At 48.6% G+C, this 60,948-nt stretch overlaps 1 protein-coding gene, 1 non-coding gene and 1 pseudogene across 2 annotated transcripts; 2 read left to right on the top strand and 1 right to left on the bottom strand.

Annotated features, from left to right (window-relative positions):
* Positions 1-447: 447 nt before the first annotated feature.
* Positions 448-40,399, bottom strand: ANP32A (acidic nuclear phosphoprotein 32 family member A). Its single transcript, XM_049778399.1, has 7 exons — positions 40,316-40,399; positions 9,560-9,709; positions 9,258-9,380; positions 5,457-5,661; positions 4,370-4,467; positions 1,895-1,958; positions 448-1,708 (listed from the first exon to the last, which is right to left on the bottom strand). Exons 1-7 carry the CDS (start codon positions 40,367-40,369, stop codon positions 1,647-1,649), a joined length of 756 nt encoding a protein of 251 aa, XP_049634356.1. The 5' UTR covers positions 40,370-40,399; the 3' UTR covers positions 448-1,646.
* Positions 40,400-55,752: 15,353 nt separating this feature from the next.
* LOC125996436 (U6 spliceosomal RNA) lies at positions 55,753-55,859 on the top strand. The gene has a single exon (XR_007491268.1). It is a non-coding gene; the product is annotated as a U6 spliceosomal RNA (small nuclear RNA).
* Positions 55,860-56,438: 579 nt separating this feature from the next.
* LOC126029822 (uncharacterized) lies at positions 56,439-56,534 on the top strand (annotated as a pseudogene).
* The last annotated feature ends 4,414 nt before the right edge of the window (positions 56,535-60,948 follow it).

The raw sequence follows: 60,948 nt of genomic DNA, 5'->3' as shown, positions 1-60,948 counted from the left end.
TGTTTAAGTTTCTGATGGCAGGTTTTCTTTTTTTTTTTTTTTAAATTAGGTTTTCACTTTTTTTCTAAGCTGGATTTGTGTGGGATGTCAGGGATAAAAGTCTCAAACATAAGGCCTATGCTACCTCTTGTCGTCATCTCATAACCTCCAGCATTAATGAAGCTTCATGAGCAGTGGAGTCTTGCTTTGAGATCCAAAGGATCCAAACATGGCGTCTAGAATGTGCTCACCTGTGAGAACATTTGGAGTATTGACTGAACATTCCAGTCAGTGCTCAGGGATTATTCCTGGCGGTGCTGGAAGTAATCAAGCCTGGGTCAGCTGTGCTCAAGGCCAATTCACTATACTATGACTCCCGTCCAGAAATGTCTCCTTCTTTTAGGTTCCAGAAGTAAAGCCTCCCCCAGCCCAGAAACACATCTTCACTCAAAAAAGCCATCCCTCAAAAACTTGTATAAAAAGATTTATTGAAATTTATCAATGACAAACAGACATAAAACTCAAAGTTTGGCTCTTCTGAGGGGGGGTGCGGAGAAAACCCGGTATAGATGTTGTTTTGTACAGATGAGACGCAGGCTGGGAAATGACACGCCACTTCCAAAGCGATCCAGAAGAGGGACAGGGAAACAGACCTGTACATTCACTAGGGATTTGCAGTCATTTCAGAATTTCCACTAGGTAAGAAAATACAATTTTGCGTTCTTTTTTTTTATCCCATGCTTGGGTGTATGAAAAAGAACCCCCTGCCAACATGAGGCAATGCCATGGCCTGCACTCAGGTTTGTTAAAAGGAGTAAAACACAGGCGTACAGGTGAAAGGACTTTCTGTGCAGTGCAGAATACAAAGCGCTCTAATATTTCATAGAACAAAGAGGACAGTTGTTTTGAGACCTGTTAAAGAGGCTGTGTCTGAGGGTCTGCAATGTTCTCTGGGAATACCAATTGCCAGATCCACGTGACCCCTAAGTTAGGGGCCCACCCTTTCCAGCTCTCTGACGCACAACTATGATGAGGACTCTCATGTTCTTGGAAGAGTGGAGCCCACCACTATCTCTGAGAGGAAAGGGGGATGAGAGTCGGGGATTCTCCCCCCCCAACACACCAGTGCCAAAACATGCCTTGAGGTTCCTATTTACAAACCAGGGCACCGTAGGCCTTTAGCAAACCCATGAACTGCTGAGATCATGGGGACCCAGGACAAGAGGTAGGTCGTGGCTGGAGCTCAGCCCCTCCTGGGCTTTGAGAAACCAAACCGGGGCCAGCCAGGGCCTCCCCACTCCCTTCAGAAACTCGGGCAACACCAGGAAATGTAGGGGACCTCATGAGCATCCTGAGAGAAAGGAGCAAGCAGATGCTCACTGGATGCGTTCTTCAGCTTTCTCAATTATAGGGACCAAACCAGACACAAAGAAAAAGGAGGGGAGGGGGGAAAAAAATAAAGAGTGGCAGTAAAAATAGTCTTTTATTCCACCCCCTCCCCTTCCCTCCCCCCACAACCCCCAGTACACTTTTCCCCTCTCGTTCCCACAGCAACTGTTACAATCAGAAAAAAATAAGTTTCGGGGGGCGGGATTTGGGGGGAGGGGTTACGGGTAAAAACAGTCAAATCACAATAGGAATTTTTTTTCCAAAATAGGTTATTTCATTTAGTCATCTTCTTCACCCTCATCTTCAGGCTCTCGTTTTCGTTTTGGCGCCCTCTCTCCTTCTGCAAGAGGAAGAAAAAGATATTCAAGATCAACAGCTCTGGGAGATTCCCCAGAGCCCAAACGGGAGCAGAGCTTTTGCCCTCTCAGCAGCCAGAGGCACCTTGACTGTGTGACCCTGTGGCTCTGACCACGGTCTCAGGCTAACAGCTACTGCCAGGAAGGAGAGTAAAAGAAAGGTTTCGTACCACCTGGTTCTTCTTCCTCTTCCTCGTCGTCTACTTCCCCATCATTATAGCCTTCCTCCTCTTCCTAGGAGAGAAGAGACAGGTGGACATCAGTCTCAATTCATCAGATTCTGTGGCAAGTCCACCCTCACCCAACACAGTCCCTCCCACACACTTGGACCAACTGCAGGAGAGAATGTAGAGAGGGAAGAGGCATTAATTCCACCAGCTTATGGACCAGCCAGGCCTGAGACTGCCCACTCAGCCTAGGCTTGATGCTGCCTCTGAAGTTCCATGCCCAGCCAACATCTGTTGTCTTATGTCATTTGTTTAGAAAGAGCTTCATGGGGGAAAGAGCAACAGCAGGAAGTGTGTGTGTGTGTGTGTGTGTGTGTGTGTGTGTGTGTGTGTGTGTGTGTGTGTGTGTGTGTGTGTGTGTGTGTGTGTGTTTCTTTTTTTATTCTCCCTTCGGTTTTTTGGGCCACACCCAGCAGCACTCAGAGGTTATTTCTGACCCTGTGCTCAGAAATCACTCCTAGCAAGCTCAGGGGACCATATAGGATGCTGGGGGTTGAACCTAGGTTAGCCACGTGCAAAGCAAATGCCCTACCCACCAGGCTATTGCTCTGGCCCAATTCTACTTTTTAAAATCTATAATATTTGTTTTGGGGGGGCCAGAATGATAACACAGTGGCAGGGTGTTTGCCTGCATGCGGCCAATACAGGAAGGACACAGGTTCAAATCCCAGCATCCCATATGGTTCCCCCGAAACTGTCAGGGGCATTCTGAGTGCAGAGCCAGGAGAGTGCTGTCGAGTGTGGCCCAAACCCCCTCTCCCCCCAAAATAAGTTTTGGTGGTTTATTTTTTTGTTTATTCTGGGACCACATCTGGTGGTGCTAAGGGATTGGGTGGGATTTGAGGAACCATGTGGGATGCTGAAGAACAAACCTAGGTCAGCCGTATGCAAGGCAAATCCCCTACCTGCAATACTATTTCTCAACCCCCCAATGCCTACAATATTTTGAAGAAGTACCCTAACAGCCTTGACCTAGGAAAATGAAAGCTAGTACGGCTTGATACTAGAGCCTGTCTAGAGAACCTTCCTGAAGGTCAGCATGACAGAGAGGGGTCAACAAATAGCAGTCGGGAGGTAGTAGATATCTGTCATACCCCTCGTGTCTGGGTTTGTCTCCTGTTTATTTGGTTTTGATTTTTGCAGTGCTGGGTATTTAGCACAGGTCCCCACACACATGTACAAAGTAGGTGCCCTACTGGTCAGCCACACTGTCAGCCTTATGCCCTGCGCCATCGCTCCAGAAGTAATTTCTGAGTGCAGAGCACTGAGTAACCTGAGCATTGCTGGGTGTGTCCCCCAAGAAAAAAAAGGCAACTCCAACAAACATAACAAGTAGTTAGATACTCTCTCCACGCATATCAATTACAAATGATTATTTAATCCTCTTCATAATTCAACGACACCTATGACCCAGTTGTAAAATGACCCCTTCTGACAGGTGAAAAAATAAGTTAACACACTTGCCCAGAAACACAGTGGGTCAGTGCTTGGTCCTGCTCTGCTCTCCTGTCCATACTGTCGCAGCCCAGAGCTGGGGGAGTGGGGGGTTGGGGAAGGGGCTCTAACTCCCCCCACATAAAGGTGATGGTATGCTATATGCAGAGAGCCAGCCACATGAATATGTATCGCAGGTGTCTTACCCTACTACCCACTAGCCAAAGCAGATCTTTCATAGCTTCATCATTTGAGGGGTTGGGGGAGAGGGAGTTGAGGACACAGGAGAGTTGGGGGCACAGGTGCTATGGAAACCCATGGAATGTTGAAAAGAACCCAGAGTCTCACACGCAGAACATGCATTTCACTCTCTAGTCTAGCCCATCTCCCTTAGCCCTGAATAAATACTATAACAATAATGGTGACGAGAAATCTAAGAGAACTCATTTTTGAAAATACAAGAAATGAAGTTCAGGGTCCCTGGATCTAACTCTGGAGGAGAAGAGAGCATATAATGCACAGGGTTATCAATTTGTGTACCTCCAATACTAAACAAACAAACAAACAAGTGAGGGAGGCCAGATCAATAGTACAGCAAGTGGGTAGGGCACTTGCTTATCCCTGAGTTTGGTCCCCAGTACCCCATAAGGTCCTTGAGTTCTGTCAGGAGTGATCCCTAAGGTTCAGGTTTGCAGGAAGGATAGGGGAGTCCCCTTCTTTGCTGGCTTCAGAACCCACTTCTCCCCCTCCCAGGGGCTGACGTCAAGTCCGCCAAAGCAGCTCAATGAAAAAGGCCTAAAAACTTCTAATTTCCATGACCTGGACCCTGGGACATTTAGTGGCTCAATATAAACAGCAGGTGCGCTCAGGAAGTATAGGGAACATTGGGGGAGCACTCTGAAAACAGTGGAACAGGGGAGTAAAGCGAGCACTTGAGGAGGACTCAGAGCAGAGAAAGCAAGTTCTTCCCATGAAGCCTCTCACCTCCTCTTCACCACTCACATCCTCCTCTTCACCTTCCTCTTCCTCATCCTCGTCCTCCTCATCTTCTACTGGATGAGCATCTTCATCATATTCTTCTTCTAAAGGGAGAAGAGGGACAAGAACAAGACCAGTGTTGAGCAGGATCTTCCCAGCATTAGACAGAAAGACAGGGTTTGGCACCACCCTCCGTGTAAGGCCCACATTTACCCAGACCCAGAGTCCAAAAGTTCCACCAGCACTGAATATGCCCTAAAGTCATCTGGAAAACAAGCCCTCTTCTAGCTTTATAGAAACTGGAAGTTCTTGGGGGGGGGGGGGAAGGAAGCTGCCAGCTCAGAGGACAAAACTCAGGGCCAGGAAAACAACAAGCCCATTCATTTGGGAAAGCACATCCAGCCAACCCCTTCTCGTGGAAGGTTTGGATCGAGACAGGGTGGACTGAAGTGAAGTGGTTTGCTCGCTGTCACAGGTAGCATCAGTTAGAGCTAGGCCAGACTTCAGGCCTGGTTGTTCTCTGCCATGGGGCAAAAACTGTGGGGTGAAGAGAGGGGGTGTCTCACCCTCAGAAAGTGAAACAAACTCTGAATCTGGATTAACAGCCAAGTCTCCAGTCTGGGTGCGGGCCCGCCAGCACCATGGGGTGAAGAGAGGGTTCCCAAGAGACTCCCTTTCCCTGTTCTTATATTCCCCCAACATGAAGTGCTGTGGCCTCTTTCTTGAGGGGCCCTGGGGCTCCTGGGCCCACACCCACCAGTCCTGGCCAGTTCTGGAGTGACAGCCACTAGGGGCCCCTACAATTTTGCTGACTTCATTGCCAACCACCTAGATAGAAAAAGGGCTGACAGGTCACACCCATGTTCCTCTTCCGGAGGGTCCCTGAGTCTAGAGACCGGTGGGGCGCAGCAGCTTTGAGGACTTTGAACAAGGGGCAAAACTGGTAGGGCAGCCTGAGGGGTGGCTGGAAGGTGTGAGGCAGATACAGGGTATTCTCTGGAGACCAAACCCTCCACAGGGAACACGAGAGACAGGCATGCAGAGAGGACAGTGTCGTAGCTCTGGGGAGCCTTCCCTTTCCCGGGTCACCCACCGTCCTCATCCTCCTCGTCGTCGTCATCCAGACCCTCCTCCACGTAGCCCTCAGCATCCGAGTCTGGCGCTTCCTTGTCATCCCGGTCATAGCCATCGAGGTACGTGAGCTGCGGGAGGAGCTTGAACACGTTTTCTCGGTAGTCGTTCAGGTTGGTCACTTCACAATTGAATAGATCTAAGCTCTTGAGGTTTTCTAACTTTTTCTGCCAACACAAGATGAGAGTTCACTAGTGAGTGATGAGGGCAAGGGGTATGCCAGAAAGTCGAGGGGTGGATGGGGAAGAACCCTAGTCAGTCGAGGGATCATGGTGGACAAAAAGGCAAGCAAGGCTGCTGGACCTGTTTCTCTCCCTTGCAAAATAGGGATCCTTAAACATCTGAAGTCCAGTGCTAATACTGATTCCGAAGTTGTTATCTCTTACCTTGCATGTGGCCAACGAGGTTTCAATCCCTGACATTCCATATGGTCCCCTGAGCCCACCAGGAATAATCCCTGAGAGCCATTAACCCTGAACATCACTTGGTATAGCCCAAACCTTCCAACCACCCTGAAAAAATAAAATAGAATAGAATAAAAAAACTTTGAGACTCAGAGGACCAGAGCAATAGCACTTAGGGCACTTGCCTTGCACACGATTGGCCCAGTTCGTCGATCCCCTATACTCCACAAGGTCCCTCAAGCACCACTAGGAGTGACTCCAGAAGGTAGAACTAGGAAAACTCTAAGCGTCACCAGGTGTGACCCCAAACACTCACCACTCCAAAAAGAAAGAACTGGACCCAGTTGTCAGACACACATGCCGAGCTACATCCCCAGCCCAACCTGGGGCATCTTGATGCACAGCCAACTTCTGCGGCTGCTACAGCAACCAAGATGGCAGCAGAGAACAAACTAGGCCATATACACTGACTGCTGCCTCTGATAATGATGCCAACAGTACTGAGGTGGCAGCAATGCTCAGCATCTTACTTATGTACCCACAAAGTATCCTCACAAGCTCATGAAGGAATAAAGAATGCATAATTTGTTCTGCAGGTGAGGAAAGGGGAGGCAGAGAATTGACTTGGTCATATAGCTCAACTGCATAGTTTAAGAAATAAAAAAAAGAAACACCTGAGGGCCCTGATTTTGTCCTTGAGGTCACTCTAGTCACACTTTGCATGTGAGAGTCCCAGTTCTAGCCTCAGCACCTCAAACCTAACCCAAACAAGAGTCAACTTAACTCCATATGTCTTCAAGTCAGAGTCTCCTACTACCAGGTTTCTCTCTCAAGAGCTTATTATTGAGGCCAGACATAGCCCAGTGCTTAAGACATTTGCCTTATAGTGTAACCAACCTTGATCCAGTCCCTGTCATATGTCGATTTGAGGCCCTGGGCACCATCAGGTATGGCTCCAAAACACAAAATGAATTAAGTAAATGAAAATCTTTAAAAAAAAAAAGATCGGGGGTTGGGTGGGTAGGAGGGAGACTTGGACATTGGTGATGGGAATGTTGCACTGGTGATGGGTGGTGTTCTTTACATGACTGAAACCCAAAAACAATCATGTATGTAATCAAGGTGTTTAAATAAAAAAATAAAAATTAAAAAAAAAAAACTGTAAAAAATTATATTAAAAAGTGCCTTTTATAGAAGAAGACTGGTGGGAGGCAAATAGAGGTGTGGAGAAAAAGTGGAGAGAGGTGAACATTGGTAATGTGATTGGTGTTGGAACATTGTATACCTCAAAAGCAATCATGAAAAACTTTGTAATTTCCGGTAACTATATAAAAATAAAAACATTTCATTTATGTCTGTTAAAAAAAAAAAAAAAAAAAAAAAAGATCTCATTACAGACACTGCTCATTCTGGATATCCAGACTGTAGCCAAGCAGGTGGCTCCTTATATTCAATGAATTTATGCATCACAATGCTTGATAACCAGGGCAAGGTGGTCTGGCTGGATCAGCAGAGGGCGTGTGGAAGTGACTTAACCTCCCCAAACATGTAAACTTCAGAGAGCTTTCTTTTTGTGACAGATGAGGAAAAAGATCTTGTGGCTAATCCAGTAACTGCCTTCCCCAGTCAGTGGAAGAAGGCAACCAAAGAGCAAGTCTAGAGATGCTTATTCTAGCAACAGCACCATGCCAGAGGCACAGGAAAAGAAGCATGAGGGGGAAATACAATTTCATTTCCACAACCCTGGCCATCACTAACACTCTCTGAAGGGACAAGGAAACTTTGGGGAGGGAGGGAAGGAGAGGACTGAGCCACATAGGGTGATGTTCAGGGATTATTTCTGACTCTGCACTCAGAAATCATTGCTGGCAGTGCTCAGGAGACCATACATGGTGCCAGGGATAGAACCCTGGTATTGGTTGCGTGTAAGACGAATACTCTACTCACTGCATTCACTCCAGCCCAAGAAGAGTGTTTTGGACAAGAATTCTAAGATCCAGGGCCAGGGATGTGATTTCTCAGTGAAGTACTTGCTTTCATGTGTGAAGTCGGGCTTAATCCCCAGTCCAGTAAAAGGGAAAAAATAATAATAAAAGGACCCAATAAACTCAAACTTCAGCCTGTATTCCCTGAAAAGGTTAACTTGATCAAAATATGCACATGGCTTTCTAGATATTCTACAGTGCATAGCTTATGAAGTGATATTTTTGTTTGTTTGTTTGTTTGTTTGTTTGAAGGCTTCACCCAGCAGTGTTCAGAGCTTACCCCTCATTGTACTCAGGGATCACTCCAGGCGGGAAACAATATGGGATGCTGGGGACTGAACCCAGGTTGGCTATGTGCAAGGCAAACCTACCAGTTACACTCTCTTCAGTCCTCTTTTGTGGGTTTTTTTTTAAATTATTTTGGTCCCATTTGGTGGTGCTCAAGAGACTACATGGGTGCCAAAATTCAAACTAGCTTCACAGCCATTACAATTCCAGGTAAGCGTGTTAACCTTGTACAATCTATCCCTCCAGCCATAAAAAGACATGTGTGGATTTACAACAGCATACTCTTTCCCACAGTAGTATGTACTCAAGCATGGCCTTATTCTGACCACTTAATAGACCAGAGTTCTAAGTATATGGTGAGACCAAGCAAAAGAGTCAGAAACATTCCCAGTGTCAAAAGCCCTGGTCACCATCAGAGCAAGAGCTGGAGACCCCCAAGCCATCCAGTTCTCTGCTACCCACCCCAGGGAAAACTGTCCCTAGGCACCAGCTTAGGTCAACCACCAAGGACACAAGAAACGACCCTGTCCAGAGTGAGCTTAAGTCCTGGCTGGCTCTCCCCTCCCCAAGACAGCCGACAAGCCACACTCTAAGCCTGGAGACACCACAGCTCATGTTTCCTGCTAAGCAAAAAGTATAAGAAGAAAGTGCTGGACTAGAACTTGAAAGCCTGGTGTCCCCCATCTGTGTCACCTTGGACAAGCTACTAAACTCTACACCCCCATTTCTTTACGAATGGAACAGAAGTGGTTCTGTTCTATCTCCTAGCACAGAAAGAATCAAACAAAGTCAGATAAATGAAAACCAAGCCAAATCAAACCAAACCAAACCACCAAAGAGAATTTTTTTTTTTGGGGGGGGGTCACACCCGGCAGTGCTCAGGGGTTATTCCTGGCTCCAGGCTCAGAAATTGCTCCTGGCAGGCACGGGGGACCATATGGGACGCCGGGATTCGAACCGATGACCTCCTGCATGAAAGGCAAACGCTTTACCTCCATGCTATCTCTCCGGCCCCCAAAGAGAATTTTTGGTATCGGTACCCCCTAGCCCATCCAAGAAGGGGGGGAGGGGGACCCTATGACTCACCAGTGGTTCAATTGTGCTGAGGTCTTTAATTTTGTTGCCACTTAAATTTAGATGCGTGAGGTTCGGACATTTTTCTGCCAATACTTCCAGGCCCCCTGAGACTCTGTTATCACTTAGTTCAAGCTAAACGAGGCAAGGGGAAAAAAATAAGGTAAATATAGATCTTAAAACAAAGACTGTGAAGTGCCCAGAAAGGCCAGGATGGAAGAAGATATCGGGACCCATCCACAGGTGTGCAGGCACCCTCAGCCAAGCCCCCTTCACTGCCTCCCCTCTCCCCTGCTCCACACAGCCCCTCTCACCTTCTTAAGTTTGTTTAACTTTGGTAAGTTTGCAACTGAGCTGAGGCCGACGTTGATTGTACTTAAGAACTCCAGTTCCTCAAATTCGTCTGTCAGGCCCTCAATTTTGCCGTCATTCGACCGACAGTTGTCCAGGACGAGCTCTTTCACCTGCAGAGGGAAGGGCGAAGAGGAGCTGTGAAGAAGAGAATTCCATGACGGGGGAGGGCTATTTGGGAGGCAGGAAGGGGTCCCCAGCCAGAAACATCCTGCTTCTGGTTCTTCCAGATTCCTCCACGCCAAATTCCCACCTGGATCTTTCTGCCCTTTATCAAAATGGGGGTGGTAGGAAGGTAGAAGCAGGAAGTTTGAGGTAAGCAAGCTGTACAATGAGAGGTGGGAAAGGGGAACTCAGACAAGAGCCATGGTAGCCAAAGTTACCATGACTCAGTAACTTTTATTGTCAGGGGCAAGGTCGATGGTCTCATTCCAACCCCAGGGCCAAAAGATAGTACATACAGCAGGCATAACACTTGCTTTGCATGCAGTAGTCCAGGTTCAATTCCCAGTACCTCATATGGTTCCCTGAGCACTGTTGAATGTGGCCCCCCCCAAAAACCCAAACCAAACAAAACCAAAACCCCCAACAGCTCAGCTCCACACAGAGGACCCCTGGCTAGGCTACTGGCCCCCTCCAAAGACCTCAACTGTCTCCCATTCTCAGCCCCCAATCCCTTGCCCTCTCTGGCGTGGTGACTGTAGGTTCCTGCCCTGCCCACCGGCCACCACCTGGCCTGCCCCACAGTCAAGGCACAGAGCTCCTTAGACTTCCCACTCATATAGAGATTCATGTGATGGTTATGGCATCATCAGGACCTTACTCTGTGCTGAAACATGGGGACTGCGGGTCCTTATACTCCATTCACTGACACTGTGGACAGAGACCAGCAGAACTCCACAGTGGAGATAGCCCAGTTCCATGCTTTGCTGTCAGGTTTGAGAAGCTGATATGGAGGGACCAGAATCCTTGATGTGCCTAAATTGGCCAAGTCCCTAAATCTGGGGTTTGTTTATTAGGGGTTGGGGATAGGTTTTACTCAGCATGTACAAGGGTCACTTCAAGCAGTACTTGGGGGACTGGGAACCGAACCCAGGTCAGTCAGGTGAAAGACCTTATTCCCCATATCCCCTGCATAATCTCTTTGCCCAAGAAGTTTAAATCTGTTTTAGGTTTGGGATCACTCCTGATTAGGCTAAGGGAGCCAAATAGGGTATTGGGGATCCACTTGTGATCAGCAGCATTTTAGACCCGTGCCCTCCCCCACTGTACTGTCTGTCTCTCCAACCCTGCCTGGAAATCTTGAACTCCAAAGACAGGCTTCCCAGTCACCTTCTAAGATTGCAGATCTATTTCTCTAGACAGGCCATCAGCCAAGAAAGAAGGCTTGGGATCGGGAGTCAGAGTCAATGGAGAGCTCCCGGAAGTGGGTCTCCACAAGCACCCCCAAACTGACCATGAGAGATTGATTCAGCCCTAGCTCCACAATGAACTATGGCCACTGTTTGCTGGGACTACAATCAACTACAACTAAGACTTTATAGTCATATGCGTTCCATATGTCTTTACTGAGCCCTCAGCAGAGCACTGTCTGAATCCTCACTGAGTTCTCATCTGAATTCTCACCATCAGCGTGTCTGTTGGGAGGCAGGGGTTTCTAGAGTCCCGTTTTATAGCCTTAAAAGTCCTGCCAAAAGTCCCAAGTCAATCAGTTCCAGACAATCCCAACCAGTCTCAAGCATTCCAGAACAGCCTCGAGGGTCCCCAAACATTCCAGAACAATCCTTGATGGCCCCATTCAATCCTGAACAGTCCCAAATATTCTTGAAGAATCCTGAAGCCCAGATTGCCAGAAGGTGACCTCACTGAGACTTCTCTGACTTTCCCAAAGATGCTCCTCTACCCAGCCCTGTCCTTAGCTCCTCTTCCAGCAGAAGGGGAAGGGACGGGTTCTCCTGGTGGTCCTCCTCCTGGTGACTCTTCGTAATCAAAGCATGAACCCAACCCAGCTGGTAGCCAGTGAGAGTGATCAGAAAGCCAGAGAGGGGGAGATTTTGGACTCTGTGGCCCCAGCCCCCAAGCAACAAGCCTCCTTCCCCTGGGGCCAGCAGGGGTGGGGTTGTTTCCCACAATCTTGCCTAGCTAGCCCAGTTGGAAGTGAGATTAGAGAGAACATGGCTTAGAACAGAAACTGATAGCAAATACCCAAGTGCCCCAAATATGAGCCTGAAGGGCCCAAGCTCGTTGGGTGTCTGTCATCAAGGACATCAGGGGAAGTTGCTCTGGGTGTCTGAAGTGATCAAACTACCGGTGGGGGAGGAGCCAGGACCAAGGGATGACTCGAGGTCAGAGTATGTTTGCATAGCAACACCCCAAATTTAGTCCGTGGCATGACACCACTCCCAGAGCGGAGCCTGGAGCGCCCTCTAGTGCATCCCCAAGACTCATGGGCTTGTACCTCCCTCAAAAAAGTGAGCCCTACTGGGAATGAGGAAGGCATGGGGTGGGGGTAGGAGGACTCAGTGAACCCTGGCACACCCAGGAGAGCATCGGTGAGTCCCTACTCCCTCCCACATGTGCCAGAAGGCACCAGTTCCCTGCTCCCCAAACCCTCCCAGGGAAGAGAAGATCCTTTGACATCAGGGTGTGCTCTGCTTAAAAAAGGAAGGAAAAAAGCAGCAGCAAAAAAACGAAGGCCCATTTCCCCTGCCAAATCCTGGGTGTGAGCTAAGCGCAAAGTTAAAATTATACTGAAAATTTGTACTTTGGGTTTAGACTCTCCCAATTCCACTGGCTGTTTAAAAATAGCCGAATGTGGTTTCTCTCTCTCTCTCTCTCTCTCTCTCTCCTCTCTCTCTCGTCCTCTCTCTCTCTCTCTCTCTCTTCTCTCTCTCTCTCCTCTCTCTCTTCTCTCTCTCTCACACACACACACACACACACAACACACACACACACACCCCTACCTACTGGACTGAGTCTTCAGCTCTGTTCCTGAGGGACCTAAGCATCCCCTACTAGGGTCCTGATATCCCTACTCCTCTCCCCCAAGAACTGACAATGAAAGCTCCTGAGAAAGGGGATTGTCCAGGCATGGTGTTTCCTGAAAACTTGTTCCCAAGCAAGAATGAAGCAATGTCCACTGAATGCAAGCACAAGTAATTACTCAAAAGAATGGTTCAGGGGCCAGAGCTGTAGCACAGCGGTAGGGGGTTTTCCTTGCAAGCAGCCGGACCCAGGACAGACCTGGGCTCAATCCCCGGTGTCCCCATATAGCCCCAAGCCAGGAGCAATTTCTGAGCACATAGCCAGAAGTAACCCCTGAGCATCACCAGTGTGGCCCAAAAATTTCCCCACCCGCCCAAAAAAGGATGGTTCAATGCTCAGTCACAAACTGTGAGATGGGACCTTTCCAGAACTCTCAAATGGGATCATTCCAAACTTCAATTATCAACACTGCAGATCCAGCCTGCAGAGCATCCCTCCTTTCAGAGGCCTTCGGGCAGCTGGTGCAAAACACCTTGAGGGTGTGGGCTGAGAGGCTGGATAAACTGGCTCTCTCTCCAAGGCCCTGGCTTACCTCTGCAGAAAGAGCAGGAGGGACACTGTAGAAGCCGCAGAGGGCAAGCTCCAGCCCCCACTTTTAATCTGCCCCCCCTTCCTCCAGTCTCCTCCCTACCTTCACGCCTGCAGGCAAATCCAGTTCAAGTCCTGTTCCCCCACCCCCATTGCATCAACAGGTACGGAGGGCGGCTGACCCAGGAACCATTAATCGTGTACTAAAGCATCCGATCCTCCTGGAGGTCAGGGGCTACCCTTCATATCTGTCTAGCAGGGAGTGGACTACTGAGTAACTGCTTAACAAATACTTATACTGTCCACCGAGCTGGCAGAGGCTCAAAGGCAGCAAACCATTATGAAATTAAAGTAAAGTAGGTCCAGTGCAGTTAGCAGAAGTTGGACTTTTATAAACAATACAATCTTTCCTTGTTTTTCCTATTGGGGGCCATACCCGGTGGTACTCAAAGGCTGACTCCCTGCTCTGTGCTCAGGAATAACTCCTAGGAGGTGCTTGGGGATACTTTACAGGATGTCAGGCATCACACTGGGATTAACTGTGGTGCAAGGCAAGTGCCTTTCCCTTTGTACTATTTCTTTTTTTTTTTTTTGGGGCCACACCCGGGTAACGCTCAGGGGTTCCTCCTGGCTATGCACTTAGAAGTTGCTCTGGCTTGGGGGACCATATGGGACACCGGGGGATCGAACCGCAGTCCGTCCAAGGCTAGCGCAAGCAAGGCAGGCACCTAACCTCTAGCGCCACCACCACCCCCCCGTACTATTTCTAAGGTTCATTAACTTAATGTGTACACCCTGCATCCAGCCTCTTGACCTGCCTACGTGCTGTACAGGTTGGCTGCCAGCAAAGAAGTGCTCCTGAGATGAGCTGACAGCAGCAGGAGCTGACCCTTCCTGGAGGGGACAGGGCACATCCTTCCAGTGTTCCCTCCAAAAAACCAATGCCAGAGGGACCTGAGAAGATTAAAAACAACAACAACAACAACAAAGGAGAAATGCTCTGGCCCAGCTAGGACTGGCCAGGTTTCTACCGAGTCCTTTGCAGAGCATACTAAGGTTAAGTGGGGATGGGGGACCTGTGCCCTTTGCTGGGCCAGGCAAGACACTAAGACCATGTGAGTCCTTGAAGGACAGGGCAGAAGCAAGTTTCTTCTGTCTTCCACTGAGGCAAGGGGTAGAAAGTTGCTCTCAGAGACAAGCCCAGATGTCCATGGGCTCCCCTCACCTCTGGAGCCTGCCTCTTCCTTGACAGTAAGGCCCACAAGAGCACATAGCTAGAAGGCATGAAACCTGATGCACCCCCAGCCTGGAAAAAGTCACTGGCTCCTCTTTGATCCAGAATCACGTTTTTTTTCAGTATGATTCAGTTTGAGAAGCCAACAGAACCCAATTTGGGCCTCCTGCAAAGCACATGCTGCCGCCTTTGCCATCTCTCCAGACCAATTCAGTCACTTCACTGCCTCATGCACACAAAGATAGGGACAAAGATAGGCCAGAAAATCCCACACTCTGCAACTTCCTAGAAAATATGAGGTGGTGTGTGTCGGGGGGTGATGATGGGAAATGATAGCACAGCAGGTAAGGCATTTGCCTGGCATATGGCTGACCCAGGTTTGATCCCAGCATCCTATATGGTCCTCCAGAACTGCCATGAGTCATTTCTGAGTGCATTTCTGACCCCTGAGCACTGCCTCGTGTGTCAAGAAAGAAAAGAAGAGAGAGAGGAGAGGAGGGGAGGGGAGGGAGGAGAGGGAGGAGAGGAGAGGAGAGGAGAGGAGAGGAGAGGAGAGGAGGAGGAGAGGAGAGGAGAGGAGGAGGGAGAGGAGAGGAGAGGAGAGGAGAAGAGGGAGGAGGGGAGGGGAGGGGGGAGAGGGGAGGAGAGGGAGGAGAGGAGAGGAGAGGAGAGGAGAGGAGAGGAGAGGAGGAGAGGAGAGGAAGGAAAAGAAGAAAAGAAAGAAAAGAAAAGAAAAAAAGAAAAAAAGAAAAGAAAAGAAAAGAAAAATTAAAGATGAGTGGGCCTCAGGTAGAATGTTCCTAGCCATCTTTTTGTTTGCTTGGGGCCACATCCAGTGGTGCTCTGGGCTCACATCTAGTGGAACTCAAAGGGCCGTAAGGGATGCAATGGATCAAATCCAGGCAGGCCAGTTGCAAGACAAGCATTCTACCTCCTGTACTGCTCTAGCCCAGTATTTTCCTAAGCATTCTAAGGCACGACTTTTCTACCTCTGCCCTCCACCCTTGATTATTTTTTAGCTTTTTCTCCCCTTCCCCTGTGTAACAATAAATATCTGTAACTTCTGTTTTAGAACCTTGTCAGTTCTAAACAGTTTCATTTTCAGGCTCCAGCCTCACAGGAGAGAAGCTTCCAATACAATTGACCTCGTGTTTTTTTGGTGCTCATGGGTTTTAAATAGGTCAGCTTTTAAATGGGCCATTCCTTGTCGCACTTTCTGTTTCTAGCTGGAAGGCCACTCTTTGGGAGGCTAAAGAGACAAGCTTCTTTCTTCCCCAAGGTGTGCAACAAGAATGATGGATAGGTGATGATTTCAGCTGTTTGTGCCAGTTGCAGGAATCAAGTCTGTGTGGCCAAACCCTGGAGGACTCCATGAGGAGTTAAGAGTCCGGAGGAAAACTGGATTTTCCCAATATCACAGGGATCATCTGGGCCATTATGATGGACCAGGTCCAGAGCAGAGGACTTTACTTGCATGTGTAAGAGGCCTTGAGATTCATCCCCAGCACCCCAAAAGAAACCCACACACCCCAGCAAGAACTACTGCAAGAATCATTGAACAGCTGGTTGCTAGTATATGCTTTCTGTGCTCTCATCAAACCAAAGTGACACCCTCCTCACAAAGACTCTTTTCTGGCCTGTGCACTCATTTTGGGGGGAGAGAGGGGTGGGTTGGGCCACACCTCGTGGTGCTCAGGGTTTACCCTCGTCTCTGCACCCAGGGTTCATTCCTTGTAGGCTCAGGGGACCACATGGGGACCACGTGGGATATCGAACCAGGGTCAGCTGTACACAAGGCAATACCCTCCCTGCTATACTCTCTCCAGTCCCTCACTCATTTTCTTTAGCCAACTTACGTAGTTTAGCTTTCTCTTTCCAGGAGCAGCTTACAAGGTCAGAGGCAAGCCTGAACACTCACAGTTGAATGGTCCTCCTGCCCTAACACCCTATCCTGCTGCAGACTTGCCTGTTGGAGGCCAGTGGGGAGCTTTCCTGGACGCTACCAACAGGAGGTGTTCTGCAACCCTAGAGGCGGCCAACAAGAGGCATTACACACCCCTTCTTCAAAGGGCCTTTCAAAAATCCCTATTCAAGGGACAGGGTCCTTCCTCCTTAACACATACACAAAATCCTCCCCAGGAGAAAATCGTCTGTGTCCCTCTCTGGTCCTTGTTCACTTCCTACAATAGATCCAGAAGGCCAGGTGGAAGCACATGGCTGCGGGAATCGGTGACTCAGTGACGCCATCCTTATTATTTTAGGGAACGTGGAACGCGAGCCGAGGCAGGGCGGGCGGGCGGGCGCTGCAGCGGTAATTAAGCTGTCTGCCAGGGCCGGGTGATAGGCGAAGTGCTGGCTGGGGGGAGGGCCAGTGTTCACACAGACCCTGTGACTGGATTCCCACCTCCTCCGGGGTATAGAAGACAGCCAGCTTCTGGTTCCACTGCAGATGCTGCTCAGAGCCAGAAGGACAGGCTTGGGGCAGCAACCAGAGGACCGGCATGGCTGGGGCTGGCGCATGAGTGTTGGGTTCCTGGTGTAGGTCTGAGCAGCTGTTGAACCCCAACAGCAGTCCAGGCTGATCCTGACCCCTTCTCAGCTGCTCTAGCTTGCACTTTACTTCAAGCACTTCTCACATCCATCTCCTGCAGGAAGTCTGCCCTGATTGCCCTGCCTTTGCCAGAGGTGATTTGCGGAGTACAGAGAGCCGACATAAAGCTATGTGCCGGGAGGGGAAAGGTGGCATCTTGAATCTAACTGGCAGCCAGGGATGTCATGAGGGTGGGATAGGGCAAGGATTTCCTCACTGGAAGAGGCCAAATGGAATAGGTCTACCACATGTGCTGGCCAAGGATGTACATTTTGGGAAGCTTGGAGGCCTGAGCTGTGACGGGACTGGGAGGTTCAGCCAGTTTGTGAGGTGACCAGAAGGGACAGAGCCAGGAGCCTGGCAAGTGCATGCCAAGCACCCCAAACCAACATGAGCCATGAGCCCTGTGCAAATGTGGGGACCCTTATGACTGCAAAACACCTCAGGCCCAATTGGTGGGTGGACTGCTTGACTGAGGGAGGGCTGGGGAACCCGGTAAGGATCCAATAATTACTGAAATATGTAAGTCGACCTTACCCCAACCCACAAACACAGCCCTAGGAGACGTGGGGTGTTTGGTGCCAAGTGGAGAGGTGTGTGACTCCCACATCAGGGACCCTAGTCCAACTCACAAACCCTGTTGGATATAAAGCCACGTGTTTGTTCTCTCTCTCTCTCTCTCTCTCTCTCTCTCTCTCTCTCTCTCTCTCTCTCTCTCTCTCTCTCTCTCTCTCTCTCTCACACACACACACACACACACACACACACACACACACACACACCTCACACCACCATCCCCCTTCCCCCTACTCAGCCCTGTCAGAGGAGACAGGAGAAGGCCTGGAGGCCTGGACAGCAGAGGGCACTGTTCACCCCACTCCACACTGCTACTTTATTGGTCACTCCTGGTCCAAAAGTCTTTCATAGCCACCAGTCCAGGATCCCCAACCTGGTCAGGAGAGCCTGCAAGCTAACACACGCCACCTCCCTGTGCAGGCAGGGTGGTGCCCTCTCAGGAGCTGAGGGCAGCTGAGTCTCCACTCTGGGGTGAGATGCTGCTGGGTCACCCCCAGGCATCTCTTCTCCAAACCGGGGGGCCCCCCAAGATGGGGAGAGGGAGAGAGTGGGAGAGAGAGAAAAGCTTCGGTGTGCTCATCCCCAATACACAAGGTTCTGTAGAATTAGTGAGATCCCCGTTTGGCACCATAGGACACCACTACTATACACACTGCAGGGTGAATCCACAAAGATGGTTTCTGACGGACTTGATAGGGTGACCCTGGTTCCTAAAATCAGATTTGGGGCTTCAGGACAGCTGTGCTAGGACCACTCTGTGATCCCCAGAAGAGCCCAGTGAGCCTGGGCCTGCTCCTCATGGCCCAGAACAGTTATAAAGTTAGCCCAGGCATGGGGCTAGAGTGATAGGACAGTGGGGAGGTACTTGCCTTGCACATGCGACCCAGGTTCAATGCCCAAAACCACATATGGTCTTCAAGCCACCACCAGGAGTAGTTCCTGAGAGTTGAGCCAGGTGTAAACCCTGACCATTACCAGGTATGACACCCCTCACAGAATTAACCCAAGGAGCAGAACCCATCAGCAGATATCTCACTGACAAGCTGGTAATGCAGCAGACAGCAGGGAGATGCTCCTGAGACCTATGGGGTCCCGCACTACCTCTCAGCCACTAATTTAGAACTGAGAGCTCCAAAGGCGCAGGCCTATCCTCTGGAACAACTGGAAGCAGACTGGAAAAATAAATGCTAGCAAAGGAACCCAGGCTTGATCCAGACTCCTCCCGCCCTCGGAGCAGGAAGTGCCCTGAAGGGTTCTGGGAAAAAACTTGACACATGCATGCCCACTTCCTCAGGCAACCTCTAAGCACACCACCAGCCAGGACACACCCACAGATAGCTACTGGAACCTTGGAGCTGGTCTGGATAGAAGGCCTCCTCCCCAGGCTGAATGAAGGCTGTTGTTTCTCCTACCTAAGGCACAAATCGGAAGCAATGTCCTTTCTATCATTTATTTATAGGGGGGTGGCTTTGGGGATACTCAAGCATCACTATTATTACTAGCTGAGCACTCAGGAATCACACCTACCCAGATGGGATGCTGCCAGGATCTAACCAAGGTTGGCTGTGTGCAAGCCGAGTGTCCTACCCACTGCACTATCGCTCCAGCCCTCTGAAGGAGCCATGATGGGAAACAAAATCACAAGCAAACAAACTGGAAGAGGAAGGGGAGGTGAAAGAAGCAATAGCAGGAGAGAAGAAGAGAGAAATGGGGAGCCTGGGCTGCTCGGTGCACCAAGAAGAGGGGAGAAGGAGCCCAAGTGACAGGCCATGCGTGTGACTTTCTCCCCACAGCTCCACCCTCTCCCAGAGTTTGAGGGCTAGTACCTGCCGGCTGCTCTCATCTCAAAATGCACCACCAACACACAAAACCCTTTTATGATACCTGACTAGTCAGGAGGGTGGTCAGGCTTGTGGGTGGGAGGTGGCTGGGGACAAAGTACTAAGGCCAGCAGGGCTGGGTGGACAAAACCAAGTGGGATGGACCCATTTCCTGGGCAGGGTTTCCAAGCTTGTTCCCCAGCCCCTAAACTCTGCAGCACAATTGGACACAAGCCTCAAAAGAGGACCTGAACAATGGGAGGAACTGGGGATGTTTAGGCAGGAGGGTGAGGAGAGCTATGGGAAGGAGCACACACGAAGAATAGAAGCAGGATTCTCTCCTTCAAGGGGAAAACCAAAAAGGGACCACACATCTGGAGAGCTGTGGTCTTCTGACCTCTTACAATGCTCTTCTGCATCTTTCCAAAGAGGTATTCCTGGTTGAGGCCACAGGTTCGATCCCTCATTCCTCAAAAACTACAGAGCGACTCTAGGTGTGAGATGGAGCAGTATACAAATTAAGGTGTCTGGCCACGGGGGCCTTTATTCTAGTGGGGAATGAGCTAGCGAACCATCATCTATGCACTTCTGTAAACAACAGATATAAATGTTGCAAAAGGGAGAGGGTTGAAGTGGGAGATGTCTCCAAAAGTACTTCCAGCAGGGATTCAGAGGACTGGGAGAACCTTCTGGGTGAGTGGACAGCCAGAGACTACCCTGAATGGCCATTCTGATTGGGGGGGGGGGGTTTAGGGGAAGGAAAGGCAGCGGGATGACAGGTGTCAAGAGTATTGTGGAGAAGAAAAAGAAAATGGTGGCATAAGAACAGTTACAGAAGGGCATGTGGAGGAGAGAGAGAGAGAAGAGGAGAGGAGAGAGAGAGAGGAGAGAGAGAGAGAGAGAGAGAAAACACAAGAACAGAACATGCAGGGATCTGGAGGTCACAGGTAGGTAGGAAAGTGTTTGAACCCAAGACCAGACCATCTGAACAATTCCTTTCCCTCCTCGGAGAAAAGGAACTTTACTGAGAACTGAGGTATTAAAGTAGGAGGAGTAAATGCTTGGATTCTGGGTGAGCACCTAAAGCTGAGAAGGGTTTGTTTCCTGGCCTCCTCACTTAAGAACTACTGGTTTATGCCAATGGCCCAACTTCCCTACTACATGACTAATCTCTACAGGTACCTAAGTGACAAAAATTCCAGCTACTCTGGCTTTTGGGCTGAACAAACTCTTGGGTTCTTCTTGGATTGGGGCCAAGCAAACTCACCACCACTACCACCATCCACCCAGTACTGTTGGAAGAGCCAGCCGCCACACAACCAAAGATGTCAGCTCAGAGGCCCAACTCCACAGATCCTGGAATTGCTGGAGCTGACATTCCAGTAGGAACACACCAAATTAGATGAGAAAATAGTATAGAGGGCCCGGAGAGATAGCACAGCGGCGTTTGCCTTGCAAGCAGCCGATCCAGGACCAAAGGTGGTTGGTTCGAATCCCGGTGTGCCATATGGTCCCCCATGCCTGCCAGGAGCTATTTCTGAGCAGATAGCCAGGAGTAATCCCTGAGCACCACTGGGTGTGCCCCCCCCAAAAAAACAAAAACAAACAAACAAAAAAAGAAAATAGCATAGAAGCCACCTAAGCTCAGTAAACAAAACATAACAAGGCTCAACTAGCAACAGCTTAGTAAACCCTCCATGACTTAAAGACCTCATTGTGATAACAATTTCACACAGTTATCTTTTTTAACTATAATATCTTTATTTGAGCACCATGGTTACAAACAAGTTTGTAGTTGGGTTTCAGTCATAAAAAGTACACCTCCCTTTACCAGCACAACTTTCCCACCATCAATACCCCCAATCTCTCTCATCCCCCACAAGTTATCTTTTACTAACATATTTTTCTATAATTCCATTAGCCATTTTGTTGCAACAAACAATAGAAAATAACTGATTTTGTGCCTACTAAGGGGACTACATGGGGTGGGGGTAGAAAAAGGGAGAAAACAGCATAAATAAAGATATTATTTAAGGGCTGGAGAGATAGCATGGTGGTAGGGTGTTTGCCTTGCATCCAGAAGGACAGTGGTTCAAATCCCGGCATACCATATGGTCCCCCAAGCCTGCCAGGAGCGATTTCTGAGTGTAGAGCCGGGAGTAAGCCCTGAGAGCAGCCAGGTGAGACTCAAAAACCAAAAAAAAAAAAAAAAAAAAGGAAAAGAAGAGAAAGGGAAGGAAGGAAGGAAGGAAGGAAGGAAGGAAGGAAGGAAGGAAGGAAGGAAGGAAGGAAGGAAGGAAGGAAGGAAGGAAGGAAGGAAGGAAGGAAGGAAGGAAGGAAGGAAGGGAAAGAAAGAAAGAAAGAAAGAAAGAAAAGAAAGAAAGAAGAAAGAAAGAAAGAAAAAAAGAAAGAAAGAAAAGAAAGAAAGAAAGAAAGAAAGAAAGAAAGAAAGAAAGAAAGAAAGAAAGAAAGAAAGAAAGGTTATTTAAAAGAATGGTGGGATTGGTGTCAGACACTGAATGACAAAAACAACGATATTATAGACAACTTTGCAAAACTGCAGTGTTTAAATAAAGTAATTTTATTTTTAAAAGAGCAATTGGAAAAGAAAATCACTCTTCAATCCAGGGCAGGAGGTCCTGGTCCCTGCTGGTTCCAGGAAACAAACTTTAACAAGGGTTGACTCCTGATCTCTCTACAGCAGGCTCTGTGCTCTCTGTTAGCACCCCACCTTTTCTCCAACAGCCTGGAAGGATCCAAGTCCAGCCACTATGAATGAAGGGAGTTCTCTGGTGGAAAAGTTCACTGAAGCTCAAGCTCCACAGCACACACCATCTTCTCGGAGGAAGTCAAGGACTGTAGTCTGACTGCCCTTGGCAGACAGGCAAGAGTTACACCATGATATGGAACCTAAACACTACAGCTGGTCTCGGTCACTTGTGCCTTGTTTCTGCCTTTTAATTTTTAAAACAAAAAACTCACGAAATGAGTTTATGAATGTCTCCTCCCATTCTGTCCTCTTCCTGGTCAGGGAACCAAGCCACACTTTGGGATGTTTCTCCAGCTTATTATTTACACGCAGAGAGAAGCTAATTCAAAAATCTTTCTCTCCCTTTACCCTCAAACTAGTGCACTTACTTATTACAGGCCTATCTTGCCTTGTCCTCGTCAGAAGGCTTGTAAATATAGTAGCCAGTCCTCTTGTTTCTCATTTGCTGTGTTGCTTGTGTGGTTATGTTTTTTTTGTTGTTGTTGTTTCTTGTTTTTTGGGCCACACCCGGCGTTGCTCAGGGGTTACTCCTGGCTGTCTGCTCAGAAATAGCTCCTGGCAGGCACAGGGGACCATATGGGACACCGGGATTCGAACCAACCACCTTTGGTCCTGGATTGGCTGCTTGCAAGGCAAACACCGCTGTGCTATCTCTCTGGGCCCTAGGCTTTTTTTTTTTAACGAGTCCCTTAGTAATGAATATTTGGGTTGCTTCTAATCTTTTGCTATAATTTTACAATATAGATGAACTGGCACATGTCATTTTTTGCAGTTATCCAGCTTATTAACGAAAAACTGGAATCAGACACTACCACCCCCGTCAGCCTCACAAGGCAGTAGCCAACAGAGCCTGGAGTCCTACCATCCTAACAGGTTGGCCCACTAGGCTGTGCACGGTGGGTGGTGGCCATTCATTCCACAAAGCCGCTAAGAACTTACTGTTGGTCTCAGCAACTCAGCCTCCCTGCCTCTCCCACCGGTTAAACTGGAAATAATCCTATTCACTTGTAACCTTTATGTACAGATTAAGTAAGAATATAGTTTCTAGCACATAGGTGTTCAATAGTCAAAAACATAACTAAACTAAGAAAAGTTAAGATTCTCCTTCATATTTTGGGGCTGGAGAGATAGCATGGGAGGGTTAAGGCGTTTGCCTTTCATGCAGGAGGTCATCGGTTCGAATCCCAGCGTCCCATATGGTCCCCCGTGCCTGCCAGGAGCAATTTCTGAGCATGAAGCCAGGAGTAAACCCCTGAGCACTGCCGGGTGTGACCCAAAAACCACAAAAAAAAAAAAAAGATTCTCCTTCATATTTTATGAAAGGGATGAATATCTTGGAGGCAGGCTGGCTAACTTGCATACTCACAGCAGGCTGAGCCAGGTTTGATCCAGAGCTCATGTGGTCCCCCTGAGCACCCCAACAGGAGTGACCCCTGAGCACAATCGAGTGTGCCCCCCCACCCCCCGCGAAAGGATTACTATTATAATGCCCTCCTTAGGCACACAAAGGAAAGCAATAGGCACCACATTATTAAATTATCCAGTCCCCCATGGATTACTGAGAAACTGCTTTCTCACAGGCTGATTCATAGTCTGGCCTTGTTAGATAGCTCTAGAAAATTGAAACGAGACACCAGCTTCCCCCTGACTGCTGCTGGTCAACCAAGGTTTCAACCCAGTTCTGAGGGGGATTGAGGGTGCAGGGTAGTGGTCTGAATAATGATGGAATTCTCCCCCTAAAAGTGCCACACAATTATTGGCCTGAAACACAACAGCATCTCCTGCAGGCGTAGAATGGGAGGGCTGGGGAAGATCCAGGTGAAACTCACACAGATGCTTTCCAGGCAGCTGACCCCCAGTTGAGCATAGGTGGCCCCAAGCACCACTAGGGACTGATCCAGGAGCACCACCACATGTGGGAGCCCAAAACAGAAAGGAAGAAAGGTTAAGAAAGGGACGGACAGGAGGAAGGGCGGGAAAGAAAAAAGAGAAGGAGGGAGGAAGATCCCACCCACTGAGATCTCAGTAAGAACCCTTCCTCCGGGCTGCTGTTTGTTCATCAGTAGCTGGTCCAGAGATTCTAAAAATTCTTCTTCTCAGGGACCATGAAGATTACTTGAGTCTGTTTCCAGGCAGCCTCTTCAGAGAGGATCTTGTATCACCCACCCTTTTCCTCTCCAGAACCAAGCACCTCAGCACCTCAGTGGTTTATAGAGAGCCTCTCTTCATGAGAGAGAGGTCCACCTAGGGGTCACGGAAATGATGCATTTGTCTAATTCGTTGCCTGATTCCACAGAGCCTGGCATACAGCAGGCCTTCAATCAGCGAGTGGCAATGTTTGTCTAGGTGCCCTGCATGATAAGGTCTTCTGTGTCCAAAATTATTTCCTATTCTTTTTTTTTTTTTGGCACACCCATTTGATGCTCAAGGGGTTACTCCTAGCTAAGCGCTCAGAAATCGCCCCTGGCTTGGGGGGGATCATATGGGGACGCCGGGTGATCGAACCGCCATCCCTTTCCTTGGCTAGCACTTGCAAGGCAAACACCTTACCTCTAGCGCCACCTCACCGGCCCCTAACCCCCCTATTCTTAGTTAATATTAAACACAAGTTGGCCAGGTGCTACTCAGATGGAACAAAGCAAAGTGTTTTGTGGTAGCCAGAGAGATAGTACAGGAGTTCAGATTGCTTGCCTGACAACTGTGCAACACCACAGATCCTCAGCCTATGGTCCTCCAACATGGCCAAGGAGCAAAGAGCACACCTGGGTGTGCCCCCAAACATAAAACAAATAAAAATCTAAAGTAAGTTGGTTACTTTGCCATATCTCCCAAGCATAGCCAGTGGTCACTCCAAAGCACAAACCCAGGACTAAGCGCCCTTGAGAAAAGTTGGGGTGTGTATGACCCAAGCCTTCCCCCCCCCACCTCCATCCCTCCCCAAACAAACAAAAAATAAAACACCAAACTCAGGGGCTAGCAAGGCATATGGCTGGCATGGGAATGGGCACGAGTGGACCCTGTTCATTCCAAGGTCCAGACCTAGCTGACAGCAGCATTTGGGCCAAACTCGAAGGAGCACCGTCACTTCCACATCATCTGGACCCTCTCTGGTCATCCTGCTGCTCCTGCCCTGGATCAAAGAGGCCATAAGCATGAGGGAAAGTGTATGTATGCCTTTAGAGGCCATGGCTCTTGGGGGAGAGAAAGTATAGGGGAATGATTCCACTTCAGCAGCTTCCCAAGTACTGCTAAGAAATCCATCAAACAAACATAAACTCTAATAATGTCCCCTAAGCAGACAGACTCTCATCCAAGACAAAGACTAGGCAAATCCTAAACTCACTCCACACCCTGCTCAGGAAATGGAACAGGGGACCACTCACACAGGCTCAGAAATTCCCCACCCCACCAGTAGGCCACACCCAAGCTTCCAAATTTTGCTCAGCAAGTGGGAGCCCTGCCCAAATGGACAAACAGGCCACGGATTGGCTCTGGCTTCCACAGGGAGCAAACCCGTGAGGCCAGCACACAGGCAGCGCCCTCTACTGCCAGGGGACCACACGACAACATCCAAGCTGCCACATGGCCCTGCAGGGGGAGGCTTTCCCGCCAGAGGAAACACTGAAGCTCATCCCACATGGGCTTTGTCTGACCCGGGGCCCTGCTGTCTCCCCAGCATCTGAAAAGAACACAGCCAGCTTAACTGACAGAGATCTTTCCAGGACTGTAGCGTGAAGTAAAGCTGCAGGGCAGCGAGGAAAGGGCACTGAGTGGGTGGTGGGGCAGAGAAACTGCTCCATTAAAGACTCAGCAAGTGGAAAGCCAAGGACAGGGAGGGTTACCCCTAGGTAGTGCCACCCCAAGCCCCACCTGGAATAGGAAAAAGGAGGTTTCACAGGAGCCCTTCCCCCTCCCACCTGTCTTGGTAGCTCAAGGGAAACATATATCTTGGCTCAGACACCCAAATAGGGCTTTCTGAGAGGGTGCTGACCCCCACTTCTCAACAGCACCTTCAAGTCCAGATAAATGGACCCCATCCATCACACCTGCATAAGTCGTTCCTTCCCCCTGCCTTATCCAGACAGCTAAGCTGGGATTTACCACTTCACAGATAAGGGGGACTTAGTCCCCCAGCAAAGGGGCACAGGCATCCCCCACGCCTGGCAAAAGGTCCCAGAGGTTTTGCAGACCCTTGCAAGTGGGGCCTGTCTAATTGCCTAGATTCAGGCAATCAGTCCCGGGCAGCGAAGTAAATAAAAGGCCTTAAATATAAAGTGTCAAGAAGGTAGGCCCAAGCATGACAGAGCCAGTTCCCTTCCTTCCCAGGTTCCCACTGCAGTGTATCTTCCATCTGATGATCCCATCTAGGGAACCCCTAGCCCTGCTGTGGAAGTAATGGCCCCCTTCCTTCATTGTGGGTTGATCCCAAAGGTGCTCTGGAGCTACCTTTGAACCTTCTAAAGCCCACACCCCACCCTGGAGATAGATTCCCCTCTGGGGGGGGGGGGTATATGTGTGTCTGGGATTTTATGAGGCTTTCAGAAGCACAGCTGGGGTGACAATCTGCCTTCCCACCCCCCACTGTGAAAATCAGAAAAAGCCAGCAAAGCTCACAGCCCAGGTAGGCAAGCACAGGACTTCCAGCCCATCCATTCCCTCCACTCCAGGCAATGAGGAATATTTCCTCCTCCCAGCTCTATCAGAAAAGTGGGTTCTTCGAGCCTCCTTTCCCAGCCCACACTTGCGGCTTTATCTGCTGCTGCTAGGGGAGAAAGGGGGTGGCCTAGATCAAGTGTGAGATGTTGCTAGGAAAGCAGAAGGGGCCCTCTCCAGATGCAAGGGCTGCAGCCCAGTCCTACAGGCCTTTCACTCTTCCCTGCCCCTCTACAGAAGACTGAGGAGACCAGCACCATCCTGCCCGCCAAGCTGAAGAGCCCTCAGAATCAGTTTTTGCTCTCCAATGCTCCCCGTACTAGCCAGTTCTCTCATCCTCACCTCAGCCTCTTCACACAGCTGCGTGAAATGGGGTGGCCTTGGCCTAAGCAGATGTAAGAGACATTCAGGGGGTCAGGTCATGGCAGCCCTTGACACACATACAGCAGACCGTGGATTTGCTGGGGCTCTCAGGGCAGGAAAGAATCAAACAGAGCCCTATCGGAAAGGTATGAGCTTTTTTCAGTTGGCTTTGTTGGTTTGTTTGTTTTGTTTTTAGGGCCCACACCCAGCGGTGCACATGGCTTACTCCTAGCTCTACACTCAGGGAATCACTCCTGGTAGTGCTGGGGGACCAGATGAGGAGGTCAGAAATGAAATCTTGGTCAGCCACATGCAAGGCAAGTGGCTTCCCCACTGTACTATCTCCCCAGTTCCATGAGCCTTTCTCTTACATCATAAACTTTTTACCACCAATATTTTAAAATAAGGCAGTGGTTCTCCTCGCTCAGGGGGCCACTCCTGGATCAGTGCGTGGAGGGAGGATAAGAAACCAGGCTTCCTTAGGGCAAAAGGCTGCACTTAGTCACTGTCTCTAAAGAGAATGGTCCCCAAAACCCACTGAAGCACAGGAGTAAAGTTATCTGGGACACTGAGGTTTATTTACCCTTTAAACTTATCTTGTGGGTTATACCTCTCACAATACACATGTACAACTATACACGCACATAGAAATAACCCATAATTAAAAGGCTGTATATAGCTTGGCTGAGGGTATTGGGGGGGGTTGCTAAGTTTGGAAAAATCACTGGGCTGACAAAGTACAAATTACTCACACTGAGGCAGAAGCCCCCAACTGCGGGAAGCAGAGGGCATCGCTATGACCTCACTGTTGCTGTGCCTTTGTGTCTGCCTTCCCCAGGGGGTAATGCGTAATTAATATAGGGCAAGTCATTACCAGAGTCCCCGTTCGAACAGCCAGTGCTCCCTGGATGCCCACCGCAGGACGAATGCGTATTGGGCACAGCCAAATCCCCAAGCATTCAAGCATTCAGGCGACGTTTCCTTGCAAAAAGGATCTTAACTGTGGCAGGGAGCTCCTAAGAACAGAAGAACCAGAGAGCAGAACTGAAGTGGAGGGACCAGAGCTGCCGATGGCTGGGTATCCTGGAAAGCCAGAAGTGCCAGTGTCGAGGGAACAGCCGAGCCCCCCACAGGCCGGTCTATGCCACAATCACACCTGGTCTGGGTAAGATCATTCAGGCTACACTTTGACTTTTCTTTTTTCTTTTTTTCGATGAGACTTGAGATGCTGGGACAGATAGTCCTGGGGATTGAACTCAGGGCTGTGCACACCCAGCAGCCCTGGCTCACAAAGAAGTCCAGATGCAGAAAGGCCAGTGGGTGGAATCTCGGATAGATGAAGGTATGTGCAACCTCGTAGGGACTTAAAAAGGCAGTGTGGAGGGGTCCTAGTTCATGTGAGTCTAGGCTTGCTTAGGAAGGCAAAGCAGGGGGAAAAAGAGTTGAGGCGAAAGAAGCTTCTGCTGTGAGAAGGAAGAGCCAGGCTGGGCAATATCTTGAAGAGGGAGTGTAAGGCGGCAGGAGAAAGGGAGCAGGCAACCTCGCCTGCAGGACAGCCTAAGCGACCCAGCACAGACTGGGTCTGAAACGGTAGTTTCCAACAGTGTTCTGTGAGGGGGGAGCAGCAAGGGTGCAAGGGGGAAACTGGACCATTCAGGAGCAGAGCCTGGAATGTGTTTGCCTCGTAGAAGCTGCTTGGAATCCAAGCCTGGGGCTGTTCATCAGATCTAGAAAAACCACATTCAACAGTTGGGCAAGATGGAAGTCTCTAGCAGTTTCTAACCTCTTTTCCCACTCGAAACCAATGCAGCATTTTTTTTTCTTTTCCCTTTGGGCACACCCAGCAGTGCTCACAGGGCTTACTCCGGGCTCTGCAATCAGGAATCACTCCGGGGCAGTGCTCAGGAAGCTATACATGGTGGTGGGGAATTGAGTCTGGGGCCATCTGTGCAAGTGCAAGCACCCTTCCCACCTGTATGATCTCTTCAGCCCCAACAATGTGCCTTTCTTAATGCCAATGATGGGGTTCAAGCAGAACAAAAATGTAGAACATGTATTGAGGTGCTATTTATTCCAGAAGGTCAATTCCAGAGAAAAGAGGGAGGCACTTGAGGTGTGGGGCAAGAACTCAAGCACCTGCAGTCTGGCTGGGGAAAAGCAAATCCACTCCTCCCCTAAACTAGTCTCCCCAAGGCTCGAAAATGTGGAGAGCTCAGAGTCCTCCCTATGGAGGTTGGGCTCCTGGTGGGGGAGGGGGGGTATAAAGTTTTTTTGTGTGTTGTTTGTGTTTGGGCCACCTGCAGAGTGTGAATTAGGGATAATTCCTCTTTCCAAGAGAAGGTTTGAACAAGAGCTGGAGGTGGGGGAGGGGGCACCAGAACACAATTCCAGAGCAAGATAGCTTGAAAGTGACTGCCTGTTGGTTCGAATCCCAGCATCCCATTTGGTCCCCGTGAGCCTGCCAGGAGCAATTTCTGAGCGTAGAGCCAGGAGAAACCCCTGCTGCTGGGGTGTGACCCCCCCCTCCACGAAAAAAAAAAAGAAGTGACTGCCCTTAGAGCACTTTCTAAGCTCCAAGCAGCATGCCCCCCAAATCAAACCAAATCCTGAGTGTTGTCCCTTCTTTTCACCACCTCCCACATCATTCACAAGTAATCAAGCAAATGCCCAGACCAAAATCGTATTATTTTTTATTGTGGGGGGAGTGCCTGGGGACACTCCCCAGACTGAGGAGGCAATTCCTGACCACCTGAGCAAAACTCCCCTGGGCCAAGGTCTTTCTTCTTCTGGTTTTTCTAGTTTTTTTGTTTGCTTGGATGAAGTGTTTCACACCCAATAAGGAAATAGAATGTGGGGCTTTCATAAACAAGTGTATGTTTACACATACTGGTTTCGTAATGTAAAATGTATTTCTACATTAAGATTGTAAAAGCTTGAAAGTTTCTGATCTAATTCGACAGTCCACCCTGCACCCCATTTAAAGATATCATTTCATATTTTCACAGGAAAAATAAAAAGCTCTTCCTTAGCAATTTCCTCTGCCTCCCCTTAAAAAAAAAAAAAACCTAATAATATTTTAAATTTGGGGGTTTTGGGGTCACACCACCTAGCAGCCCTCAGGCTCTAGCTCTGAGCTCAGAAATTATTCCTTGCAGGCTCGGGGGCCATATGGACTGCTGAGATGCTGGTCAGTTACATGCTAGGCAAAGGCCCTACCCTGTGTTATCACTCTGGCCTCTTTAACAATTTTTCAATTGTATTAAAAATCATAAGGAAGTGGGGCTGGAGAGATAGCACAGTTGTAGGGCGTTTTGTCTTGCACGCAGCTGACCCTGAGTGGACCTGGATTTGATCCCATGGCATCCCATATAGTCTTCTGAGCCTGCCAGGAGCGATTTCTGAGCACAGAACCAGGATTAACTCCTGAGCGCAGCCAAGAGCGGTCCCAGAAAAACAAAAACAAAATATCATAAGGAAGTGCTGAGAACTAGTATGTTGTTGTTGTTGCTGATTGCTTTTTTGGCCTATAGCCAGTAGTGTTCGGGACTTCTGGCTCTCCTAGCAGGGTTGGGGATCATACTAGGCAGCCAGGGGATCGGTCCGAGGTTGGCCACATACAAGGTAAATACCGCTGCTATCACTCTGGCTCCCTGTTTCCTTAACTATGAACTTGAGGTCCAGGGGTGTAACTCACTGGAAAACGTATACGTCACCATGTGAGGTCCTGGGTTTCAATTCCCCATATATGTTTGACTGAAAACTAAACACATTTTAATTTTTTTATTTTTGGTTTTTGGGCCCACACCCGCGAGTTGCTCGGGTTTACTCCTGGCTGTCTGCTCAGAAATAGTTCCTGGGCAGGCATGAGGACCATATGGGACACCGGGGAGATTCCAATCAACCAACCACCTTAGGTCCTGGATCGGGCTTGCAAGGCAAACGCCGGCTGTGCTATCTCTCCAGTCCCCTACTAAACACATTTTTTAAAGAAAGAAATAAATCATTTTTAGATATGTGGCCCAAAAGGGCTCCAATAGGAGTACCTAAATTGCTCATCTAGCATACAGCTGATGAGGGGTTTCCATCTCTGCATCCTGGAAGGTCCCCCCCCCCACCTCTGAGCACAGAGCAGGAATAAACCCTGAGCATCATCTAAATCACAAGTAACTAAAACAATTTTCTTTTTTTTTTTTGTTTGTTTTTTGTTTTTTGTTTTTGGGCCACACCCAGCGTTGCTCAGGGGTACTCCTGGCTGTCTGCTCAGAAATAGCTTCCTGGCAGGCACGGGGGACCATATGGGACACCGGGATTCGAACCAACCCAACCTTTGGTCCTGATCGGCTGCTTGCAAGGCAAACGCCACTGTGGCTATCTCTCCGGGCCCTAAAAACAATTTTCTAATGTTAAATATAAATTAACATCTGGGGCCAGAGTGATAGGGCATTAGCCTTGCATGCAGCAGAGACGGGTTCAATCCCAGCATCCCATTTGGTTCCCCAGAGCCTGCCAAAAGTGATCGCCTAAGTGTACAGCCAAGAGTAACCCCCTGAGCACTGCAGGTGTGCCCCCCCCCAAAAAAAAAGCAAACAAAAATCTTCAAGGTAGGTAGTACTCAAAATGCCGCTATAAAACTGGAAGAGGGACTCCAGGCCCGTGTTTTAGCAAAAAGCTACGGACCAGACCTGAAACATGATCATATACACAAATGAGCTGGATGTAAGAAACAGTCCATGTGGGAGACGGTGATGATAGCATGGAGGGTTGGGCATTTGCCTTGCATGCAGGACGGTGGTTCGAATCCCGAAATCCCATATGGTCCCCCAGGCCTGCCAGGAGCGATTTTCTGAGCATAGAGCCAGGAGGGAACCCCTGAGCACTGGCGGGTTGTGACCCAAAAACCAAAAAAAAAAAAAAAAAAAAGAAACAGCCATGTGTCCAAGTGTCCAGCCAGACCGGGAGAAAACCACACTGAATCAAAATCCGAAGCATACACCTCAGAGCATGAGGAAAACTTCAGGTGGGTCCGGAACAGGGGTTTTGTGGGTTTGGGCGCAATCTTCCAGGCATGATTTCAAATATCCTTCAATGTACAAACACTCCCATTTTATTAGAAGAGAAAACAGAGGCCCAAAGAGGCCTACTACCACCCATTTCAAATTAGTCATCAGGAAAGCTGAGAACAGCCCTGCCGAGTCTTTAATAGTTCTGATAATTTACTCACCAAACCGGAATCTACAAAGGCAAATAACTCTGGGAAAGAAAGCCCTAACTTTAATCCTGGGGAGAGTAAGTGATAGCAGAGTATAATGATCTGCTGCTCCTGCTGCTGCTGCCTAGAGCAAGGAGCTGCCTGCTCTTCCAGTAAAGGGGAATAAATAACAGTGGTGTCGGGGTAAGGAAGCACTGTGCGTAGATACTACACAGCTCCAACAACAACAACAAAAATTGTATGATTGAAACTCAACCATCAACAACTTTTTAACACTAGCTTCACAGTAATTAAAAAAAAAATCAGTGAAAATTCTGGAAGTTGGGCCGGAGTGATAGCAGAGCAGTAGGGTGTTTGCCTTGGATGGGGCTAACCTGGGACAAACCATGGGTTTGATCCCCAGCATTCCATATGGTCCCCCCGATCCTGCCAGGAGTGGATTTCTGAGTGCAGAGCCAGGGTTAGCCTCTGAGTGTAACCCCCCTTTACCCACCCACCCCCCGCCGCCAACAAGAAAGAAAAGAAAGAAAGGAAGGAAGGAAGGAAGGAAGGAAGGAAGGAAGGAAGGAAGGAAGGAAGGAAGGAAGGAAGGAAGAAGAAAGAAAGAAAGAAAGAAAGAAAGAAAGAAAGAAAGAAGAAAGAAAGAAAGAAAAGAAGAAAGAAAGAAAGAAAGAAAGAAAGAAAGAAAGAAAGGAAATTCTGGAAGTTGCAGGGTACTATGGTCTGATAGACCCAAGGCAGGGACCTGGAGTGGTAGACAAAACCTTTTTCTTTTGTTTAGCATACCTGATACTAACAGGTGTGAGACAGAGATGGGGAGAAGGGACCTGTCTAGGTTTTACTCTGAAATTTGGAAGAGCCCCTTCACCATTCTCCAACCTTGCCACTTTGCCACCCAAACCCTATTTCCAACTCCAACACATTCAGATCCCAACTCTGGGATAGGAAAAAACCATCACTGGTGGTATTTAAGATGTTTCTAGAATTCTATTTCAAATCAATATAAGATGTGAGTAATAAAGGTGGGTGATGGAGGACGTGCCCAAAATTGGGGCCAGAGTGATAGTGCAATAGGCAAGCAATTTGCCTTGCCCACAACCAACCCCAGGTTCGATCTCTGGCATCCCATGTGGTTCCAGAGCGTACCCAGGAATAGTACCCTGAGGCAGGTATAACCCCTGAGCACCTACAGGGGTGGCCCCCCAAAATCAGAGGGTTGATGATTCAGCAGCAGCAAAGAGAAAAGAGCTCCATCTGTGGTAGATGTCTTAAAAATAAATCGGAAGTTACCATAACTGAGTTGTGTCCCTTGGATTGGTCTATTCTCAATTGATCCATCTTATAGACGTGGTCTTCTCCTGGAATTAATTGGCTTGGCACAAGGTAGGAATAGTGTTTGCACAGGGGGCAACAGGAGACCTTTAAAAAAGGGCCAGGGGCTGGAGCTACAGTACAACAGATAAGATGTGTTCTTAGGCATTATGGCAGACCAGAGTTCTATCCCCAGGACAGGACAGGTCCCCAGAGCACTGTTAAGAGTGATCCCTAAGGGCAGAGCCAGGGAATAAAGCCCTAGGCACATAACCAGGTGTGACCCCCCCCCCAAATGAAAAAGAGACAATAGTTTGGCAACTTCTGGCCTAAAACTAAGAGGTCAGGAACACAAAGTCTACTTTGGCTGCTGGCATGTTCCCCTGTGAAATAACACGTGTGGAAATGGCAGGGCCCAAACTTGAGATTCCAAGATTTATCTGTGGTTTTCAGTGATCTCAGCAAGGCAGGCTTGGACACCAGCACACCTTCCACAGGGTACCAAAGCCTGAGTGCTTGCTGCTGTGCTTTGGGAGGAAAGACCTCTCAAAATTAACAGCCAACCCTTTACTTACCAGATGTGTAGAAATGTTACAAACTAGCCTGAGTGTGCTATAACAAAGTAGGCATAATGGGCCACAAAATAGCTAGGCAGGAAAAACCAGGACATCCTAGATCAATAAAACAAAAAAGTTACTCCTTGGGGCCAGAGCACCAGCACAGAGTAGAGCAATTTGCCGTGCACTTCGGCAGATCTGGGGCAGACCAGGTTCAATCCCTGGTTTCCCATATGGTCCCCCTGAGGCCTGCAGGAATGATTTCTTTTTTTCTTTTCTTTTCTTTTTTTTTTTTTTTTTTTGGGGGGGGGTGTCACACTCGGCAGTGCTCAGGGGTCACTCCTGGCTCTTCACTCAGAAATCACTCCATGGCAGGCTCCAGGGACCATATGGGATGCCGGGATTCAAACCACTGTCCCACTGCATGCAAGGCAAAACGCCTTATCTCCAAGTGCATCTCTCTGGCCCTCCAGGAGCAATTCTGAACGCACATCCAAGGGTGATCCCTGAGCACCTCCAGGTATACCCCAGCCACCACCCCAAAGTTACTTATTTTGAGGGGTGAAGACATAACAGTGGCAGAGTTCTTGCAAGTAAATGTGACCAACCTGCACTGAGTATAGCCCCCCAAGACCTGCCAGGAATAATTCCTAAGCATAGCTGAGTGTGGGCACCCCCCTTTTTTTTAATTTAAATATAGTACCCATAGGAGGCTAAGCAGACTCTAGGACAGAAACAAATTCCCAGTTCCTTTTACTGATAAAATTTTAAATAATTAAGGTTAAGTTTTCAATTACAAAGATCAAGGAACCAGGGAAATTCTTTGTATTGGGAGAAGAGACCATTTTGCTGTAAGGTATTCAAAGTGTTCCACATCAAACTGACTGCACTGTTTCGATGCTCAAAATCTTAGATCATTCTACAAAAACAGAACGGGGGGGGGGGGCATAGCCACCAATGCTCAGGGCTACGATGAGCCAGCAATCGGCATTTTCCATACCTTGTATCAGGTGACTGGTCATGGGACACAAAGAAAACTCAACTCTTTTTTTTTTTAATTCCTACTGTCCCATGCAGGGGCTTCTATGAGTGTGAAAGAACCCTGACTACTGCTACTGGGCTTACTCCCAACGTCCAGGCCTGCAAGAAGGACGCCACTCTGCGCCCAGCTTAGCTCCAAAGAACTGTTGGGAGGATTAAGTGAGACGATCCATCATGTGTGCTAATAGTATACTTGATCCCGGATTGCTTGAACATGGTGATTTGTACCTTTTTTGGAAATATAAAAAATGAAAAAAGGGGACAGGGGTGGAGATAAGTGATAGTGTTTGCCTGGCATGTATAAGGCCTTAGGTTTGATCCCTAGCTTTTAATAATAAACAAAGGAAAATGGGAGGGTCCTTAACAGCGCTGGGAGTTCACACTTTGAGTGCGGGTGGCAAGCTTGCTAGGAAGAACCCCCCACAAACCCCAAACACTTCCACCTCATACCTAAAAGGTAAAACATATTAGAGGCAAGATCCCACATAATCACTGACTTAAGAGGGGTTTTATCTAGAATGTGTCTCCCCCAAATTCAAACAAGCAGCTTCAGGGCAGACTGACTCGCTATGGTATGCAAACTTCCTGGCACAACTACAAGTCCACAGAGTCTGTCCCCATCACCTTCCTCAGAATCTTCAAGCCCTAGATTACCTAGTCACTCAGTTCTCCCAAACTCACTGGGCAAGTGGTAATATTTCAAAGGGGGGAAAACGGTGTACTGGGACAGACAAAATGTGACTTAGTGTTGGCAGCAGACTCTGGACACACAGACAGCCGCCCCCCCCCATTTCTTATGGTATAAGGATAATAACAGTACCTCCATCTCATGGTTCTATGGTAGGAGCAAAATGAATCCCCTCCATACTGCCGGGCAGAGTGTGGGTGCTCTTTGATCATCAATATTGTTTCTGTTACCAGAGCCGTTGAGCGGCAGCTCATCACACCCCAGCATCTCTTGGAGAATACCGCCGTTTATTCTAGGCACAGGGCACCCCGGGGCCAGATCAAGGACAGTTTTGTCACTAGCTCATTACACAAGGTTATTATTCCTGTTTCGCTGATGTGGAAACTCCACGTTGAAAGAGGTAGGTGGCAAACCTGCAGGAGGTCACCGAGGCGGGCTAACAACAGGCTCATTCTACCTCGTGGTGGAGGGGAATGGAGCCACAACCTGGTCTTCACCAGTGCAAAGCCCCAGCACGACCCCACAGCAGCAAACGGTCCGGAACTAGCCTGGACTGTCCAGCTCCCGTCCTCACTGTTCTGCTGCTGGTGGTCCCTGGGGAGCCTTGCATAAACTGGGAGTTAATCTCAGCTACTTGAAATCCCAATTAGGCAGTAAGTCAGTGCAGGGAAAACATCAGGGCGATGTATTCCAAAGGTCAAAGTTAAACCGGGCTTGATTGGGCAGCCCCTTTGGCGGGCACTGCCACGAAAGCTGGTTTTCTGTGCAGCACCACCAGAGTTTGACCTCGCTTTTAACGGTAATATCAGGTTTAGAAAAATAAAAGTATGAGGGTGGTAGGTAGCACGGCACCTGGGCTAGGCTTAGAAGATGGAAAAACAGCATTTACTTTTAAAAAAGTTTCTTTAAGTTAAAAAAAATAAAAAAGAAACCGATGGCCTTTTCTGCAGTTAGGGTTACTAATACCCCGGAGTTGCCCAAAGCCAACACACAAAGGCGAGGGGCAGAGAAGAGCAAGGAGAGGAGGGGGCCTAGCGGGGCGCGACCCTACCTTCCCGGAGAGCCCAGCCCAGACCCAGGGCGTTTCCCCCAACACACCAAGGGACCAGGGGTCCCCTCCAGGCTTGGGCTGCTGTAGTCCGAGGCTTTGGGTCAGGGCCGCCAGTTGCAGTCCACCTCCCTTCCCCGCCCCAACCCTCCACACGGACCCAAAACGAATTTTCCTGAAAATTCCCATGCAGACCCCTAGTCGCCCGAGCACAGGGGGCGCGGGGCTCCAGCGAGCCTGGAACCCCCACCCCCCGCAAGAGGGGGGCGCGCAGACGAGAGCGGAGCTTGGTGGGGGAAAAGACTAAGCCGGGGCTCTCCGGGGCTCCAAGCTCGGTGGCTTCCCGGGCCCAAGCCTCAGGCCGCCGGTGCCCTCCGGCAGGGGCCCGGGGGAACATCGGGGTGGGGGGGCGAGGGGGACCCCTGGAGCCAGGTCCTCGGGTTCCTCGGCGGCCTCCACGTCCAGGCCCGTCTGATGGCGCAAGCCTGCTCCCATCCGCCCCCTCTCCCCTGCAGCGACAACAGCCACAGCGACAAAATGGCAGCCCAGCCCGGCGCCCAGCGGCCGTGCCACCGGCGAGCGGAGCCCCGGAGGCCGCCCCCGACCCCCCCAAAAACAAATCGGCGCCTCTCAGGCTGGACCTGGGCGCACCCGGCTGCTTGAAATGATGCTCATATTCGTAAATAAACCCCCCGGCGAGCTCCCTGCCCGCTCGCCCCAGCCCGAGGCCACTCGGGAGTCCAGTCGGGCCGGCGCCGGCGCCCCGGAGAGCCGGCCCCCGGCCAGCCAGCGCGCGCGCGGCAGGGAAGGGACAGCGTGGTGGCCCCGAGCCCCGGAGCCCCGAGCCCCGAGCCCGGCGCCGTGGGGGTGGGGGAGGCTGGCAGCGATGCGGGGAACATGCTGCTCAGTCCCTCCTCCTTCGGCGGCGCGGTCGTGGCCAGCTGGCCCCGGATCCGAGCTGGGGAGCGGCTCCCAAGGTGGGTGTCGCGGGGGGGCAGCGGGGGGCGCGTGGCCGGGAGGGGTCCTGAGGCCTTATTTGTCTTCGAAACGCTGGGGGACCCCCTAAACTCCACAGCTGGTTCCTCCTCCCCCACCAAGCTTTTGTCCCTCCTGAGCTCTGGAGCCTTCCCCGCTCCCGGCCCTCGTCCTCGTCCTTCCCCAGGGCGCAAGAAGTGACCGTCTGAGAAGTGGCCCTGAGAGGGGGCGCCGGGCTTCGCTGCTACCCTTCCCCTTCCCTGCCCTTTCCCCGGCATACACTCGGGGAAGTTCCAGAGCCGGTTCGACCCGCTCCCGGCCCTGGCGGGGTGGAGAGGTGGAGGAGGGGGCTGGCCCGGCCCTTGCGCCTCCACGCCCGGGGGCAGCGGAAAGAAAGTGCGCGCGAAGATCCCGCTCAGCGCCCGCCCCTCCCTCCCCGTCGCCCCGGCCCCCCCAACCCCACTGAGGCCCCTCGGGACACCCTCCGAGGTGGAGGCGGCAAGGCAAAGCAGGGCCCGGGTTCGAAGAGGGAAGAGGCGGGCCGGCACCCCTTTCTCCCCCTATCCAACCCCACACCATCCCCCGCCCCCGCCTCGCCTTCGCCTCGCGCGCCATCAGGCCCTGCTCGTCCCCAGCCCAGCCCGCAGCTGCGAATGGGGGGCGTCGCGGAAAGGAAAGGGAAGATCTTGTTTGCAAAAGTCTCTCTCGCTCGCTCGGGTTCGGGGGAGGAACTAGGCGAGAGAATAGAGGAAGCGAGGCCCAGCCCGCCCGCCTGCCAGCCAGCCGGCCGGCCGGGGATTCGGGCTGGGAGTGGGCAGGGCAGGGCAGCGGGTCAGCGCTGCCCCAACTCCCCCAACTCCGCAGGCACCCCCACCCCGACCCGACCCGACGAGGGCGGAGCGGGGTCCGCCCCTCGCACCTTCCCCGCGGATCCCCACAATTGTGGGGGCCACGATGTGGACACGGCAGGACGGGGTGGGCCAGGGGCCAGGACGCACGCGGGGGGACCCGGGGTCCTCCTCCGCGGGGCCGCCAACTGCCATAAAAACACTGAGGGGAGGCGAGAGGGTGGGAACTCCGCCTCGGCCCCCCACTTACCCACACCACCCACCCCGTTTCCCAGCGCAGGGACAAGTTTCCCCACGCCGGACTCCATCCCGAGCGAGCCGAGCTGCGTGCGCCCCTCCTCCCCGCATCCCTGTCGGCGGCCCACCGGAGCCCGGACAAAGTTTTGCAAGCCCACCTAGGCGCCAGGCGCCGAATGGCCGCGGCCGGGCCGGGATTGCATGCTCGGGGAGCCTTGGGGCTTGCATTGGGTGTGTGCAGAGGGGCCGGGCTCTCCAAGGCCGGCATCCCCGGACGGAGGCCGCACCGGGACGCAGCCCTTGCAGAACTTGCTCTCCCGCGACGGCGGAGGCGAGGGGATGATCAAGGGGGGGGGCTGCCCGTTCCCAAAATCGCCCCCCCTTTTCCCGCACTCCTCCCGACGCAGGGGAAGAAAGGGAGAGGGGAGGAAGAGCCGCCAGCATCTGGCCTCGGCGAAGGTGGGCCGGCGAGAGAGGAGAGCGAGGGAGCGAGGGAGCGAGGGCGAGGGCGGCGAGGGAGGGAGGAGGGGAGAGAGAAAGGGCGGCGTTCACGAACAGTACAAAGTTGCAAATATGGCTCCCCCGTCTCTCGCCTCATCGCCGCAAGGAGACGAAGGCGCGCGGCAAACTCCGGGCGCCCCCCAACTCCGCCGCGGCCCCCTCGAAAGCCTCGGCCCGCATTGGGCAGAAACTAAAGCCGACTGGCCGAGGCCCCGAAACTTATTGTGTGCGTGTGCGTGTGTGTGAGTGGGAGACAGAGAGAGGGAGAGGGAGGGGAAGGCGTGCAGGGGGGGGGACCCATGCATAAGCCAGAAAAGCACCCCCGTTTTTTTTATTTATTTATTTATTTATCTTCTTGTTGTTTGTTGTGAAAGCCGGCGGCAGCCCCTTCTCCTCCCTCCCCAGGCCAGAGCGAGTCACGGCGTGTCTCCCTCTCTCTGTCTCCAAGCTCCTTCCTCCGACCCGACCCAAACGCGTGCGCCCGCTTGGCCCCCCGCGGGGCGCACACCCGCACGCCCTCTCCGCGCCCCGCGGGGCGCACACGCACAGGCAGGCAGGTAGGCAGGCAGGCAGGCAGTCACCCCAAGGGCAGCGGCAGAGGCGGCGACGACGCGGCCAGCCCCCACCCCGACGCCCCCCGCAGCCCCCCAACGCGCAGAGACACACACACAAAGTCGGGGGATGGAGCGGCTGGGCTTCTTGGGGGGGCCCCGAGGCGCACTCACATCCGAGGGCGTCCTGTTCCGCAGCTCCAAATGGATCCGCTTGTCCATCTCCATCGCTCGCCGTCCCTCGATCGCGCTCCTCGCTCGCTGTCCCCGCACAGGCTCCCGGACTGGCGCCGGCGCAACGCAAGCGACAAGCCCCGAACCCTCGGCCGCGCGGTGCCGGACTTTGAAGGCTCAACCAGCTGCGCTCGGTGGCTCGAGCCCCCAGCAGCCGCGCGGCGCACACGAACGTGATCGCCTCGGGGGCGGGACCGGCGGCCCCCCCGCGGGCGAGCGACGGCGGCGCGGGCCAATGGGCGGCGAGGGCCGCGGCGCGCCGGCCAATGGGGCGGCGGCGGGGTGGGCGGGGCCATCGGGCGGGCCCGCGCGCAGCCCGGCGCAGGGCGGCTCAGCCATTTGGTCGCGCTGCCGGGCACCGGCCTTGTAGGTTTCGGGACCGGCCTTGTAGATTGCGGGGCGTCGGCGGCGGCGGCGGCGGCTCGGCGGCGGGGCGCGCGGGTGGGCGGGATGGCGATCGCCTGCGTCCGGCCCGCCGCCGCCTCTGCCTCTGCCTCTCCTCCGGCCGGGGCGGGGCCGCAGGTGCGTTGCCGGGGGTCGGGGCAGCGCAGGGCAGGAAGGGGCCCTGGTCACCTTCGACGTCCGCCGGGCCCCAGGCCGCGCGCCCCTGCTCTCCTCTCCTCCCTTCCAACCACCGAACCTCGGGGCCCCTCCCGCTGCTGTCCCCGAAGGTCAGCTCGCTTGGACGGAAGGCCCCGCCACCCCCTGCCAGCCAGCCACGCGGGTCTGCAGGCGCGACCACCGTGGGGACGGCGTTGCCAAGGGCTGCCCCCCTCGCCGTGGGGGAGAGCCGGGGCCGAGGAGGGACCGAGGGAGGCATCGGGTCCGATTGGGGGCTTGCTTGGGACATGGACTTGGGGGTCACGTTCGCGGTGGGGACCTTCAAGCCGTAATGGCACCAAGTGGCCGGGCGCCGGACCTTGCCCGCTGCCACGGTGCGCACTCGCCTGCCGCCCAGGAAAGCACCGGACGCGTCCTCCTTAAGCCCCAGGAGTGGCATCTCTCTGTCTGTCTCTCTCTCTGTCTCTGTCTGTCTCTCTCTGTGTCTCTCTCTCTCCTTCTCTCTGTCTCTCTTTCTCTTTCCCTCTCTCTCTCCTCTCTATCTCTGTCTCTCCCTCTCTGTCTCTCTTCTTTCTCCCTCACCTCTCCCTCTACTCCCCTCTTTCCTCTCTCTCCCTCTCCTCTTTTCTCTCCCTCTCTTCTCCCTCCCCTCTCCTCTGTCTCCCCTCTCTTTCTCTCTCCCTCTTCTCTCTCCTTCTCCTCTCTGTCTCTCTTCTCTCTCTCTCTGTCTGTCTGCTCCTCTCTCCCTCTCCTCTCCTCACCTCCCCACCCACCCCCAGCTTTCCTTTTGGAATACTGGTGTGTTTCCTCTTTCAGGGACGGGGTGGTTCGAGGCAGAGAGAGAAGCCGAGGGCTGCACAAGTGAAGTTTTGAAACATCGTTACATAACATGGATGCATTTTTTTTTTCTCCCCCCACACCCCTGGAGCCTCGAGTTTAGGATGAAATACAAAGTGGCGAAACGTAAATAAACCCCTACTACGGTGACACTTGACGCTGGGAGACTACGAATTCGAATACTGTCCCCTGATTGCCAGCTCCCAGTCTCTACTACCTTACTAAGCAGTTGGACCCCGTAAGTGCTTTCTTTCAGAGAAGTGGAATTGGCCAGAGTGATGTTGGTTCTCTGAGCAGTAGGGACCTGCCGATTAAAAAAGTGAAAGACACGTTCGTTCATTTGCATATATTAGGATAATGTTTTGGCCTAATTTAGCTGAGGGGCTCCTCAGTTAGGTGGAATCAATTTGTGCAGCTGTAATTTTTTCTTTTTCTAAATTGTCCGGCTTCATTAGAAAACCGAGGGACCCACAATTTACCTCACTCAGCCGGGATAAATAAACCTCTGGATAGATTTTAAGGGTTGTTTCAAAACAGAACCATCACAAAAAAGCAGCAATGACGTTTTTCAATTTGATAGAACCAGAGTCCTGAATTTGTTTTGTTTTGTTTTTCATAGTAAGTTCATCTCTTCCGTTTCAATAATCAGCCTCAACACATTGCTAACAATGTGACCTGGAGCGGTGCATTTCCAGAAGGAATAAGCCCTTGAAAACCAGCCAATCAAAGGCAGAGATGTTCCCCCATCCTCCCGCGCTAAACAGAAGCAGAGTTGACTTACTCAGCACTGAAGAGAATGCAAAGTGTTTCTAGCCAATGGAATGCTTAGCATTTTCCCCAACATTTTCTGAAAGAAGAGATCACTCACTTTAACAAGCTAATCTCTCACTTTAGCAAAGTGTATTACTAAGAAAAACCTAACTTTTTTGTGTTTTTAATAAGAAAAAAGATTACTTAGGACCAGAGAAATAGTACAGTGGCAAGGGTACATGCCCTTGCATGCAGTGGTGCACAGAACTTGATCTACGGCACCGAGGCATCCCGTATCATTCCCCAGAGGACAGCCAAGGAATGATTCCAAAGTGCAGGTGTGAGCAGTAACCCCCTAAGTGTCACCTGGGTGTGGTCCAAAAACCGATAGCTAAATGGACTGAGCGGTGTGGCTTTACATGTGCAAGGCCCCAGATTCACCCCTTGACCCCCTGGGCGCCACAAGACCACTTAAAGGGCTAGTCCCTTAAGCACAGCTGGGTGTTCTTGCATCAAAAAAAGGTTAATAGCACATCTTAACTGAGCTATTTGCCCGATGCGGTACATTTTAAAAAATTAGTTATTTCGTATTTATGTTATTTATCAAATTACATGTCACTGTATGAAAAGTAGATGCACTAAATGGTTCTACATATCCGAGCAAATGATAAGAAAAGCACCCATGGGCCAGGTAGAGCATTTGCTTTACACGGTGGCCCCAACCTGGGTTCCATTCCCAGGCATCTCATATGGTCCCCAGAGCCTGCCAGGAGTGCTGCCTGAATGCAGAGCCTGGAGTCCACCCGCTGAGCACCACCGGGTGTGCCCCCCCCCAAAAAAAAAATAAAGGAAAAGAAGCCCCCATATCAAAGAGCCCTTGGTCAAAACAAATTTTGATAGCGATTAGACTAAAAAGAGCTCCTATTGACTAGTCATACAAAGAAGTTATGTAAATAGGTGTATATATATACCATACATACCCCTACCAATGTTTATATATGTGTAGGTTAAAAAGATGTAAACATCTAGGGAGAAAGATCTTCCTCCTTTCCAGAATATCCACCAAGAACCATTTCAAACTGAACTGCCTATGTCTCTAAAAAGGCAAGAGCATTAGGTTTCTTCAGCTTTTGGACATGATTCGGGAGAGTATTATTTTAGAAATCAGGCCACATTTGTGTGTCTGCTTCCATTTTAGTCCGTTGCCCTTTTTGGTCTCTAAAGCTGGAGACCCTCTCGTTTACCAATCATTTTTATGAGGGCAACTTAATGAATGCACAGTTCAATTTTTTTTTGTTCTCCAGCTTTGGAATACATATACTGGAATCTGGCCATAGTACTTTTTCACCTACATCAATGGCTCTGCTGCCTGGACACCAAAAGACAATCTTATGGAAATACTCCAGCTTAATTATATTCTCTTTTGTCTTCCTATATAAATAGCTTTTAGAAATGTAGATGATTCTTTGAAATCCATGGTAACAAATGTGAAGACAATGCATTTTGATTTGAATAGCAAGAGGGGAATATACTAAAAACCCAGGATCTAAAAAGTTAACTATTCTTGTCTTTTGCTCAATAAAGTACTGGATTTTAATATCTATAATATTGTAAGGCTCATAGATAGGACAGAGATTAAGGCTCTTGCCTTGCATGCAGCTCCCTTAGCACTACACATGATCCTCAGACACCACCAAGCATGTCCCCAACCACCCCTTCCAAAAAAAAAATCAAACACAAGTTAGAGAAAAAGCACTATTAGAAGAAAGTCGTTAATGGGGCCGGAGCGATAGCACAGCAGGTAGAGCATTCCCAACCACCCCATGTATATGATCCCCCGAACCCCCTGAGTGATTCCTGAGCATAAGCCAGGAGTAGTCCCTGAGCACCACCAAGTATGCCCACCCTTCCCCCCCCCCCCAAAAAAAATAGGTAGAAAATTTGTTCTGTTGCATTTTTTTTAAGGAAAATGTCTTTTAGAAGGAGTTACTGTATATGGGAGTGTGTCGGGTTTGGGGGGGAATAAGGTGCCCAGGGATTGGTTCTAGGTCCCTGTGCATGTAGGACCATTCCCAATCTACCATGATTTGTTTGGGGTCACACTGGCTCCAAGGGCTACCCACCCTTCTGCTATTCTTGGGTACAGTACCAAGGATCTAAGTCAGGAACCTCCCACATATGCACCATGTGCTCCAGCCCTTTGAATCATCTCTTCGACCCCAATAATGATTTATTTTGAAAAGAAAAAAGTGCCACTTCTACCCTTGTTTGCAAATTACTAGAAAGTCTATGAATTCATTTCTTACATAACATACTGGAGGCAAATTAAAGCTAACAAACAAAAAGTTTGCCCACTACTCACGACAGGAAGAATCCAAGTACTTTATTTTTAATTTAAGTTCTTATTTTTAATATCTAAAATGTGACAACTAAGAGAAATAGCTGTCTGGAAGCAAATAATGAACTGGGACTAAAGGTAATATAAGAAAGACAAAGTTCAATTAACTTAGAGTCAGTCAATTTATTTTAACCCATCTGAGGTTTCTCTATGAACAAAAGGGTAATTCAAACCTATTAAGATTTACTAATGGTAAAGAATAGACCAAAATTTTTCATATATTTACCCCTTTGCAAATTAGTATTGATAATTTTAAGTATGCATTAGTAAAAATTATCCTCCCAGATTATATAATTTGTAATGCAGGTCTTAGCATATGCTATAACTTTAAAATAGGTTACCAACTTAAAGGAATTCTGGGAAAATTCGTTGTTTTAGTGAAGTAGGTTTAATTAGAAAAATAGAGAGGGAAGCCAAAAGGGGAAAAGGAGAGAGAGATCCTTTGGTAGATTATACAACCTTCACCTATTTTGCTGACATTTTATCTCACACTTTCAGAATCCAGGACTAAGAGGAATACATGGTATATTTTTGTATAACCTCCCAGCAATATGAGTGAAATAAGGGAGGGGAGAGAGAGAGAGAGAGAGGAAGGAGAGAGAGAGAGAGAGAGAGAGAGAGAGAGATATGCAGAATAGTCTCACTCATCTATGGGTTTTAAGAAAAAATAAATAAAAGACATTTTTTGGGGGCCAGAGAGATAGCTCAGCAGTGTTTGCCTCGCAAACAGCCAATCCAGGACCTAAGGTGGTTGTTTTGAATCCGGCGTCCCATATCGTCCCCCGTGCCTGCAAGAGCTACCCCTGAGCAACCGCCGGTATGTGGCCCAAAAACAAACAAAAAAATTTTTTGCAATAATTCTCAGAGACCAAAGAGGAGGGCAGGAAGGTCCAGACTCATGACATGAAGCTCACCACAAGAGTGATGAGTGCAGTTAGAGAAATAACTACATTGAGAACTATCATAAAGTGAAATGAATGAGGGAAGTAGGAAAACCCTGTCCTCAAGTACAGGGTGGAGGGTCTGGTGGTGGGAGAGGGAGATTCAGGACAATGGTGATGAGGAAGGTTTGTGCTGGGAAGCGGGGGTGTTCTTTACATGACTGAAGCCCCAACTACAATTACGTTTGTAATCAAGGTGTTTTAAATAAAGATATTAAAAAAAAAAACCTCCTGGCAATAAGTGAAATTGGGACTGAAGTGATTGTACAGTGATTAGGAGCATTTGCTTTTGCAAGTAGTCCTCCTAGATTCAATCACAGCACACCACATGGTTCCTCAGACCCTTCCCAGGAGTGGTTCCTGAGCTCAGAGCCAAAGAGTGAACCCTGATGAACATGAAAACTAGAACACAGAATGTCATCTTTACTCCTTTATTTATTGCAGTGTGATTTACATTTACTGAAATATTAGACACAATTAAGGTTTCCATTGGAAGATGATGGAATTAAGAAGATATGGACTAGATAGATATGGAGAGGGGTAGTATTATACTGAGTTAAATGAGTCAGAGGAGGGGCTGGAGAGATAGCAGACAGCTGTAGGGCATTTGCCTTGCATGCACCCAATTCAGGAATGATGGTGGTTTCAGATCCCAGCATCCCACATGGTCCCTCCGTGCTCCACCTGCCAGGAGCGATTTCTGAGCACAGAGCCAGGAGTAACCCCTGAGCATCGCCGAATGAGACGCCCCCGCCCAAAATGAGGTCAGAGGGAGAGGATAGAATGATCATTTTATTTGTGGAATAAGTATATATATATATATAATATATATATATATATATATACAGAGAGAGAGAGAGAGAAGAATGGTAATATCCCAAAAACAATATAGCCAACTACCAGGGGGACTAGTCCCATAGAAGGAAGCATGCCACAAAGGCAAGGTGAATTACAGTTAGGGCAGAGAAGGGGCCACTATGACACTGATAACTGGAAATGATCACTCTGGGCATTGAACTGGGTGCTGAAAGGAGATGAAATGGCTATAGGTGATTCCCCTTCGATAACAATATTGCAACCACACAATGCGTAAAAGGAAAAAAGAATGAATGAAGCCACAGAGGGCAGGCGGGTGGGTAGGAGTGAGTGAGCCCTAGAGGGAAATGGGACAATGGTGGTAGAAAATGACTGAAACTCAATCATGAACAACACTTGTTTTTTTTATTTGGTTTAGGTTTTGCTTTTTTGTTTTTGTCCTTTTGGGGCCACATCCAATGACATTTGGGTTACTCCAGGCTCTGCACTCAGAATAATGCTCTTGGAAGACCCAGAGGACTGTATGGTGATGCCAGGGATCGAACCGGGTCAACCGCCATGCAAGGCACACCACAGCTTTAGCCACTGTGCTATCGCTCCAGCCCCCATCAATCATGAACAAGCTTTGTAACTATCACACAAAATTCTATTTTTAAAATCATTATTTTGGGGGTTGGCGTGGTGGCGCGTAGAAGGTAAGGTGCCTTTGTGCCTTGCCAGCACTAGCATAGGACACAAACTGCGGTTCCGATCCCCAGCGTCCCATATGGTCCCCAAGCCAGGAGCGACTTATGAGCGCAGAGCCAGGAGTAACCCCTGAGTGTCCATGGGTATGGCCCAAATAACCAAAAAAAAAAAAATCATTAATTTTTAAAAGATGAGAGGAAAAAAAAAAAAAAGACTGAGGCTATTGGAATACTACTCAAGTCATAAAATGTTGAATTTTTGCCATTCACGATAAAATGGAAAGCTAGGCAAAATGAAATAAGTAGGAAGGAAAAAGACTAGTAGTGGGTATTTCCACCTAAAAAGTAGAATTTAAAAATTGATGACCAGGGCAAGTGAGAAAGATTCGATGATAAAGGGGCAAAAGCAATAGCACAGCAGTAGGGTGTTTGCCTTGCACACAGCAGATCCAGAAGGAACCCGGATTCTATTCCCCAGAATCCATATGGGTCCCCCTGAGCCTGTCAGGAGCAATTTCAGATCTCAGAGCCAGTAGTAAAACCTGGGTGCCACTGGTGTGACCCAAAAACAAGAAAAAAGAAGAAACTAACAGGAACAACATTATTAAATAGGCAAATCAGTGGAGATTGATAGAACTGAATTATTGAGAATAAGGTTAAAAAGAAAGAAAGGAAAGAAAGAAAGAAAGTAAGAAAGAAAGAAAGGAAAGAAAAGAAAGAAGAAAGAAAGAAAGAAAGAAAGGAAAGAAAGAAAGAAAGAAAGAAAGAAAGAAGGGGAGGGAGGGAGGGAGGGAGGGAGGGAGGGAGGGAGGGAGGGAGGGAGGGAGGGAGGAGAGAGAAGAGAGAGAGAGAGAGAGGAGAAGAAGGAAAGAAAGAAAGAAAGAAAGAAAGAAAGAAAGAAAGAAAGAAAGAAAGAAAGAAAGGAAAAGAAAGAAAGAAAGAAAGAAAGAAAGGATAGGAAAGGAAAGAAAGAAAGAAAGAAAGAAAGAAAGAAAGAAAGAAAGAAAGAACGGAAAGAAAAGAAAGAAAGAAAGAAAGAAAGAAAGAAAGAAAGAGAAGGGAAATAAAGAAAGAAGAGGAACGTCAGGGTATACAAAAAGATGCTTTTAGGAAACCCAAGCATTACACAATAGGTAAGGTTTCTTGCCTTGCATGTGAAGTACCTGGGGTTTTATTCCACAACACCGTCTATGTTCCTCCAATCCCTACCAGGGAGTGATCTCTAAGAGTGAGAAGTAACCCTGGTTTACTTTATTACTACTACTAACTACTACTACTACTTACTACTACTACTACAACTACTACTACTACCACCACCCACCACCACCCACCACTGGGTGTGGACCCAAAAACAAAATAAATAAAATAATTGCATTAAAATACTTAAATATACATGGGGTATGTATGGAAAAACACCCAACCTGGGGCCGAGTGATAGGCACACGCTGGGCATTTGCCAGGACCTCGGTTTGATCCCAGCATCCCATATTTCCCCCAAAACCAGGAGTGATTTCTGAGTGCAGAGCCAGGAGTATAATCCCTGAGCATCACCAGGTGTGGTCCAAAAACAAACAAAAAAAAAAAAACAAAACAGAAAAAGAAGCAGAGTCGAAGGAGGAAAGGAAGGAAGGAAGGAAGGAAGTAAGGAAGGAGAAGGAAGAAGGAAGGAAGGGAAGGAAGGAAGGGGGAAGAAGGAGAGGAAGGAGAGGAGGGAGGGAGGGGGGAGGGAGAGAGGAAGAAAAGAAGAGAGGGAGGGGAGGGGAAGGAAGGAAGGAAGGAAGGAAGGAGGGAAGAAAGGAAAAGAAAAGAAAAGAAAAGAAAAGAAAAGAAAAGAAAAGAAAAGGAAAAGAAAAGAAAAGAAAAGAAAAGAAAAGAAGGAAGAAAAGAAAGAAAAGAATAAAGGGGCGGGGAAGGTGGCGCCTCAGAGATAAGGTTTTTTTGCCTTGCAAGTGCTAGTGAAGGCCTGACCGCAGTTCGATCCCCTGGCATCCTCATATGGTCCCCCCAAGCCAGGAGCAATTTCTGAGCGCATATCCAGGGGAGTAACCCCTGAGCATCAAACGAGTGTGACCCAAAAGAAGGAGCCGGACAGATAGCATGGAGGTAAGGCAGAAGGACAGTGGTTCGAATCCCAACATCACATATGGTCGCCCAGTGCCTGCCAGGGGCCGATTTCTGGGCAAAGAGCCAAGAGTAAACCCATGACCACTGCCGGGTGTGACCCCCCCCCCCAAAAAAAAAAGGAAGAAAGAAAAGAATGTCAAAATTGGGGACCCAAGAGCCATAGTGCAGCAGTAGGTACATCTACCTTGCATGTGCCTGACCCCATGATGGACCTGGGATGGACCTGGGTTTGATCCCTGGCATCCCCATATGGTCTCCCAATCTGCCAGGAGCGATTTCTGGGCAAAGAGCCAGGAAAAGCCTGAGTGCCCCCTGGGTGTGCCCCCAAAACAAACAAACAAAAGAAAGAATGGGCAGAACAGAAGCTCAAAGGGCTTTGATCTTGGCACCAAATGTGTCCCCTAGCCATTTGCTGGGAGTAGCTCCTAAAAGCTACCTGGTGGGATCCAGTCCTCTCACACCCATATTCCAAATACAAACTTCCGTTTGTTGGGGGGCAAACATGGCAGCGCTCAGGGGTTACTCCTGGCTCTGTGTTAAAAAAATTGCTCCCGACAAGCTCGGGGGACCAATATGGGATGACTGAGATCAAACCGAAGGCTGTCCTGGTTTGGTCACATGCCAGGCAAATGCCTCACCATTGTGTTATCACTAATCCAGCCCCCCCAAATACAAACTTTCAACTCTAAGTTAGCAGATATAATGAGCAACAGTGACTAGATGTTAAAATGTTGTATTTGGGGGCCAGGGAGGTGGCGCTAGAGGTAAGGTGTCTGCCCTTGCAAGCACTAGCGTAGGACAGGACAGCGGTTCGATCGCCCCAGGCTTCCCATATGGTTCCCCCAAGCCAGGGCGATTTCTGAGCTCATAGCCAGGAGTAACCCCTGAGCGGTCAAACAGGTGTGGCCCAAAAACTAAACTAAAATAGAAATAATATAAAATGTTTGTATTTGGAAGAACTAAGAGGATAACTTTTTTTTTAAGAGAATAAGTGTTTGGTATGTTTGTTTGTATTGCTTGCTTGCTTGCTTTTGGGGTTCACACCCAGCAGCACCCAGGGGTTACTCCTGGCTCAGTGTGCTCTGAAATCGATTACCTGCAGGCAGGCACGGGGAGCCATATAGGATGCCGGTATTCGAACCACCTTCTGTTCGGTCAAGTGCAAGGCAAACTCCCCTACTGCTGTGCTCGCTCTTTCTCTCTCTTCATTCGTCTCTCTCGCATCTCTCACTCTCTCTCTCTCTCTCACTCTCATCTCTCTCTCTCTTTATATCTCTCTCTCCCTCCCCCCACAAGAGAATGACTCTTGTTTTTTGTTTTTTTGTTTGTTTGGGGGCGGCCACACCCAGTGACGCTCAGCGAGTTACTCCTAGGCTATGCACTCAGAAATCGCTCCTGGCTTGTGGGGACACTGGGAATCGAACCCGGGCCCGTCCTGGATCAGCCACGTGCAAGGCAAATGCCCTACTGCTGTGACTGTCACCTTCGGGGGTCCCAAGAGAATAACTCTTTTTTTTTTTTTTTCGTTTTTTGGGCCACACCCCAGCGGTGCTCCGCGGGTATTACTCCTGGCTGTCTACTCAGAAATAGCTCCTGGCAGGCACGGGGTACCATATGGGACACCGGGATTCGAACCAACCACCTTAGGTCCTGGATCGGACTGCTTGCAGGCAAACACCGCTGTGCTATCTCTCCGGGGCCCGAGAACAACGCTTTTTTTAATAATTATCTTTATTTAAACACCATAATTACAAATAGATAATTATAGTTGTAAAGAACACCCCCCTTCACCAGTGCAGGATTGCCCACCACCCAATTTCCCAGATCTTTCTACTCCCCACCCCACCCACACCTGTACTTGAGACAGGCTTTCTTTTTCCCTCATTCATTCACATTGTTGTGATTCGTTTTCAGTGTAGTTATTTCTCTAACTGACAGACTTATCACTCTATGTGGTGAGCTTCATGTCATGAGCTGCACCTACATGGGAAGATGGGGGGAAATAAGGGTTTGGGACTGAGGGCAGTAAAATATTAGAAATGAGATTTAGTAGGGCGGTATCAAGGGTCACAATACAAGATGGAATGTTATGTATATATATAAAATATATGCATACAATTAGCTATCAATAGAAAAAACAAGGAGAAAAAAAATTTCAGTGACTGTCCCAACATAAACCAGTACTAAAACGGCCCCTGCCTCCCTCCCAAAGCGCATTTCCATTAGTGTAGGGAGAGGTAGGGGGGAAGCCTGAGGACCACTAAGAGTCCACCTGAACCCACCTTCTGGCCATCTGAGCTGACACCCAGGGAAGGCTGGAGTCAGGGGAAAAAAGAAAAGGATGGCTGGGGGCCTGCCAAGCCTCCCAGCACTCCCCAGGCCAGGGAGGAAGGGCTCCGGTATGGGGCCTCCCCAAAACCCTATACCTGGCAAAGAGCTGGCTCCAGAATCAAAGAGGAAACCGGAGGCCAGAATGTCTGCCCTCCCTCCTCCCATGCATACCTTCCCCCTGGAGTACGGAGGGGGAGAGGAGAGGGGGGAAGCCTGAGGACCACTAAGAGTCCACCTGAACCCACTTCTATGCCATCTGATCCGGCACCCAGGGAAGACCTGGAGTCAGGGGGAAAAGACAAGGATAGCTAGGGCACCTGCCAAGCCCTTCCCAGCACTCCCTCCACCCCAGGCCAGGGAGAAGGGCTCCGGTAATGGGGGCCTCCCCAAACCCTATACCTGGCAAGAGCTGGTCTCCAGAATCAAAGAGGGAACCGGAGGCCAGATGTCTGCCCCGCCTTTCCTCCCCATGCACCTCCTCTTAAAAGTACTCTTCACAAAGAAGTAAATCATAGGGGCCGGAGAGATAGCAAAGGAGTTAAGGTGCTTGCCTTGCATGCAATGGGACCCCTGTTCGATCCCTATCGCCAGCTTATGGTCATTGCCAGAAGTGATCCTTCAGCACAGAGCCATAGTAAGCCCTGAGAAGAGCAGGTTGTGTCACCCACACCCCAAAATTGAAAAAAAGTTGTAGTCATTGCACCCAATGATATATATATATTTTGGTTTTTGGGTCACACCCCGGCAGCGCTCAGGGGTTTACGCTCTGGACTATCGTGTGCTCAGATATCGCTCCTGGCAGGTGCAAAGGGACCATAATGAAGTGCCGGGGAATTCGAACCACACCTTCCTTCTTTGTCTAAGCCTTTACCGCTGTGCTATCTCTCCAGCCCCGGGTGATCAATATTAACAACACTTATTGAAGTAACCATTTCACTTTATCCACCTACTTCTATAACTGTATATCAGAACATCATGTTGTATAACCAAAAATTTACTGTTTAAATAAATCTTAAAACTGAAAATGTTTTAATAAAGATGAATGCCGTAATGACAAAGTTACTGATTTCATTCTCATTATAGGAAGTCTGAGAATTTGTTAGGTGTTTTGACCTGAGATTTTTTACATTTTTGGTAATGATCTCTCAAATCAATAATCTATAAAGTCAAGAAGTAAATGTTTTCAGTTTTACTCTAATTATATGAATATTAATTTATTCAAAGATTAGGATGAATGTTTTATTAAGCCATTAACTTTAATGGGACAAGCTGGAAATAAAAAAATACTATAGAGCTGGAGAGGTAGCATGAAGGTAGGGAGTTTGCCTTGCATGCAGAAGGACGGTGTTTCAAATCCCAGCATCCCATATGGTCCCCCGAGCCTTGCCAGAAGCAAATTTCTGAGCGTAGAGCCAGGAGTAACCCCTGAGCGCTGTCAGGTGTGACCCCAAAACAAAAACAAAAACAAAAAAATGAGATACTACAGAGAACTTTCACTTTGGAACTTATAATTGAATAGCAGCATATGGTAGAGGCTCTTTACATTAAGCCTTGCACTATGGCTCGTAATGACAAAAAAATATACTTCCTTAAAATCATTCCTTTAAAAAAAAGTCACTTGACTCCCAGCTCTAGTTATAATTGGGTACTTGACATTGTACTAACCTCATTGCTGTAATCAACAATAAAAGCAAGACAAGTTGTTTGAGAAACAATAATTACAGGCACTGGGACAGCAACCAAGGCGAGATTATTATCTTCAGAAAAGGAGGCACATGAGATCAGCCTCACATTCACCCCAGCACAGGGACATAAAGCCCAAGCTGACTGGAAGTGTTTCTGGGTAGACAAAACAGTGAGCAGAGTTCATCTAGGTTAACAGCTGAGTTTGGGAAAGAAATGAAGGCCCTTGAGTGGAAGACCTGAAGAGAAGGAATCTTCCAAGACTTCATTAAAAATCTCCCTCACATGATCAGATCAGAGATCAGAGCAGGAAAAGTGTTTACCTTACAGTTGGCTGGTCAAGTTTTATCCCTGGCACCACATATGGTCCTCGAGCATTGACAGGAGTGATCCCTGAGAGCAGAGCCAAGAGTCAGCCTTAAACACCATCAAGTGGAGACCCAAAATACCAAAACAAAGGAAAAATCTCTCGAGATACATGATTCACTAGTAACCGTAAAAATTGAGTGGGGGACATGGCAGAGACTTCAGGGGTTGTACAATAATGGGTGAGACTCATTAGGTTAAGCCCAACCTAATGAAGACTGCATAGACCTCTGTAAATATCTAGGCTTTAATGGGGAACCCCAGAAGGGTTACATTCCTCTATAAGAGTCATAAACTAGTAGTTTTACCAATAGGTATAAGGACTAAGTTTATTTTTATGTATATTTTTTGATTTGGAGGCACGCTCATAAATGCTCAGGACTACTGGCTTTGCTCTCAAGGACTTTTTTTTTGTTTTCCTTAGTCACACCCAGCAAGCACTCGGGTTACTCCTGGCTCTTCGTTTCAGAAATCACTCCCGGGTAGAGGATCATATGGGAATGCTGGGGATTGAACCGGTTGGCGTGTGGCAAGGCAAATGTTTGTACCTACTGTGTTATCACTCTGGCCTCCAGGGCTCACTCCTTGATGGGCTTGAAGTACTATATAGGATGCCAGGGATCAAACCCAGATCGGCTGCATACAGAAAAACAGCCTACGTGCTCTGGCCCTAATAAGGACTGAATTTTAAATAGATATTGCCAGAAAAGAGGAAGGCAATATAACCAATTGTATCTGTCTGATACAATATAACTTCTAATCTTATAGTCTGGTATCTATTATAATTCAATGAATAGCTTCTGCACTGCATTGAATTAACTAACCATAAATTGAACTAACGAAGAAAAGTAAAAAATACCCATTGGCCATACAAAGGGAAAAAAGAGGCTAAAGTCACCATGAATAAAACAGTAAAAGAAGCAGACACAGAAATGATTTTGATACTAGAGTCATTTCATTACCAGCCCAGAGTTATAAACAAATAAGCCAAGAGTTGAGTTAGGAAATCAAAATGTCTATTGTTGGTATGACTATAACTATAGTTATGAAAATAACTATATTTGGTATGTTAAATTTTAGGGAAGAGTGAATGTTAAAATGGATGAAAAATATAATAATTTAAAATGCTAAAATGAATTAAAAAAGATAGAATAATTTAGTAAAGAATTTGAATCTATGAATAGAAATTAACTGAATAGTTTAAAAAAATAAGTTTAATATCATAAATTAAGAATTATTAGGGGGGCCGGGCGGTGGCGCTGGAGCTAAGGTGCCTGCCTTGCCTGCGCACGGACCGCGGTTCGATCCCCCGGCGTCCCATATGGTCCCCCAAGAAGCCAGGAGCAACTTCTGAGCGCATAGCCAGGAGTAACCCCTGAGCGTCACAGGGTGTGACCCAAAAACCAAAAAAAAAAAAAAAAAAAAAAAAAAAAAAGAATTATTAGGGCCGGAGCGATAGCACAGCGGCAGGGCATTTGCCTTGCATGTGGTCAACCTGAGACAAATCTGGGTTCAATCCGGGCATCCCAAATGGTCTCCCAAGCCTGTCAGGAGCAAGTGTGTGTGTGTGTGTGTGTATGTGTGTGTAGTGTAGTGTAGTGTATCGTTAATTATTTGATACTACATGTGTGTGTTTTGTTGTTGTTGTTGTTGTTTGTTTTGGGGCCACACTCCGTGAGTGTCAGGGGTTACTCCTGGATGCTCAGAAATCATGCCCTGGTTTAGAGGATCGGGGGGATCGAACCACAGTCCATCCTAGGTTAGTGTATGCAAGGCAGACGCCCTACCACTTACGCCACTGCCCCAGCCTCCAGGAGCAATTTCTGAGTGAAGAGTCAGGAGTAATTCCTGAGTGTGGCCCGGTGTGGCTCAAAAACAAAAACAGTGCTCGCTTCGGCAGCACATCTACTAAAATTGGAACGATACAGAGAAGATTAGCATGGCCCCTGCGCAAGGATGACACGCAAATTCGTGAAGCGTTCCATATTTAAAAAAAAAAATAATAATAATAATAATTTGAGTTCAGCCTTTTCATTCAATGGTGTTAGGACAATTGAATAACATGTGTAAGAAATTAAAGTGGATCCATATCTCACACCTTAAACCAAAGTCAATTCAAAAGGAATCAAAAACCTTGAGATCAGACTTGAACCTATCAAGAACACTGAGGAAAACATAGTCAGAGATGCTCCAAGAACTAGACCTTTAAGGAATGTTTAACAATGTGATGCCAATGGCAAAGGCTACAGAATCAAAACTAAAGAAATGTAACTAAATCAAATTAAAAAGTTTCTCTAGGGGGAAGGGGGAAGAAAAAAAAAGTTTCTCTAGGGGTCAGAGTAATAACACAGCAGTAGGGCATTTGCCTTGCACGTGACCAACCCCGGATGGACTCCTGTTCGATTTCCAGCATCCCATATGGTCCCCTGAGCCTGCCAGGAGCAACTTCTAGCACAGGGCCAGGAGTAACCCCTGAGCACTGCTGGGTGTGGCCCCAAAACAAAACAAAACAAAACAAAACTAATTTTTCTCTATGGCAAAAGAAACACGTGCTCGCTTCAGCACTAAAATTGTACTCAATTGTACTAAAATTGGAACAAAACAGAGAAGATTAGCATGGCTCCTGCACAAAAGAAACATGAACTAAAACTAAAAGACAGTTAACTAAGTGGAAGAAAATATTTGCACTCAAAACATCAGATAATGGGCTGGAGCGGTGGCGCAAGCAGTAGTGCATTTGCCTTGCACACACTAACCTAGGACAAACTAAGATTTGACACCCTTGGCATCCCATATGGTCCCCAAAGCCAGGAACGATTTCTGAGTGCATAGCCAGAGTAATTCCTGAGCATCATCGGGTGTGGCCCAAAAAGCAAAAAAAAAAAAAAATTAGATAAGGGGCTGGAGAGATAGCACAATGGTAGGGCGTTTGCCTTGCACTCAGCTGACCCAGGATAAACTGGTTTGAGTCCCAGAATCCCATATGGTCCCCTGAGGCTGCTAGGAGTGATTTCTGAGCACAGAGCCAGGAGTAACACCTGAGCACCACCAGGTATGGTCCAAAAACAAACAAACAAAATCAGATGAAGGGTTGATATCCATGATATATAAATTACTTACAAAGATTAAGCCCCCCAAAATCTTAAAAAACACCACCATCAAAAAATGGGGAGAGGTGGGCCCAGAGAGATAGCACAGCGGCATTTGCCTTGCAAGCAGCCGATCCAGGACCAAAGGTGGTTGGTTTCAAACCCCGGTGTCCCATATGGTCCCCGGTGCCTATCAGGAGCTATTTCTGAGCAGACAGCCAGGAATAACCCCTGAGCAACGCCAGGGTGGCCCAAAAACAAAACAAACAAAAAAAAAATGGGGGAGAGGAAATTGTTGGTGTACCTAGCTAAAACCCTGAAGTTGGGTGCAAAGACCCTAAGACCCACCCATATCTGGGAGGGGTCTTGGGAACCGGATAATAGGTGTAACTACCTGCAAGACCTCCCATTCCTGGGAGGGGTCTGAACAAAGTTTAGATTAAGCCTGGGACGAAAGGGATTCGGGCCCTTTTGTCTCTTGGCCGGCTTTTGGATCTTTGGGCCGCATGGAGCCCAAAGGGAAGATGGCTAACAGGAGATAAGATGCAGGGGCTAGCAAAATAATGCTGTGCTTGAAAGGTTGACATAGGCCACACACCTGTGGTGGCTAGGGCATGAATAAAGATGATTTTTCCTGAAGCCTGCGTGTGAGTGAGTCTTGATTACGCCGATTACCTGGGCCTGGAATTCGCCAGCTGGATGGGGATGAAGCCACGTGGCTGGGGCCTAAGCACAAAGGCCTCCATCCATCGCCATCCAGCCCCATCGTTAATTATTTTATGCAACAGGAAATGAACAGACACCTCTCTGAGGAAGGCCAACAGATGGCCAACAGGCACATGAAAAAATGTTCATCATCACTTATCATTAGGTAAATCCAAATCAAGACAATGAATATCATCTTACACCAATGAGGATGGCACTTATCAAAAAATACTGAAAATCAAACCCAGGATCAAATCCAGTTTCCGTGTTGGTTAAAATGGGGTGTAAAAGAACTCTCACCCCACCTTTGGTGGGAATGTTGTTGGGTCTATCCCCTATGAAAAAATTGAGTTAGAGTAGCATTTTCATGGCACTAGTGTGCCGTGAGATATTATCTGGTGTGCTGTGGGAAAAATTCCAATTTCACCTGTATCTTGCGGCTTCCGGCTCACAAATAGACCACTCATTAGAATCTAATGATCGGTCTATTTGGGAGCCGAAGCGCATATTACAGACTATAAATGGCTATAAATAACTCTGGTGTCACTGATACACTGACAGGAGGAGACATTGCAGTAGATCACCGATGTGCAGAAGAGCACCAATGGATCTGGACTCTGAAGGATTATGGCAGATGCAGCACAGAAGAGCGCTGAGTGATGGATCTGGAGGAGACATGAGCAGAAGAGCGCTGACTGATGGATCTGGATGGAGACAAGCACAGAAAAGTGCTGAGTGTGACAGACAGTGGTTATCTGGAGGAGACAAGCGTAGTAAGTACTGAGTGACAGTGAGACAGGAGCAGATACTGCAGTGATAACAAGTTTTTGAAAAGGAAAGAACTGGACTCTGAACAAAATTCGGAGCCAGATAAGAGCCCAAGTATGAGTGGAGATCAAAAGAAAGCAAAGATGGTTGGGTCAAGCAAATTCTCTTTCACTAGGCAATATAGCTTTCGCTATATTTGGATTTACTTTCACCAGAGATGCAGAGAAACCAACTCCACTGTGCGTGGTGTGTGGTGAAAAGCTATCTAACAGTGCTATGATCCCAAGTAAACTTGAACACCATCTCCAAACGAAACGCCCTTCGCTTCAAAACAAGAATGCAGACTTTTTTGTTCGCCTGCGTAAAAACATGGAGAAACAGGCAACTTTCATGAGAAAAACCACAAAGGTAAATGCTGGAAAGAGCTCTTAAAGCTAGCTATCAAGTTGCTGAACATATAGCCTAAGTCAAAAAAGTCGCACACTGTGGCAGAGACATTAATACTTCCCATCTGCAAAGCTATTGTAGAGGAGATGCTCAGACCTGAAGCAGCTAAGGAAATAGCCAAGGTCCCTCTCTCAGTCAACACAATTTCTAGGCGTATTAATGACATGTCTGCAGACATTGAAAATGTGGTTTTGGAAAAGATCCGTATTAGTGAGAAATTTGCATTACAACTTGGCGGGTCTATTGATATCAGTGGATATGCTCAACTCTTGGCCAATGTGCATTTTGTGGATGGTGATGCAATTAGAGAAAACTTTTTTTGCAAAGCATTGCTAGAAAAAAACAACAGAAGAAGAGATTTTTTTGGGTCACATCAGAATACTTTGAACAAGGAGGACTTAATTGGGAAAACGGCACAAGTGTCTGCACCAATGAAGCTGCAGCCATGGTTGGGCACACCAAAGGCTTTGTAAGCAGAGTGAAGGAAAGAAATCCAGACATGATTGTTAGGCACTGTTTTTTACACCGTGAGGCCCTCTTAGCCAAGACTTTACCAGCAGACCTAGTTCCTGTGTTTGGATGATGTTGTGTGGCATGGGTAAGCTTTGTAAAGTCACAACCCATGAAAAGTTGCATGTTTGCAGCTTTGTGTGAGGAGGTGGGAGGAAGCATAAAACCTTGCTGCTTCATATGGAGTTCCAGTGGTTGTCGCATGGCGAGGTCTTGGTTCGTGTGTCTGAGCTGTAGGAGGAACTTAAAAGTGTTTCTGACAAATGAGAGGTCAGATTACGCAAAGCTGCTTGTAAGTGATGAGTAGTGTGCAAAGCTGGCATACCTGGCGATATTTTTCATCATCTGAATGAACTGAACACAGGAAGGCAAGGCAGAAATGAAAACCTGCTTACAAGTACAGAAAAAATAAATGGGTTCCATTCAAAGGTGCGACTCTGGCATCAACACGTGAAAAATGGCAACTTGAAATGTTCACACTCACCAAGCAATGCAAGGTGTTTACACTGCTGCACTGTGTGAGATAATAGTTAAACATTTAAAAACTCTTGAGAAGTTGTCACTTTATTTCTCTTCAGTCTCCACTGAATGCCTTGACTAGGTTAGGGGCCACTTATAGCTCAGCATCAGTTGGTGGAAAGGACATGACTTTACAGGAGCAGGAGGAACTAACTGAACTGAGACAAGATCGTGGTTTCAAGCTAAGATTTGCTGATCTACCTTTGGACAGTTTTTGGTTGGATATTGCCAAGGAGTTCCCCGTTCTGACAAACAAAGCTATTTTGACATTGCTTCCCATTTTCCACTACATATCTGTATGAGATGAGCTTTTCAAGTCTGATTGCTATAAAAACTAAAGACAGAGAGGGACTGAGAGCTGTTGACAAAGAGCTACATGTGTGTTTCTTCTTCAATTCCTGCCAGAATACCAGCTTTGTGTTCAGCCAAACAGGCCGCAGTTTGCACTGAGTAAGTAAACATAAATATGAACAATTTATAAAATACTTTATTATTTTTATAATAAAGTAATTATAAAATAATTATCTTTGTGTTTGATTCCTACTCAAGAGAATTACTTTATAAATAGTCAATATAAGCACCAAGTTAAATTTTTTTAACATTTTTTAATAGTGGTGTGCCTTGTGATTTTTTTTTTCATGAAAAAAGTGTGCCTTTGCACCAAAAGGTTGAAAAACACTGAGTAAGAGGCTTTTCAGTAAACTCAGAATTGAGCTGCATATGATCCAGTAATTCCACTTTTGGATATTTAGATATCTATATTCAGGACAGAAAAACATGAATTCAAAAGGATATATTCACACCACTCTTCATTGCAGCTTAGTATAATGCCTAAGATGCAGAATCAGCCTAGATGTCCAACTACAGGCAAGTGAATCATGACGATATGATACATATCTACAATGGAATACAACATAGCTATAAGGAATGATGCAGTCATGCAATTCATTGCAACATGGATGGAACTGGCAGATCATCATGTTAAATGAATTAAGCCAGAAGTATAAATAAAAGGGTGCCTGTTATGGCAATCTGGGAAGAG

Source organism: Suncus etruscus, chromosome 1 (assembly GCF_024139225.1).
Source record: "Suncus etruscus isolate mSunEtr1 chromosome 1, mSunEtr1.pri.cur, whole genome shotgun sequence".
Classification (NCBI taxonomy): Eukaryota; Metazoa; Chordata; class Mammalia; order Eulipotyphla; family Soricidae; genus Suncus; species Suncus etruscus.
Note: the sequence above shows the minus strand (reverse complement) of the source record. Positions and strands in the feature narration are given on the sequence as shown.

Bases quoted from the DNA above. Each gene is read 5' to 3' on its own strand.
- ANP32A (XM_049778399.1), bottom strand. From the start codon at position 40,369: ATGGAGATGGACAAGCGGATCCATTTGGAGCTGCGGAACAGGACGCCC. The intron at 9,710-40,315 runs GTGAGTGCGCCT...TTCCCTCTGCAG, and splicing joins GGAACAGGACGCCCTCGGAT to GTGAAAGAGCTCGTCCTGGA. The intron at 9,381-9,559 runs GTGAGAGGGGCT...TGCCTCGTTTAG, and splicing joins AGTTAAACAAACTTAAGAAG to CTTGAACTAAGTGATAACAG.